The following is a 72,089-nucleotide window of genomic DNA, read 5'->3' as shown; positions in this document are numbered from 1 at the left end:
TAATGGGCTCTGTGTCTCATCTGCTCACGTGCTCATTTTGAGCTTACTGGGGCTGACATTTTCATAGCTGCACTGGAAACACCAGATCTAGCAGGATACATTTCATTCTTCATAAAGTGTAAATGCTGACACCTTCCCAGTCTCCTCTTTGAGCGATGTGGTTGCAGCTGTGAAGCAGATGAATGAAGTCTGCATATTCACCAAGGCGTGCACTCATTTCCCCAGCGCAGTCTCTATCTCTCTGCGTGTCATTCTGAAAGCAACAAGCCTCACTGCCTCTTTTGGGCTGTCAGTTTAAAATCTCACTCAGGTAGGTGCTCAAACACAGGTGACAAAAGGGAGCCCCTTTCCGAGCTGACGCAGCACAGCAGCACCTAACAGAGCTGCACTGGTGAGACTGCAGATCAGAGGCAAACAAAGCCTTGAAGCACTTCAAAGTGTTAAGAATTATCAGTAATGGCAATGGGGAAAAGGCCTAAAAATAATGGTGTGGAAAGGGCCATGTTACCTTGTTATACTGTATGCCAGGAACAGACTAGCTTTAAAAGCAGTTTGCATAATTTAGCTTCTCCACTCTTAGAATAGCAAATTAACAGTTCATTTTACAACTCTACCAATCAACACCTTAGCCCATTAAATTTAACAACAAGCTTGCCTTATGAAGGAGGTTGCAGCTGAGTCTTTCAACAAGCTCTCCTTACCACTTATTCTTCCCCCTGCATTGTGTGTTTGTTTCTTATAAACCAGCATTTCCTCTTTCTCATTAGCAAGCATGATGCTAAATTAATTCCAGGTGTTAACTTACACACTGAGTGCTCAATTCAGAACTCAGCTCTGCTGGTGTCAATGGACACTCACCATGTCTTCAGTTCTCCAGAACAAACCCAGAGCAACCCTCTGCTGCTCTCAGTTGCTGCAATGCAAGTCTCAGCTAAGTCTACCTTCCCACTCTGCTGCTGCAGAAAAAAACCCAGAGCAGCTCTGCTAACCCCATTCTGTCCCCAGTTAGTGCAGTGTAATTTGAGAACAACTTCACAGAATGAAAAAAATATAAATTACTCAGGGTGTATGTTGAATACAACCAGAGGCAAAATTTGGCAAAAGAACTGAAAATACACAAAAGCTTATTTTAAAGGTTCATTTTCAGGACCAGCTTCTGAATAGCAGGTCATTTCAGTAAACAGACGAACATGCTGCTAATTGAAGGGAATACCATACCACATGGATTCATTTGCAAAGCCGTTTGGAATGAATTATCAATATTTTATAAATACGTTAAGGTGGTAATAAAAGATGCATGATGTAGTGTGTAGGTAAGAAGCCCTTCTGAAAGGAAATGAAGAAATTATAGATAACCTTGACACGTCAAAGTTATGCAGTTGGAATTGTTAAGGAGAAGGGTTTTTAAGATGTTTCAAGGTAGGAAAGTGATAAGAGTTCTTTAAAGGAACAATGTCACTTTGTTTAGGCTAGAAATCTGGTTTGCTGGTAGGGAAATGTTTGTATGGTCTCTTGGAGGGATACACAATAGGCATGTTTCACTGCATTTCCCATTTCATCCAGACATACCTAATAACTCCCGTGCTTCTTGCAAAACCCATGCAGAAGTATTCAGACAAAATTCTGCTCATCCCAAAGACTGGACAGAGTGACAGTGATGGGGTAACACAGCACGCACTTGTACTAACGGGCAGTAGTGAAAACTCCTGTTTCCAGTGTTCTTTCATTCTCAGAAAACGAGTACAATTTTTGTGGAGCAGGGTAGATTTACACTGGGTCCTTGTGAACTACAAGGGAATACGTGCAGTTTAGGCTCTGTGGCTTTCACATCTGAATTCTTGCCCCAACCTATTTCTGCTACGACGAGCAATGTGGTTACAAAGACTACACACAGTTGTGTTCGCTATAAAGCCCTTTACAGCCGTAACCTCCACCCTTAACCTCCAGAGACCGGGAAAAAAGACTGAATCACTTCCAAAAATTACAGGTCAAAAGGTCATACTGGAGCTTGAGTTAAGAGGAGCTGCAGAATAAAGCCCAGCCACACTTGTGCAAAGGAGGGAGGGAGGGTGGATGGATTTGGGGAGGCAGCAGAGGTCTTGCTCTCAGTTGGGAGCTGGTAAACCTCTCCAGGTACTTGTGGGAGGTCTTTTGCAGCCATGTGTAGATCTGCATGTGTATACAGAGATACCACACCATGGTTGGATTGTGTCATGACTGTGTTTGCTGGGGCAACACACCTGGGATTGGCTTCCTGTTGTTCTCCAAGACAAGTGGAGGCAGAAAGGTCCAGTAAAGGAGAAAAGTCTAGAGGCTACTAAACACAGACAAAGCGATGCTTTAATGTAGATTTCTTGTAGGTGGGAGATTGTAGTAGGGAAGACGCCCTGCCTGGCCCATGTGAAGGGGGCTCTTGGTTTGGCTGTTCTCACGCCCTTATGCTCCCCAGCATTACCTTTGAAGTTTAGGTACTACACTGCATTTTTCCAAATGAAGAAGCTCAATTAATAAATGTGACTTCTGTCAAAATGATGCGAAGCGCACTTTTTCCACGCACAGCGTGAGCGTGGATTTTCTTCAACACAAGCTTGGCTACCCGCGCACCAAACCAGCAAATCCAGCGTGGATGGGGATTAGAACTTGGAAGCACGTTACAGTTTCCCTGAATTTTGAGTCTTGCTGCCAAAGATTTCTGTAAACAGCTTCAGCTTTTATCCTTCTATCCTTTGAACATACATCGCAGCATGCTTGACCTGGATGTTTTTAAAAGAGGTGGTGTGCTTGGTGAGAGCCTTTGCTGGTGCAAGTGCACGCAGCCAAATCTGAGACAAACTGTGCTGAATTTTATGGCTTGAATAGCAGGATAGCCACATTATTTGTTGAAAGTCATATACACGTATGTATATCATGCACAGCAAAAAGACACGCTTCCTCCTTGCTCTAATTAATGACATCTCCTGGCCCGGGGAAACACTAGAAGCTGGTATCCTTGCCATTTTGCCAGGCTTATTCAAAAGTAAATCAGGGATCCATGTAACACCGTCCTTATTTAAAGAAGCTAAAATCTGAAGTGTAGTTCCTGCCCTCTCCCCTGTAAATGTATTATCCTTAAAGGAGATTAAATCTGGTGCAGTATCAACTATAGCCACCCAAAACACCATGAAGAGGCAGTACCCCAGATTAAAACAGCTATTCATAATGTCAGAACCACAGTGGAGGAAAAAAAATGACGAAAACTGATACTATTTCTTTTGTGTAATAAGATTTGACAGTTCTCCTTTTTGTTTCAAAATTTTCTGCATTTTTGCAGGAAAAACAATCCCTATGAAAACCTTTTCAGTGTTATAAAAAAGTCGAATAAATGTGTTTCCTTCTTCTGAAAAAAAAGAAAAAAGAAGTCAAACCCAGCATTTTTAACCTGCTCCAGCACAGACAAAAAATTATCTCCTTCTTATGCAAAAGCATAGGCTCCCACCACATGAATAAAATGCTGTTAGCATTACAGAACAGATGATGCAAACAAGCACAATTAAGTAACTTCATATCAAGCAGCGGGGGGCCATGGTAAATACACACCAGACAATTTGTAACTGTGCTCATGTTTAAACATTTTATGGGTCTCTGAGCCCCCAGTTTTAATTTAAACAAATACACACTTCAGTGTGTGTAGATAAATAAAATCAGAACGATAGCTCTCAGTCTGACAGGGCCCAAATGTGAGATACAGTCTACACTAAATAAAAGAATTATTTATGTAGGTAAACAAATATGGTTGGATTCCTTCTCTCTATGCAGATAATTCTATCATTACTTTTTTTTTTTTAATGATTTTTTTATTTCTGAGGTAAAAAAATCCAGAAGGAGAAGTAATAGGAGGGACATTGATTGTACATTGTCATTTCGGGACTAAAATGATTGACATCTCTAAAAATGAGGGATGTGTCTGAAGTATGGTTCCCATAATTATTTTTCAGCATCCTTGAGGCAGTTTTGTCTCTTTCTAAGCAGAGGGAGAAAAGACCAAACCACTGTTACCACTCTGCAGCTATTACTGGCAAAGGGTGACTTTTTGAATGCTGCTCCTGCTGTGTTGGGCACCCTTCCAGCAAAGCGGATGGAATTACACATTTCCCTCTTGGGATTTTTTAATTTTATTTTGGCTTTTGTTTTTTTTCAAGTCCCTAAACACATTGCTAGAAGATCCCCTCTGTGTAATTAACTAACCTGAATCTGACACGCAAGAATGAAATGGCAGCATAAAAGACCGTCCTCCACGAAGCTGGGGATAATGCTGACCAGGTATTAAATTCATGCAAAACACATACTGACCAAAGAGATTAGAAATTGAGTCACTGAACCAGGAAAAGTGCTGAGGAGCAGCACAGGCAGATCAGAGCCAAAACCAAAACAAAACCCAAACCAGCAAATACTAACCCAAAAAAACCCAGAAAAAACCCACCAAACCTAAAATCCTCTAAAATTGTGCAAGACAGCTTTTGAATGTTTCAGAATTTGCCTGTCTATATATAAACCCATAATGAGATCATTCACATATCTATACAAACACAGCCATACATAAGCATTTCCTTCTTATAGGCACACATCAGACAAGGTCCCCATCATGCTGGATATGGTATAAACATATATTTTACATGATCCTCCTCCCCAAAAGCTTATTTAATTCCAGGGCCAAGTTTTCCCTTTCTGGAGAGCTTTAAGCAAAGGATTGGGTTTACTTGGCAGCGTTTGACTGCAATTTTTCATACAATAGCAGAATCCTGTAAGCTTGGGACCACAAGTGTTATCCAGAGCAGGGTGGCTGGGGCAGAACATGCATCCAAACTCATTTTACATTGGTAATTTCAGAATTTTTAGAAATATCCAAACAGTGATAAAATAGGCGAGACACCTGCGGCCTTTGGGGCTTTTCTTTTTGAAAGAGGAACTTTAGGAAATCTTTCCTTTTCTCTTTTCATATGTCTGTATGGTGCTGACTGAATACATTTGGAGGTATGCTAGGGCATTTGGGGATGGGGACAGGTAGGAGTCACATCAGAAGCTGGGTTCTTCGGGCTTTACTCCATCCATAGCAAAAGCACCATCAAAAAGGTAAGTGTGTTTCTTATCACACAATCGAAGAACTGTATTTTTTTGGGAAAAAAAAATATAGATAGGGCAACATTCAGCCCTTTTTTGGGCATACTACTTCTTCAGGAGACTTTTCCTAGAGTCCAGACTCTACTGCAGCTAAAATCCCCAATTATAGTAAGAGGTACTTGCAATACAGGTTATTTTGATGGACATAATACCCAAAACTAAGCTTTCTACCATCTGTTCGTCCCTAAAATTTGAAAGCAAAGAGAACATATTTCACCACTGCGTCAGTGAAAAGTAAGATAAATGCTATTTAAATGCATGTACAGCATATGTTCTTTCTTCTATGCCACATTCATCTGTAATGCTTTACTCATTTCTCTGGAGACACAAATCAGTGGGAAAAAAAAAAGAAAACCAACCTTCCCCTACAACCAACCCCTCCACGGAACCAAGTTTTCTGAACACAGGTAGATTCACAGCCATTCAAACCACAAACAAGACTGGACTATACAAATGACATTATTTATTCCCCTCTCCAGTTCTCTCCCCAGGTAGCTTCAATGGCATTAGATAGGAGGATCTGGGGGGCTTGGGAATCAAAGAGGATAAATCCATGGTGGAGTGGAAGGATTTGTGTCATCTCTTCAAATGGACAGTGGGAAGTTTGCATTCCCAGCAGATTCTTTGGCATGTCCACCAGTTCATAGTTGCAAAGTAGAAAGGATATAAACATGACAAGTGTCACTACAGAGCTATCGAGTCTTTCCCCACAGGAACTTACTGACGTCCTGCAGCACTGCCACCTCAGGACACCAGATACAAAGCAGGACTTAGTGCTCTTGCATCTGGTACATAAGACTGCCCTTGTCCCAGACAAAGCAGTAGGAGTTAAATACCTAAAGAATATTTGAGGATGTTGGTTTTACATCTACCTGGTACACCTTTACCTCACTTTGCACCTAGCAGTGTCACCATGCTAGTTCTAAGGCAGGCTGCTACACAGGAGGGGTGTGAACTCAGAGGCATTTGTTCTTCCCCGTTTCCAAGGCTTTTGCACAGCTCTGTTGTTCGCAGAAGGAGCATGTGTCTGGTCTGCAGGAGAATTTGATGGGTACCTGACTCGTGACAGGCATGCACTTGCATAGCAAATCTTGCTACAGCAGAGCAACTATGGTACAAAATCAAAGCTAGGATGTGACCCTTGAGTCATAGACTACTAAACACTATGTTCCCAGTCCTTCCCCCTCTCTACCATGTGGGCACCTAATGCAGCAGGTGGGCCTGATCTCAGATCCGCAAGGAGCTCTGGAGGAGGCACAACTGCTGTTAGCAGGGAACACAAGGGGAGGAGCGCCTGTGCAATGTGTTTAATAGGTTTGTCTTTCAGAAACTATTCTCTTTAGGCTATCTAGCTGTGGGTTTGTTGAAGCATTAGCATCCCGAATCACTTGTCAGCTTTGAAAATGTAGGTTGATAAGATGAAGGAATTTGGTTATTGCCTTTGTTGGGAAGCGAGAGCCTTTGCATCCTGCCCATTATTTCCTAAAATCTGCAGGCTCATAATCTATACGCAACAGCTTTGCCAGGAGTTTTAAAAGCAAGCCACCTCCTGGCTACATATACAAGCGCACAGATATTTTTGCACATTATTTGGAGATGCTTCAGCAAATATTTTTTGGTTCATTGAGGAATGCTCTGCTTTCAGTTCTTGGTGCTTTCTCACTTCCCAGGCTGCTGATTGTGTCAGAGACACAACCATGTCTGAAGCCTGGTTACTGCTGGGTCAGCCTCAAAAGTTGCACTCAAGAAGGGACTCCGAGAGCTCCAGCTGACTGAGCCTGGTAAAGTGCTCCTGCTACCTCAGTGAAATGTCCAGCATCCATCAAGTTGGGTCTTTCTTTCAGCCATTGACTTGAATTGACAAAGGTCTGCTGAAGTGCACCAGATCAGATTTCTATTAGTTTTTAAAGAGTGGAAGGAAGGGAATACAGGGCAGATAAGAGCTTGCAAGGAAGAAGGTTTTTTTTAAAAAACAAAATTTTCTTGAAAGAAATCTAACATGATTATATATTTCTAGCTTCACTTCCCATCTGTTCACCTTCCAAAGTGACATTTAAGGGAGCTGAGTTTACGATGCTAGAGGCATCAGCAGCACTGGATTGAGTGGATCAGATTCCAGACTGACTCTAAAGCTACTCAAACCTTGCCTAAAGCTCAGCTCTTATTTATTTGTTTTCCTACAACAGAGGTGCCTTGATCTCTGGAAATGCTGGCATCTGCCCTTTTCTTGTTTGCATCCCTTTCTGCTGAGAGCATTATCTGTTTTTTTACAGTGTATGACTCGGTAGAACCGCCCAAACCCCACTTTACATGCCTGAAAGCACTTTGGATGAGGTGGAAGGTACCTCTGTCACAGTGTTCGGAGTGTAGGACCCACAGATCAACATGGTGAACGAGTTCCAGGGTTGCCCTTCTCCCCAGGACACACACAATTGTGGTCCAGCACAATAGATAGAGATAGTGAGTAGAAAAGGTTGATGTGGGGACATGCCCGGACCCACGCACCTTCTGAAACATTGGTGCAAAATGGGAAAGAAGCACATTCACCCACTCTGCAGTCCAAGCAGGAAAGGCTGAGCAAGGAATAGCTTTCCCATCCCTAAAAAAACCTTGCAAGCGTTGACGCTAACATGTCTTTTGCAATACAGAAAGGCCCACCTCAGATTTAAACTAAGGGGTCACGAGGGATGCATGTCTGAGGAAGAGAGAAAATTCACAGGCAGTGTAAAAAGTGGTAACAGAAGACATGCCTGGATAAACTGATGCTCAGCACAAGGAGAGGGAGAAATAGCTGTGTGAGGACATCGGCAGAAACGTCAAGATCATCCTTGCACTTAGCAAGCACGAAGGCTGAGGAACAGAACATTCTCCTTCCTTAGATGGTGACCTAGCCTAACATTGAAGGAGATGATTTAGCCAATAGGTACTCCATTGGGAAACTATGGCAATGCTACCATTGCTGTCTTAGTTTCCACTTCAGTAAAATAGGAGACTCATTCTGAACCTCCTTTGTAAAGCACTTGTGACTACAGGCACAGAGATCTCTGCAGGAACCCGAGCTCTGAGTTCGCCTGCATGTGTGTATCCTGATCCTACAATTGTCTCTACAAAGGTTTGGTTTTATTGACTAATGACACAATTACAGAAAAAAGGAAGAAGCCGCCCACACTGCTTCTGTCTCTCTGTTCTTCTGTCTCCCACAGTGGTAGGGCTCTGGCAACATTTATAGGCCTGTAATTTCCTGGAAGTTTATATAGCATGAAAGTAGAAGAAGTGATAAAATATGCTGCTTAATTGCAAAAAACCCCATGTACTAATCTCAGTAATGTGCTAGATTAAAACTGTAAATGTGTGAGGCTTGAAGGTGGTTACACAGATTTAAAGCAAATTTTCCTTCTAAGTGTCACTATCCAAACTAATATTTTATGGTATGCTGGACCTTACAATTGACTTCTATTTGTTTTATTTTTATGAATAATATTCAAAGTATAATATTGTCACAAGGGATTCTCTTATTCTGTGGATTCTTGTATCATGCAGGATTTCTATTAACTTCTCAGAAATTTTTTGTCACACTAGGTTGCTTTGGTGGCTGCAAGCTCTATTGTGTCACATTGGGTTGTGTCAATAGCTCAAGCTGGAGTTTACCCTTTGTGTGGAGGGCTAGTACAAGGCCTCAACATGTTGAAAGTCTGCTAAAATGCTGTTTTGAGAACTTGATACCAACTGGAGGACTTCTGCATTGCTCCTGTGAGATGCTAGTGACGCACATCACCTCCGTTTTCCCACGTTTCCTGTTCCACCTGCCCCCCCTGCCACCGCCCATGTAAAGTCTTTGGCACAGGACATGCTTCTTCTCCACTGTTTATACAATGCCTGCCACAGTGATCTTTAAGCCCTATTTCTTAGAGATAATTAATAAAATAATCTGTAAGCAAGCAGCATCTGACAGGGCTCTACTAACAGAAGGGGCCATAGAAGTTAACCCCAGTACCAGACAATACTCAGACTGATTCAATATTAGGAACTTTGAACTGGGATTTTGGTGGACTGGTTATACCAAACAGCATTTTTTTTTCTAGAATAACAGTTAAACCGTTACTCTGGAATAAAAAGGACTTTCTTTGACCAGTTAGCATACTATAGATCTGCTGTTTAGTTTCTTTAGGAAGGAGCCAGTTGATCCTTCTCTGTCCACAGCAACCTCTTAGTAACTCCAATGCAACTATTTCACAGAGTTTGGGATGGACAGCAGACTTAACACTGACCTCCAGGATCATCTCAGAGTAAGTCTGTGATTATGTTAGCTAGGGCCCTCCTAATAGCCACTGGCTCAAGGGAGTGGGGCAAGAGAGCAGGCTAAGTGTCCTGTTGCCACTCGCTCAGGCAAATCCTTCGTGCACCAGCACATGGCATGGCTGAAGTCCCAGGGCAAAACCCGTCCTCCTGTCTGTGGCCAGAGGGAAGCTGTCAAGGAACACATGCACAGCTCTGGACCCAGAGCTCACCATAGTGGCACAGCTGGGGACTGGAGGACACCACTTGGATGCCTTGTTCCAGGAACGAGGACCATTTATTCTCAAAAAAAAAAAGAGCAGGTATCCAACTTATCTTTAAGTCCTTGAAGATCCCCCAAATTTATAAACCCCCAAACTCTAGTAGAGCTCTCAGACCTCGCGGGCCCCTCATTTGCAACACACTTTGTGCATCCGCAGCTAGGACATGCTGAACCGTTATGAGAATTGACTTTGGGACCTGTAAGTCCTCCACAGATTGCTCACATTCACTATGTACCAGTTATATTTTAATGCTAGGAAGGGAAAAGAATCTAAACATCATTTTGCAAATGTTAAGCTATTAAACTAGCAAATGATTTGAGACAAGAGTAAGTGTACAGGGTCAGCTTCTCTTTCAAACACTCCTAGGGTACATTATGTGTAGCATGCTTCATGCAAATACCATGGCCTTGAGGTTTTTCCTTGTGGCTTTGTTCATTCTCTCATTTCTGCAAGGAGGCAGGAGGAATAAATAGATGTTTTTATCACCACTTTTTTGCTTTCAGAAAGTTCACATATTGCATTTTTGACATTATGTAAATTAAAAATCACCATGGCATTACCTGAAATAAACTATTATATCACTCCTTTCACGCTGCTCTAGTTAAGATACTGTCAGCACTTCCATTACTAGCCCTTATTTCAAGGAGTTTCAGACTTCGTTGGTAGAAAGGTGGGGGAATTTTTGTATTTTTTTTTATTTTAAATGGAAACTTATAACAAGTTCCCAGCCTGGGGAAGAATTTAATTTTCTTCAGATTTGAGCAAAAACTACTTGTCCATTTTATTGTTCAAACACAATGAGATTAACCCTCCAAAAGTCTGAACATGAAGCAGAAGCCTTATGAAAGATATTTCTCGAATGTTGAAAACTAAGCTGGGAAGTTTCATGAGGTTTAGATCTCAGAGCAGGGCACACTGCAGTGGGAAAAGGAGATCTATTTATAGCAATTTATTTTCTATAAAATTAGACCAGCTGAAATCTGACTGATCAGTGGGATAGATTGTTTTGTTTGTTGGGAGTTCAGGTACCCCAGGAATTTGCTGTGTTTCGATCAATGTTTGCCTGTGTCTGTGCATCTATGTGCAACCCCATGAGGCTGGAGAGGCTCATCACACCATTCTGTATTTGGTCTGCCTAAGCAGAGATTTTGTCTAGGATTTCCCAGACAGCAGAACCCTGAAGTTTCCATTACCTGGCCTACACACATATATACACACAGAGATCATTATGTGATTTTTTAGTATAGTCTTCAATAATGTAATAAAGCACACCTCAGACTACGAACTCAGTTTTGCTTCGTGCGTACTCTCTACACATACATACACACACATTCAACACAAAGGCAACGCACGGTCTTAGAATACTGTTAAATTTGGCATCTTCTCAGAAATGGCATTTGGGTCACTAGGGTAAGACGACAGCTCTGGATACCTGCACAGGGCACATCCTTATTCCCAGGGCTAACTGCTGAAGGTCTCGATGCAAAAAAAGCTTTAACGATCAGGTGTTCCCAAAGGCCAGCCTGTAAAACCCAAGTCACATTGCAGGCAGTATGGGTATGTACCGTATAACAGCTGAATTTTGTTTTGTAACCCTGAGTTGATATCCCACTCCTCTGGGCAATTCACTTTCCAGTTCTGGTTTACACTGTGTCAGTCAGCCCCACCAAAGCAATGCAAAACTCATCCCAGCTCTGGTGTTGCAGTACAAATATTGACTACCTTGAGGAACAAGGAGAGTCCTGACATGCAAGTGTGCCACCAGCATGCTTTGGAGCAAGTGTTTGTGTCCCTGCTCCTCCTTGCTGGCTGACCTCTACGTACATCTTTTGGTAGACACCTGTTTTCAGAAACAGTTGTACAGAAAGGGGAATAAATTTGGTCTCAATGTCAGGTAGAACAAGAAGTAATGGACTTAATGTCTAGGCTGAATCTCCCTGGCTGTAATTTAAGATAAACTTTTAACAGTAAGGGTAAACACCAGAAAAGATGGCCAAGGGAGGGCACAAAATCCCCACTCTGGGAGGTTTTGAGTATAGATTAGACAAATGCTTGACAGGAGTGGCAATTTGATGTTCCTTTGGGCCAGGGGATGATACCTTGATTTCCCTTCCAGCCCTGCTTCCTCCAGTGCTCTTGAAATCCTTTGGAAATAAGAAGGAATATGTATTTTGATGCCTTATTTCCTACCCTGCATTCCTCTGTATAATCATTTGGTCTGGGACACGATGCTTAGCTGTCTCCTCGGGATCCATGTGTAAATGCCATTAGATCTTCAAATCCACCATCTCCCAGGCTGCTGTGCAAACCCTCCTTTGGCAAACAGCACATGGGGCAGGCTTTAAGGGGTTATTCTCAGTGTCATCTGTCAGACAACAGGCTCCACAATGAGTAAGCACCAGAAGTCACAGAAAACTTAAAATGAATAAAGTCTTTAGCAGGTGAAACTGAGCTCCTTTCTGCCGGCTGCATCCAAAATTTCTGCCGAATTGCTGCTAATGCGTCTGCCTTCCCCAGCAGCAAAGGGATGAGAGTCCAATTTGTAAGCCACAGGAAATTTCACAGGCAAAATGAAAACAGCCAATTTCAGGCTTTGTTTAGAAATATTTTCTGTGTTTCCTGCTGCTGCTGCAAGAAACCAAGGGGAAAAAACCCAAACAGGAATTCACTCAGCCTCTTCAGTGCCACTCATTTTTCCACCCCCAGTAAAGCAAAATTCAAGCTATAAAACTGGAAGGAGCAATAGGTACAGAGGAAAAGCTGATAGTCTTCATTCATTGCTGCTTTGCTCTGCCGCCCTCTCCTCTTCCTCGCTCTGAAGTCTTCATGTCCTCTTTTCTTGCCTGTTTCACCTCACACATTATCCCAGCCCTGTTCTCTCCCAACCACTGAGCTCCACCTGATTTTAAGCTCTGCAGGACCAGAAATTGCCTCACTCCTGATACAATTCATACTCCCTGACTGGGCTTCTTGCTGCCTCTTCAGTCTAACTAGAGCAAAATCAGGCAATATACCTCTTTTTCCAGCCTAGGCTGGAATCATTACTTGAGTAACTGCCGAGACAGTCTTGGCTTGTAAAATTTCCCAAGGTAGATTCATGTGATCACATATTTCCTGGCTGAAAACACACACAGAAATGGCCAAAAAAGCAAATATCACAACCATACGTTTTAAGTTAATTTCGGTTGGGGCAATCCTTTGGTTTGTGCATCTCTCCATGCCTTTGGTTACGTAGCTCACCTTTCAAACCCAAAGAAAAAGCAAACAGCTTTTTCTGCTCTGGCTATCAAGCACTCATCTTCCTATGCACAGACATTACAAGAAGGGAACCCAACATTCAGAGCCTCAGCTACAATAGTCCCTACACCTTTGAGCTGCTCATGCACAGATTTCATCTCCGGAATACGGATTCAGTTTTCCATAGTCATCTTCCTTAATTTTTTTAATCACCCACAGCCATAATGCTGGCAAGTACAGGGACAGACAAAAGGGACTCAGGCTTTTTTTAAATGTATGTATGTAGGCACATATATATTTTTCATTTTTGGATGTTTCCCTTAATCATATCTTGAATTAATGCAGGGCTTGTTCATTCGGAGCTCTCATTACCCTCTTAATTAACTGTGCACAGATGGAAAAAGTCGGAATTGCTTCACTTGAGTTGTTCTGCTAGTTTTAAAATGAGATGGCAGATGGAGGACAAGGCAGAAAGGGCTCAGCTCAGAGGTAGGAAACAAGTTTTCAAGCTGTCACAGAAACGTCAACAAACGCTCCATCTGTTTATGAGGTGTACCAGGCAGAGGCAGTTTTAAGTGCCATCCACAGACGTGAGTTCAAAGAACTCCAAACAATTAGTAGCAAAATGAAAGTTGCAGTTTCAGTTTGAGATTTACCAGGACATTGTCAATTCATATTGCTGACATTGGATTCGAGAGCTGCCAGCACACCACTTGCGGCAACATTCTCAGCATGGCAGTGGCCAGGATGAGCTCAGGACCCTCAGTGCATGCATTGGCTTGCTATGATTACATCCCTAAAGCTCTGCATACAAGCCTCAGAGAAAGAAGAGTTGTTCCCAAAGGCCCTAGAGCAAGTGAATCTCTTGAGACCGATATATAACCCTCAAGGAAGCAGCTCTGACCTTGTTCCCTATACGTATGAACCCACAGAAAGGAAGGGTCCTCAGTTGAGGACCTCAAATGCAGACAGTCTTTGTGGAAAGAGTCTCCTCTGGTTTTAACTTTCCAGAAGTTTTCTGTAACTGAACGCAGGATCATTGGAACAAATCGGTGCTAGAAGTCAAGTGTAACTGAAGCCACATACACAAGGCGGTGCAGGTAAAGAATAAACTTCTATCCTCTCCTTTTCTAGAATAGCTCTTCTTGAACTGCTCCAATGGGATATTAAATTGTTGAAAATAGCACACACACGCTGATCTTAACATGGGAGGGCACGTTAGAGAAGCAATAGCGTAGTGCAAAATAACCATGTCAGGGCTGTATGTAATACGGTGGCACTGGATGTTTAAATAACCTAGGAAGCCTATGAGGAACACATCTGTTTCCTAATACAGAAGCCAACTTATGTGAGCAGTGTACATCTGTATCTAGGCTTTGTTGGTTTATATATGGTTAGCAGGCATGGTTATTTGAAATGGAATTGCACCCATGTGGTTTCCACATAGTCAGAGATGCTAGAAGAAATACACACAAAAAAGCAGTTTTGCATAGCTTCTTGTGATATACTTGCTAATTCTTTTTCCAGTAACTTGAGTTCTTTTTGGGCAACACCATATGTTACGACGACAGGAAGATCCAGGACCCCATCTATATACTTATAACTGAAACTATGGACTTGAATTTTACTCAGTTTCAGAGGCATCTGGATCTGCCTCAGGTCCAATACTTTTCATAGCATTTTTTTTATAATGAACCATTTCCAGACAAACTAAAAAGTAATATTCTGACAAATGCTTATAAATGACATTCCCAGCAAAAGCTGCAATGCAAGGTATTCTATTTCTTCTCAAAACAGTGCATACATTTTTATTTATATGAAATCCCAACTGCTTTTTCCTAGCTCACCTCTAGCCCCTCACCATACAGTTAATTTTATTTATAGCCAGATAGACATTTAAATATTTTAGACCCAGTTGGAAGGGAACATATGTGAACCATGAAGTACCACTGTCCATTCTGAGGATGCACTGAGTATCAGCTATCAGTTGAGTGAAGAGCAGAAGACCAGGCTGCCTTGTCCTGTTCATAGCTCTGTCAAAATTTGTTCTGCAGTTTTAGGCAATTGTATGTTGCCCACGTGTAGGCACCTACCTCAGCATTTTGGTTCAGAACAAAAGTGTACTTTTGAATATGAAATCTCCCTCTTTGCTACACTTCAGCTCACACGGTGAAGCAGGCTTGGCACACACGAACTGAATTGCTTTTCGATGAAGCACGCTCCTGATGAACAGTCAGGCTTTGGGACCAGACCAGAGGTAGCCTAAAGTAATTCCCTTTAAATGATTATAGCATAGACTCTGGTCCTTTGCATCAACTGTTTTGTCCTCCACAGGTGTTCCTATAGGGCCACACTACTGGTCAAGTATAAACACTGCCTTGGCTCTGCATTATTCAGTCGTTCAACGTGGGACTGACAGGATATTGTTTGTAAGTATGATTTCAGATGGAAGGGAATATTTGAAGTGTAAAATGATAGAGAATAGGTGGGATGCAGCTCTAGTTTGCTGTGGAGAAGCTGAGCAGATGAAGAGGCACCTTGTGTTGTATGGCCTGGAGTGCAAATGTTTTATCTGGTTTTGCTTGGAGTTGGAAAGGGTATAGTTAAACCTGTCTGAACTAAACTATTAAAGGGCTTTCAGCAGGGTGTGAAGATCCACATGCCCAAGGGGAAACAATCATCTCAGTTTTGCCTTTAGTGCTACTCATACATTGTGTGTTCAGGCCCCTGAACACCATCAGCCCAGCAAGTGATGCTCAGGCTGTGGAGCTACTGGGAATGAGTATACTGAACTATAAAGAGCGGACCACCACAGGTGACACTGGGACACTACAGCTGCTCACAGTTCATCAGAGAAGAACCCAGAAACATCCCAGACCCTGCCAGAAAAAGGATGCGATCTTCAGACTGCTGCCCAGGAATCTTAAAAGGCACAAACTTCACAAAGCTTTTTCTGTAGGAAAAAGAAAAAAATGAGGAAGAAATAAAGGAGAAACTAGGATAACAGCAGAAGCTAATCTCTGTGCATGTTCTCACTCTGACAGGAGAGTACCCTTCCCAGGGGTTTCTTATCAGAGCCTCAGCTCCCTCAAGGTCACAGATCAGGGTAATTACACTCTGATAAGCACAGTCCTTGCTCAATTGCAGTTAGATACTGTGGTTCCTCATTTTCTGCTCTGAATATTGGGACAGCATCACTGCCTCACAGAAGCTGCAATAATTTACTTCTCCAAATTGGTTGCAATTCAAAAGTATGACATGTAATTCTGGCATGTGTACCTGAAAACGTGCCTTAGGAATCTTAGGTTCAAAATAGGGGCATGAGATGGCAATGTTCAGGAGTCTGATACTATCAAAAGCTTGTTGTGGACTCATCAGGTAAAATCCTACAATCTAGACCATGGGAAAAACAAGTGCCTGCTGTAACAGTCCTTTCTGGTATTGTCATGAAAATCGTGAAGCACCCACCATGGAAACAGCAGCAATGACAGCAAAGGTAAAGGACATATTCATCTCTTGGGAACCCTACAGCGAGCTGAGATTAATCAGTCCAGGATACTTCATCCTGGGCTGCTCATATTTTTAGTAGCTGCCTATATGGCTCAGAAATTGCTCCACAAAAGTGAATCACACAATAGCATGTACTATAGTCTGCTATATCCTCCATAGGTACAGGACAGTTCCACACGAATCCTACCTCTCAGAGCACTTGCACACAGAGGTTGAGGCAAAGGACAGGAGCTCTTCCTCAGCCATTATCAGTCCTCAAATTCAGCAAATACTGTCCCTAAGGACGCTGTCTGCAGAAGCCTTCTAAGAAACTGATCCAAATAGACCTGCTCTCAGACAGACCACCCCTAGAGTCCTTCTGCAGCCTGGCTGGGCTAGAGGTTGCTGCGAGGAAGACTCCCAGAGGCATTGCTGGGTTATGAATTTATTTAGTGAGTGAGCAGAGAACAGTTTCAGTTTTAGAATATTCCCCCCACACCCTTTACTCTTTTTTTTTGCTTTTCTAAAAGAGGTACTTAAATCATCCCAATGAATAATAAAGATGCTCGCCAACCCAATTTAAGACAATTTCCATTTCAGTCCCAATATCATCCTCAAACATACTTTTCCCTTTATCTGTGGAATGGCCTGTTCTGCACAGCACCTTAAATAGAAAGTGCTATGCCAGCTAAATGCTGCCTTTCAACTATTACAATAAATATCTGACAGTGAAGAAAATAAGAAAAGAGGCAGGCGGGGACTGATCTGCCTTGTCATATACTAGCGACTTGGCACTGAAAGCTTTGTCAGTCCATTAGCTGCTGTTAATTTCCTTGTTCTTCATGGCAAAGGTGGCCATAATTGGTGGAGCTGCTGGAAATATCACATAAATGGGGTGATTCACACTCAGAACTGTCACTGTAATAAAATCCCATTTAGAAAATGTCCCCTTCACCCAAGGAAAAAAGCAAGCTTCAGAGCCTGCCCTCCTCCTATTTTCTCTCATAGGAATGCATGACCCATCAGCATCAGACAGGAGCACAGATCTGTCCATCTCTGAAGATGGGTCATAATTTGAAAGCAACATCAAGCCTGATGGCCTATAATCAGTTTAGACACAACAGCTTTTATTTTATTTTTTTTCTAGTGGAACTTTTCAGACTGGACAGAAGCCAAGGAAACAGAGATAAATATAAAATGAGCATAAAATTCTTGCCTTTACCAGTATCATTAGTGTGCGTGTGCTTGAGGAAGTGATAGATGTGACAAGAAATAAGCAGAGCTGACTTGGGGAGATGTAGCACACCAGGAGTCAGGTCATTTTACTCAGCAGTGCTCCCTCTTATTCAGACCTCAGCTAGACTATAAACCCCATCTTTTCACCTGTGAGATGGAAAGAGGTGAGGGATGCCTTAACTGAAGGGTGGTACAGACTTCTAAACATAGGGAAATCATACAAAGCTCTAACAAAGTCTGAGAAGGAGTGATTTTAATTTCCAGTACAGATGCAACATTCATATGGAAAAAATCCTAATTATTGACTTTTGGACAAATATTAGCTCTATTTAGATATCATCGTAGATGCCAGCTAGTTTTGCCGAAGCTACCAAAGTTTGCAAAGCAGTTGGATGGCCTTCATAATGTTTAAAATGAGATCTCTGCCATATCCGAATCCCACTGAGAAAGCATGGAAGAAACACAGCGATGGGATCTCCCCTGAGCTAACAAGGCAATACTATATTCATTTCCCAAAGACCAGAAACTGCCTGCTATGCTTGAAGGTTGCCTTCTCTGAATTTCTGCCCAGAGCTTCAGCCCCAACAGCAAAGACTACTAGCTTTGTTGTTGAGACAGTCCATACTAAAGTAAGATTCGAAAGGTTTAGTTCAAGTACAAAAATCAAACTCGGTTGGGTAGGTAAACAATTGGGGCATGAGGTGCTCTCAGGAACCCTTCTGTATTTACAATCCAGATTCCGAAAAAAACACCCAGAATTGAAGTGGGTTATCCACCCCTTCTGGTCTACCTTGAATATCATGGCTGCTGGGCAGAAATATGTAGCTGGTTGGCTGGTAGCTCATCTGATATACACATGATTAACTCACAAGACCTATCGCTTACTAATAAATTTCCAACAAACAGAAAGAACAAGCAGCATAGGTATCTCCAAATATTTTCACTGGATTAAGTAGAAGTCTCCAGCACGGCAGAAAGATTAATCCCAAGTACGTGGGTGGAGGCTCAGGTACATGCCCAGCTTCTGACCTCATGTTTGCCCAGAAGCATGGTACAGAAAACACCAGCAAATCAGGGTACACTGCTGTGAGGTATCTGAGCATGTCTCTAGTCCTTCTTAAAAGGATAACAAGGAGGATTTGTGGTCAAGGGTTTGGTGTTTCCCCTTCTGACTGTGCTGGTTGTGTAAGGCTTGTCATTGAAAGGGATGGATTTGGAGTGTTTTGCAGCTGTGCTTCCTAAAATATTTACTCAGTGTCCACTGGAGCAGTTTACAAAGCCATCAGCAATCACTCTAATCTTCCTGAGCAGCCTGAGTGAGCAGTGAAATGAAAGACTTCAGTAAAGTCTTCAAATAGCTAGTGAGATTAATCTTGTCAAGTGTAAACACTTCTTGACTCAGCAGTGGGTTGGGGTGGGGAATATGAGGCTGGTCTCCTTTTTTGACAGACCCACAACTGCCAGTTTTCCCAATTATCACAGAAGAAACACACTGTCTGGATGATATGGTAGGAAAACCTATAATGTTAGGGAGAAACCTAACCTGCAAAGCTGTGATGTTAAAAGGCACAGTGTGTTTGTTAGCTCTCTACTCAAGCAGACATTACTTCAGTAATGAAAAGCTTTCCTGGGAAACAGAGCATGCAGGGTAAGGTCTCTGATCTCCCAAAGCTTCTACCTCCCTCTCAGCAAGGAGGTTTTGTGGGGGGTATATATGGATAGTCATATTTTCTTGGTTGTAGCAGAAAACAACTGATGAGGAATGTCCTGCCCTTTGCCCACATGAATCCAATAACGTTATGAAGTGTGCTCTATTTTTTTAACCCTTTAATGAGATGCCTTGTTATAGCCATGCCAATTTCCCAAGTGCCTGAAGCTTATCTCCAAGCCAGAAGCAGGACTGTGCCAGGTCCAGAGAGATGAGTAACTTCAAGACTCAAGACAAGCACGTCAATTCAGCAAAGCACTTCAGCACACAAGCAGATCTCATTAATTTCAATAGACCTGAAGCAGGCACTATGAGTTAAGGATGCACAGAAGTGTTTTGCTGCACAGTCATATTGTGATCAGGGGACTATCATACGACCCCAACAACTCTATAAACCTGGTGCTTGGGGGCCTTCCTCCTCCCCTTGCAGCTTAGTAGGACACAGTAAATTAAGACAGTCTGATTGACATTGAGGAATACAAAGCACTCCAGTGAATCACTGCAGTAGCCCATACCTCTCGGCATTGCCTGCACCAGACAAGTAAGTACCTCAACGTCTCTCATAAGCAATATCCTGAACTAGGGCCTTAAGCACAGTCCTCACAGTTGGTGCCAACTATTGTGATAGCCAGAATGAGCCAAGGAAAGCAGGAATCTGGCATGAAACCAATCACAGGTTCCAAAGATTAAGATATTTTAGCTAATGAGGAGGTGTAGCAGAAAGAACAAGAGAAAGACATAGAAGTAGTAGAAGAGAAAAAAGGCAGCGGGATGGCAGTCTTCACAAGAATTCACAACAAGGTAAACTTTGGTAAAGTTATTGTGTGCCATTGTAATGGGCCACAGCAGGAAAAGACAGCAAAGGAAAAGCTGTCCTTTGTAGCATCATTGACATCCCTTCCATGAAATATCCTCCTTCCTACCAAGGTGCCTGTGGCTGTAACACTACAGTCCATTTGTGTATTCCTTGCAAATCATTATGTCTTTATGATGACCTGAGTCAAATAAGAAGTTTCACACGAAGAATAATCCCATTTCTCTCCAGGATGAGATGACCTAATGAAACACAATTGGGTCCCACATCTCTTTGTGTCAGTAGTGTTGCAACTTTTTAAAAATAAGTTGTTCTAAAGTATCTATCACTTTATTATACCCTCCTCCTTTGCAAGAGGTAATTATTATCAGAAGCAATCTCACTGCAGTGTCACTGATAGCCTGTACTACGTTTGACTCTTAACAGTACACACAAAACCAACTCCCCAAACACCTAGTAATCGAACCATCCTTATCCAATGGTGTTTTCTTCTTCTGACAATCTCCAAAGATAAGATATAACCTCTGAGTTTTATTCACACCGATGCACCCCCGCCCCTACCAATTTTCAAAGTGAATTGCTATTAAGGGCCACTGGAAAATATCAGATTAAGAGAAGAGTGATGGATGATGCACTTTAAAACAGGTACCAGCATAAAACCTTTATGGCCTCTACTTCCCTCCCCACCCTCAGCACAGCATGGAATAATCCATAGCAGGTCTTTAAGTAGTTTGAGTTTTCTACTGGCTCTCACTCCCTTTTACAGTTTTCCTGCAACGGAAGACAAGCATGGCTTCAGGATCTAGGTAAGTAGAAGGAACGTAATATTACAGAGCAATTGAAGTTGGAAGGACCTCTGCAGGTCATCTGGTATAACCCCTGACTCAAAGCAAGGACAACTTTAGTTACATTAGATAAGCTGATAATAGTGATTATTTAGGACCCCTGTGGTCTGTCTGTATAAAGACAGCTTAGGCTAGTTTGCTTTATCCTGCCTTTTAGCCTTGCTGAAGTCAGACCACCTCTTTATCCCAGAGGACTACATCTTCTCGCTAAGCCAAAGACACTCATATGTTTAAAAGAGCACCATTTATTGCATTTTCTAAAGGGCTCTAAGTTTAGACAATCCTTTCAGAGTTGAGGGAAAAAATAAAAGAGGCAACAAAGGGAGGAAGAATCTCTTAACCAAAGTCAGCAGGCAGAATCAGACTAGAACCAAGTCTTCATACAACTCCTCTCGGTTGGCCACCAGTTAAGTACATATCCTTCTTTCCCAGCAACACCCAGCTCCATAAAAACAGCAATATTCCATCAGAGACAGAGTCTTTCTGCTGACCAGCAAGCTTTCCAGACTAACAAAGACTACCATTATGCTTTACCTGGCTGTAGTTTCTGGTATCCACCAGCTCACGGCAGATTGGAACCAGGCACTCACAGGTGAGAAGGTCTGCAGTCAACTGTAAGGGCCCTCTTTAGAGCTGGCAGGGCTTGGTGTCTCCCCCTTTATAGGATAGAGGCTAATCTAATTAGCACCTGAAAACAGCAGAAATGAGGTCACTTTCTTCCTGTGTAAAGCTTAATTTTGTATAATTTATTTTTACATTTTCTAATTGAATGAATATTAATTAACTGGAGTTTAATGCAGAAGATGAAGACATTAAACTCTCATTAACAAACACCGAATCCTATTCATCCCCAAACACTTCACATCTGCAGCATTAAGTTATCAAAGAAAAAAATCTGCTATGATTTATGTCGTTTTCCGGTGGAAAAAGGGAGGCAATGAATCTGCTTTATCAGCTAATTATCTGCAGGGTGACACATGGCTCTGCAAGCACCCAGAGATGGGACATGGGTTCTGCTGAGGTACTGGCGTGCAAAAGCCGTGTTGTTTCCTTGCATGCAGCGGCATTAGTGAAGCTCCAAATGACCTGGGGCACAGAGCTCGAAAGCAAACCTGGGCAGCATTTGGCACTGCATGAAACTCATTGAAAGGGGCATCGGGGAGATGAATACAGCGATGTTTCAGGACTGGTATGAGTATGGACTATCTCTGCCAAAGGCAACGGACCTCACTAGTGGCCCTGAGAAAAGTAAACCTTTCCGGGCTTAGTCTGTGTTACTTGTACCTGAGGCTTTATTTGTTAGGGCCTCCACCACGTGCAGTGGTTAATGTTATTGTTATGGTAACATAGGGTTAATGTCATTTATAACTGCAAACCACTTAGGGGATCATCCATTTGTTAAGCACAGGGCTATCTCTCCTCCAGGATGAGATGGATGAGGAAGGGCAGTAACTCTCTTCCCTCTTGCAGGAGGTTCCCTCACCTGTTAAATCATCTGCAGCTCACGGAGGGATTATGGCCAGTCCAGGCAGAGTTACTGAACATGAAAAAAAGGAATGAGCCCAGGCTGTTAGCAGAAACTCCCGCAGCTCCTTCAGCAATCACCCTAGTTTCCTGTGAAGGGAGATGTGCCAGATTCTTCACTGGTTCAATTTACTTTAAATATAAACACTGGGAGATGTCACTCTGCTTCAGAAAATGGAGCATAGCTGGAATGTACTAAAAGTGTCCCAAAAAGTTATTCAGTGATTTTAAAGTGTTTCTTTCTTGTCATGCCATTTATAATTTAATTAGTGGCAGGTTGTCAAGCAATAACTACAATCTATAGATTTATGCACTGGAGAAAAATCACTACCTCATTCTTAAAGCAGCAGAGCGTGCTCTCCCTGAGCTTGCTGCTGGTGGAGTTGCCATCTGCTGATAGTTCCTTGGAATGTCACCTGTTCCTTTAAGTATATTTATACAAATGAAACAGAACACCTTCTACACTTTTTTTGGTTATTATTATTCTATGATTTATTTCACAAGTTTTACATTTCAATAGCTTTTTCATTTCTCCAATAGAAAACTTTTCTGAATGCGAAACCTCAGTTCATATCTGAAAGTAAACATTACAAAAAAGTGGCAACAATAATCAACTATAAATTGTGAAAATAGCCTGGAGAACTAAGTCTGAGAACCAAAACCAGAGGTGACAGTGGAGACACTGAAAAGCTTAGAGACAAAAACAACTCAGATGGTGAAGTCTGTTTCATATCAAGAGAAATTCAATAAGCTGGAGGAGAGGCAAGGAAAGGAAATCTAGAAATCTGGTAGAAAACAAAGCAAAGAAAGACCAGCCACAATGCCTCGCAAACATACCTCAGTTGAAGCAGAAAATTGAGCTGTTGATAACAAATAGGAAACTTGCACCCAAAGAATAACCTACTGTGACACCCAGGAACCTGAAAGTACAAAATTCCTGTACTGCACTCCGTTGGAGAGGACAAAACAGAGCAGTGATTTAACCAGACTCCAGTTTTACTGATGCACCTGTTGTCAAACCCAAACAGCTGAGAAATACAACTAGCAAGAACACACAGTGGGAGCAATGAAGGGAGAGCACAGGGATGTGGAGCTGACTGGTGCTGGGACCAAAGCCGGCCAGACCCTGCAGCAGACTGAACGGCACCTTTTCCTTGATGCGAACACACCAAGAAAGCCAAAGGAACTTTTAAACACCAGAGCTACACGTCATTTGAACCCAACCTGGAATTTTTTGAAATGGAGTGAGACAGCTTAAAGCAGGTTGGATATGGGCTTCCTTAAGGCTAATTCTCACTGTTAGGAGCTTCTTCAGTTACAGCTAAATCCACTCATGCCACTTCTCTCATTAAGAAGAGTCCCTGCAGCATTCAGGCCCCTCTCACACATGGCAAGCTCCGTTGCCCTTATGGATGGTACAGCTTTCACGTAATTAGCATTAAACTCAGAAAAATTTATCCCTCCTTATTCAAAATAAAACAATCTGACCAACTAAAAATATTTTGGTTCTGACGAAAAGCTTTCACCAGAAGACCTCATCTGCTCCTGAACATATTTATTTTTCTCTAAAGGGAGTTTCCTATGAAACAGAATACCCAGTGCCTGCCCAGCTCCCCCCTCTCTGTACTCAGTCTGTGACATGACACAAAACAGTGGTTCTCCCCCACTTCTTGCAGTGATGCAGCCTGCTTGGTTTTAATGAAATATGAATAGCACTGGCAATATAATCCCTGCTCCTAAAAATCACATCAAAGTGACTGTGTACTTGGACTTGCCATCTCCTGTCTAGATGCAAACACAGGATATTGCTTCTGTGTTTCAGGATTTTACAGGACACCTCAAGGATGTTGCTACTGAACTGAAAGCCAGTGAGGAAAATAAAATAAGGATGTTCTCTGCTGTATTTTCACAAAGGAAATTGCATGATTCAAGGACTCACTGAAGATCAGCTGCTATAAAAAAGATTTGCTAGAAAAAGCCAACTAAAATCCCATATTTAAATGGACAATTTGCCACCTACAAAGCTACCAGCCCGGACTTTTGGTGATAAATGTGCAGGTTTATGATAAGAGATACATGTTTGTAGTCTTCATGAAATAGGACATCCTCCAAGAGCCAGTATCAGGTGAACTTATATTTCTGTAGTCAGAAGTATGGTGTAGAGTGCAGCCACCAAATCCCTCAGGACTAGTGAGCAGACCGGAAAGATACAATACTACATTTGCTGTGTGCAACTGGGGAATACACAGCTCTACTCTGATGATGGGTAAGGAGTGGTATGTCACCTCTTGGTTAAGGCAGGCCTGAGCTGTGCTGGGGGTAGTAATAGGGCTGGAAAGGAATTAAACAGGAGACTTAAACAGTGAAATGAGATTGTTGCTATTTAAGCACCATGGCTTAGTACCCCTGCGTGCTCTGAAACGGTTTGCACCACTACAAATGAGTGCAAGGCTGGAGTAGGACATTCCGGTTCTGATTTAGTAGCTGCATGCCCTGCTGGTGTAAATAACTGTGCAATCTGCTGGGCAACAGAGCATCTGAGCCACCAGGGCTGTGGGTTTTGCAGGTAAATCAGAAGACATTTTCAGAAATGGCTGATGGAAACCAAGCTCCAGCTCTGTTTGAGAAGCTAATGGGTGATCACTCCAGCAAGCTCACAGCAGAACTGATGTCAACCTTCAGGGCATGTTTCAGATGAGATGAAAAAGCAGGAAGACTCCCTGGAGGGGGCAGAAATAACAAGGGTTGGAAGGTGTTTAACAAAGCCTGTGCAAGGGGAATTGAGGGGACAGGAGGAGTCACACAGACAGAGCAGAACTTTCTTTATGGGATTAGGGAGGAGAGTTCTAACAAAGGAGGGTTTTGCTGCATGGGAATCCCTGTTGCCCTCCCTGTTACTCCTACCCAACCTTCCCTTTGCCTAGGGCAGCCCAGGGTGGGTTAGCTGGCATGGCAGGGGGTGGACCTGCATTACAGAAAATGGTGGCCAGTACTTCTGCAGGAAGAAGGATATTTTTGCCCTCTTGGGAGATGGAAAGCAGCTTTGTGGTTGGTAAAAGCAGGCCTGAAAGAAGCTCAGTTGCTATATGTGAACTGGTCTTCACAGGCAAAAGGTGTGTTCAACAGAGGAGAAAGCTACTTTAAGTGTGGTAGTGATCACTGATCACCCACCACAAGGACTAAAAATAGCCAAACTAAAGCATAGAAATACCTGGCAGATGTGTCTGGAGGCGACCAGGAGATGCAATGGTAATACAGAAGTTGATGGAGGTGAGCATAGGACATGGTACCTTGTGTCAGTGCTGCACCAAATGTGTAATTATTGTAAGAGAAGGAAGGAGAGTTTTTATAGGGAGTATAATTCTGGGTGAATTTTCTTTGGCTTGTTTTCTTTAAAGACAAATCCAACACATGATTTTTTCAAAATAGAGTTTAATAAAGCACTTCTACAGTTGAATTTTCAAAAGATGAAAAGTGTGTTTTCACAGTAAACTTTTTTTTAGCAGGAGGGTGAGTTTTGAAAAATGTTCAACCATCTCTGCCAATAAAATGAAATATTAAAAAAAAAAATTATAACACATCTGTTAATCATCGCACCTTGCATGTTTTCTTCCTGCATTTTGCTTGTTATGTTACATCACTTTTCCTCTAAATTTCATCTGCTTTTTCTGCCTAGGTTGTAAACTCTTCACAGCAGGGACTGTTTTCTTATAATGCATTTGTCCAGCACTTCACATGTTGTGAACAGTAATGCAATGTGAATAATATATGGTACTCCTCTCTTCAGCAAAAGATAAAACTCGGAAGCAAAAGCAGATGATGATGGCTTTGTGACAGTGAAACACAAATTCAAGACAAACCTCACTGCAGCATGAGGTCTCCATTGTGGCTCATGAAAGTAAACGCCAAATGGTCTTACTGTAACAGAGATGATCTCTAAATCATTTCAAGCTACGCAATTGCTACACATAATGCTCCTAAAAAAAACAACTGAAACTCTTCTCCATCTAAAAGTGTAGTGCAAAGCTTTATTTGAGTTAGCTCCTGCCAAGAATAGCACAGAGCAGCCTGCATGCAACATCTGCTCACATAGAGCGAGAGCAAAAACATCTGGCAACAGTAGCTCACACCCCCACCTGCCTTACCTATGCTAATTCTCTAAAAAGGTAGAAATAACATGGCTTTTATAGTAATGCCTCAGTGGTTGGAAATAAAGGGGAAGAAAGTATTTTCTCTGAGGCACCACATTCTGAAGAAAACCATGGCTTTCAAGGAGAACTTCACCCATGTGTGTTTCTCTCTGTTAGTGTCTCACAGCAAACACCCAGCTCCTTGTGTCTTTTCCACTTGTCTTCATGGTTGCTCTTGTATGAATTCTCCTCTATCAACAGCATGAAGTTTGGGTCCCAAAACCACTGTCATCACGTACGAGAGCAAAGTGCCTTCACATACCAGAAGAGATACTGCTTCATCTTCCTCTGACTAGGAAGCAGTCTTGCTTCTGTGCCTAGTAAATTCACGTCCTGCTTTCCAGCTTGTTGCTTCGTGTTTAAAGTGGGACACAGGCAAGACAGACTCAAAACTGTTCTAGAAGACTTTGTTGTAAAAGATAACGACAGCTGTAGACATGACAGAATTTTTAACAAAAGATGGAGGAGGAAACAAATCTCCTAATGTAGCAGTGAGAGCTATCATTTAGCAAGGATAAATGAGTCCAGGATACCTTAAATTTGTCCTGTTGTCTAATTCTGGATGAAAACAGATGACAACCACTCTAGAATCAGTGTTTGGAAATATACAACAAAAGCAAAAAGCTTTATTAACACTGGAAATGTACTCTTAGCTTGGATTTCCTTTTCAACACCCAGCTTGTTCATCTCACAGTTCAATGAACTGTTAACATCACATATTTCTTCTGTTCCAGCAGCAAGTCCAGTTACTTTGGTTTCCACTAACTGCAGACAGATGAGATTCAGCCTTCCCAGGGAGACAGGGAAAGGGGGAGAGCAATACAGAGCGGGAGGAAGGGGATGAGAGACACTAAGTCGCAACAGATAGCTAGCAACATTGGCAAGTTGTAAGTTGGACTTGCTGAGATATTATTGAGCTGAATGCTGCAGCTTTTCTATTCTTTGTGCATAACATGTGAATCCGACTTTCTGCATTAATGTGTTTTTAAACTGAGCTAATCCCTTAGCATTCAATAAGGTTGGAGAGCATCGTACAAATAGCTCAATAGTGGAATACTGCTATATGTTTCATATTCTGACCAGACATATTCCCCCGTCCTTTAATAGCGCAATCTGCCCTTCCAGACAAAGACCAGGAAATGTCCTTGTCCAATTGTGCATAAGTGCAATGTGCAACCACTGTCCATAATAAAAATGTCAGTCTCCCCAAGTTAAAATGAAGTCAATATTCCGTAAACTACAGCCGTAAACAAAAAGTTCACCATTTAAGTAAAGGAAGGATGCAAGGGCAGGCACTGGGATTGCCTGTATTTCCAAATAATTTTATTTTTCTTTTATCCTCCATCCTGTGCCGCAATGTCCTTTCTTGTATGTGTGTTTGAGCCATGAAAACATGGAGAAATTGGACAACTCACCTATGCAGGCAGGTAGAGTAAGAAGAGAAAGGCAGGTGTCCTGAAAGGTGGCCTTGTGCTTCTTTCATCTCCACTCCTTGTCTGGGATGGTTCCGATAGCACCAGACCTGGTGGAGATCTGTTTAGCTCCAGGGACGCCAGTTGCGGATTCAGTCTCTGGCCTCATTTCTTAGGCAGAAAGAAAATCTGAAGAGCAGAAGAAGAGAAAAAAGAGTAAGTCTGGGCTCCCTTCTTCTAGTAATAATGTAGGTTTTTCAGTATAAACTTAAATCAGTCTAACAAGAAGTGCTTGCTGGACAAAAACGTGTGATAAATGCAGAAAACTTGAGCTGACCTTGAAGGGGTTTCGCAGGTGAAGCCAGCTTCTAGCTCTAATCCTTTCTTCTAACCCTCCCTGATGTCCTGTCAAAACTTCTGTCTCGTGCAGCCTAATCTGGCAGTGTTATGTATGTGAAAATATGAACGAACTTTTATTTTCAAATGACAGCTCCGGTCGTGACCCACTGAACTTTCTTCTCATTGCCAACACTGTCTGCCTTTTACTTTCACAGACCAATCCCAAGGTTTTTATGTCACTAAGCTGGGAAAGAAGCAGCTAATCTTCTATTTTTGATCACTGAATTGAAAGGAAATGCTGCTAACATCCTACCCCTCTGTTACAGTGACATTTGACTGCAGTTTCATGCAGAAGATGGAACTCAGCATCATATGGGAATTGCAAAAGATAATGTTTTTTTCTAAACATTAGTTCCTCACACATTTCCCCCAGGAAGACAGAGAAAAAGGAAGAGACACTTAGCATTCAGGAGTGAAAAAAGATGAAATCTAACGAATTCTTTTTCCTCTTGGGGATTAGAGAACAGTTCAACATTTCTGATTAAGGACAAGAGAAATATAGCCATGTGCGATGCCATAGCCGTTTGTGCTGCCCTTCTAACATAGAATTGTTCAACATGCTGCAGGATAATCAAGAGAATAACAATACTACCAGCAGGCAAGAGTTTTGGACTTGTCATCTTACTTGGCTACATGCAGTTAGGTCTCAGTAAAGATGACTTGCTAAAAATCTAACTAACGTATCAAGGCTCATTGGGTTTCGATAAGCTCCTACCTCTGTAATCACCATTTACCAAATTAGAACAGGGGGAAAATGAGCCACTTCATCTCTGTGTCATATAACGAACTTTTTTTGTGTGTATCAGAGAGGGTGATTGCCGCGAGGTATAATTATTATAATAAAGATCAGTAAAAACTCAAGTTAAAAAGGAATTGGAGTTATTGAGCCCACCAGTGCGACTCAAATGGAACCGGTCCCCGTATCTCACACAGATAAATTCAATCCACTGATCTCAACCACTGTAACAGCCCATGAAAACCAAAGCAATGATCCCGTCCAATGTTTGCTCATCTGTCCAATGTAATTCAGATTGTTGATTCTATTTGATGTGAAATCCACTGATTTCACTCAGTGTAATCAAATCAATTAATCCCATCAACTCCAGTCCAATGCATGAATACAATCTAGTACATCTGACAGTGATCAGCTGGCAGACAGAGAACAAGGCAGGCATAAAGAACAATAATAGAAATCAATAGTTTTATAAACAACACCCATGGTGCACTAGGAGTTTTGCAAACAACTGTAAAAAGCAAGGAGGTTAATATTCAGCCCATATACATTTTGCAGATACACCAAAATCAGTAAAGTTAGACTGATTTGTACCATATTTATGTTGGCTGGAGGTGCTTAGTCCCAAGTTTTTTGGATATGGCTGGCTAGGGCAGCTCAAAATGGCCTTTGGGATAAATTCTGAAAACGAATGGTCTAGAAACGACTTTGAGATGCACATAAGAAAAGCTCTGTGTAAAGTTGGTATTATCAAAGATCTCTTGTCCTTTAACGCTGATGATCTTGAAGGTCTCTTCCAACCGAAACTGTTCTATGATTCTGTGATGAACATTTTCTTCCTCAGCATAATAGGAAATCTTCTGGAAATGTTTCTATTTGAGAATGGAACATTTCACAGAAGAAGAAAAAACTATTCTTTTTAACAGAGTTAAGGAGTTTTTTGTAGCAGGGTTGGTTTTTTTTTTTGTAATTGAGGAGAGGAAGGCAATCACAGTTAAACAGCAGATCTACCACTTGTCTGTCCACTGCTTCCTGGACAGACAAGACTCTTAAACACAAGCACCATAAACAACCTAAAAAAAAATCATAGAGGAGACTTTTAAAGGTGGTAAGGTCAGGTAAGCGTACTTTTCTTATTGCAAACTGATCTGGACTAGGTCCCTAGCTCCACATACTCCTTAAAAAAACCATCCTCGTTTATAAAACAGATACTTCACATCAGAAAAACAAGACACAGAAGAGAACAGAAAGGCTATGGTAGAAAACAAGTCACAATTCCATTAGAGGCCCATTCTCTTGCCCCTTTCAGAATGTCTTTCCTTTAAGTCTGTAATTAATAATGTTATGTGCTAATAAAAGATCAAGAAAGTGGCAGCTGTACTCCAGCCTCTAATCCACTCAGAAGGTATTGATGCTGCTGCTCTTGGTATTCCATCTGCTTCTCTAATGTTTGTTCCATGCTGCATTGCTGGAGATATGTGAGGCTAACATCTAAGAAAACCTACAAGAATACAGGAAAAAAAGAATCCTAGCCTTGTGCAATGCAGGGGAATGGGCCAGCTATGTGGCTCTTTGCTCATTTGGACACCAGCGTTAGGATTCCCTGCAAGCAAGATTCAGATGAGAGACTCCTGATGGACAGAAAATACAGTGAAGGTTGTGTAATTCAAATTTTGTCACCTGTTTGTGACAGCTCCATTGAATAACCCTAGGCTTGACAGACCTACTGTTGTTTTCTTTCAGATCCAGGATTCCCAAGAAACATTGTCCTTCATTTCCTTCATGTGTCCTTCAGTTTCCTGTTTGCCTGTGTGGACAAGTACCCTTTTTGCTCATGTTTTTTTAATTATGTTTTATAACAAGGTCAAGGAATTATGCATTCTGGCCTTGACGGGAAGAGTGGCTCAGCCTCATTGTTGTAAATTGTTGTGAATTAGGGTGATACTAATGCTAATTGTCTTTTCCTTGCTTCACTGGTTCTTTAAATAATTGCCCTCCTCCTTGGTCAGTTTTTTCCTTGCACCTCTGAGAAATTTGCACCTCAACTCTTATCAGTCTCCTTCCACCCAACCAATGTAAAGTACATTGTGGCCACTAAATCCAATTAATCCTCCCAGCACTCCCTAGTGAATGAAATTAGTTACACTTTACAGATGGGCAGTCAGGGGTGCAGGCAGCTTTCCCAGCAATGTCTGCATTATCTCTTCTCTACTGAAAACCTGATGTGCCTCATGAATAGTTGGGTCTTCAGAGGTACTGAGCACCTTCAGCTGCAGCAAAAGCCAGGGTAAGGAATGGAATTGGAGCACCATGGAAAAAGAAATGTTTTGGTTACACCCAATGCCAAACTGAGCTTAAGTAGTTCTGTCTAGTCTCCTGTGAGGGTTGGTGGGATACATCCCTATCACATCTACAAACACACACCAAAAACACCCACCTGCAAGGGCTAGCTCAAAAAAAAATAAACACGAAAGGTACCATTTATCTACCACTCTATTTTTATAATAATGTTACTCTATCATTTTCCACAGGACTGCACATCCTTTTCAAGATGAGTGGAAAATGAGGTGTTGAGCTTTCATTCAAACAATAGGCTTTGCTAGTTTCAGATCCTCAATATTGGATGCAGTAGCTATTTGCAAATGAGCCGAAGGATTTTTTTCCCTTAAAAAATAGAAGTTAGTCCCCATGAACTGCATAAAACTTTCTCAGCTTCTATGTCTTGTGTATATTCAAGTTTGATTTTTAAAAATTCTCCCAAGCGATTAGAAGCCATTGTGGGCTAATCAACCAGGAAATTTAAACATAAAGTTTGCTGAAATCTCTCCTTAAAGTACAGCTGAAGCATATTTCACTTTTATTGCTCTGAGATATTTACTTCTATTTCACATACAAAGAGCTAGATTCTCTGCTGGCACAAATCAGTACAGTGTTACTGGCTTTATTACACAACTTGAGGCCTTGGCCCTCTATTTTATGATCTGTCTTCTTTTATAACAATGTTCTCTATTTTGCACAAATCTTGCAGTGGTTGAAAGGCATGGTAGATGGCTTAATACATCCCATGAACTACCCAGTGAGGTTTTCAGATCCCCTGGGTATGTTATTATGTTATGATTACTTTTATGTTTGGAAAGCTAAGTGAACTAAGCGCATGAACTCCGGAAAGAGGGAACCTTGGCTTTTGAGATATTTAACCTACTGGAACTCATTCCAGTCTTACTGAATCAGATATGACTTTATAATGGACAAATGCTTGCAGTGTACATAACAGCTTCTCTTGTACACTGCAAAAAAAAAGGAAAGTGTGTTTTTGATGCATTTGTGACAGCTTTACTTCAAATAAGGAATGCTCTGTATCATCCAGTACAATTTCTAATTCAACCATACACTAAACCATGCTGATAGAACAATTGTGTGGGAGTGTTTGTGTGTGGAAATAGGGCTACTTGACAGAGCTGGCAAAAGAATTTGGCTAGGCTTGTGAAAGATGGGAAAGTGTTGGTATAGTTAATACATTTCCCATTGAGAGCTTTATCAGCCTTAGTCAGAAGCAATGGGAAAAAAAAGAAAAAAAGAAAAGAAAAAAGTGGGAATGGAATGGACTCGTGAGAGTGCCCTTATGTTCTCCGCCTTCCTATGTATAGGTTCAGGAAATCACCACACCACTGTGAAGTGGTTGTGCTCTGCAAGGATGCACTTGCAGTGATGCTCAGGGTTGTTAGGAGCACCATGGCATGCAGAGAGTTGTCAGGCTTTAAAAAAGGCTTTATTTAAGTTGTTCACTCATTGCATGACACCCCACTGACCGATGAACATTTTAGGGGACTTCAGGGCATGCATAATCTATTTGTAGCCAAAACGGGAAGAGAACAGTAAGAGGATGGATGACAGCTCTTTTATGGAATTAGCGTGGATTTGTTCGGTTGTTACTGAAACATCTCAGAAATTTTTGATCTTGGCTAAACACTTGGCTTCAGGCACATGGGATACAAGAACACAAGACTGCACATGTTACAACCCACAAAACATTTTCTGGTATTTGGAAACTAAGTCTTATAGTTCAAAAGTCCAAAAGCCACAAAACCTTCAATTTGCCAGAGGAAGACAAGCAGACAAGACCGAGGGAATCAGCAGGCTCTTAGGTTTCTGCCACAAAAGGAGGGAAAGAGTGTGTGTGTGTGTGGTGTTTCAAAATGGGTAATTCTTGTTCTAAGTTAAACCTGCGACTAAATATTTTGTTGGCCTGACCTTTGCTTTCTGTCACCCCAAATGGACACTTGCTCACTGATCTGTTATTAGGAACAACACACAATTCAAAGAGCCAACAAGACAAGTGAAATAGAGCAGGGAGGTCGGAGGAATGTGGCCACAAGCACCACCACTTTTGGCACATGGCGTGAACTCCAATGTAAGAACCGTCTTCTGCTGGGGCACCAAGCACGGAGAGCTGGCTGTCTTGATAGCAGTTTGTGTTGATGCAGGTTCCCCAAAGCAACAAGTGGTGAAGCTTGTGTAGAAATGACAGCGAGACAACTGGGGGTGGATTACAACTGTGAACAGCAAGGGCTTTTCATTCTTTTCATCTTGCCAGACATGCTGTCCCTATTAAAAGCTAATGTTTGAAAATCATCTGTTTTTCTTACCCTCTATTTGTATTCAGTGAATGGAGCAGTAAATGTAACTAGTGCAGTGGCTGTGAGGGATGAACTCCTACCGGCTTGGTCAGTATGAAGTCCGTGTGCTAATCGCTTACAAGGCACCTGCAATCCAATGCATTCATTTAAATAGGATTCGTTGTCCTCTCTGTTCAAGTGCTCTGCATCTCAGGCTATCTCCTTGATAATCCTTTTTAGATTAGTGTCAGAGCCCCAGATGAAATCCTTGCTCATTCTCTTGCCATGTTTACCAGGCTGATTTCCAACACTGTTTCATATGGATTAGGCAGAGCAACTTAGTGCTCATATGTTTTTCAGTGCATCTCAGTACCTCATGAAATTACATTATAGATTCATTGTATAAATAGAAGACTGAACACAATTACAGTCCAAAAGCCCCAAAGCAAAGGACTAGAATCTGAAAGTAGATGTGACCAGATCTTGCTGTGTGCAAATATCTCATAATAAATTGGTCACACACTTTTTTGTTTAATCTCTGTTTTCTAAATTTCCTTTTTTTTTTTTTTTTTTTTTTTCACAGAAAAATAACCTTTCTTCACACTTCAGCAGAAAGACAAAGGAAGGCAGGTGCACATTGCCACAATTGCCAGGTCAAATCAAGGATGTCAGTGGTTCAAATCAACCATGAAAAACGAACTGCATAAAGGTTGTTTAAAGAGAACTTCCTGTTGTTTTTAAAGGTCATTTTAATGACCTTTTCCAAAGTAATTTCAAGGAATTTTAATTGTAGTTATTTTCACCATTTCCCTCATAGAATCATAGAAAAAATTGTGTTGAAAGGGACCTCTGGAGGTCATCTTGTCCAACCCCCAGCTCAAAGCAGGGCGGGCCAATTTTGAAGGCAGATCCATCCACAGGACGTTTAAACTGGCTGAAGTACTGTATGACACTGGGAGAATCGTTACTGAAGAGAGTCACCAAGCTTTTTATTGCTAGTTAATAAAAAGGTGTGCGAAGGAAATGAATAACATGGGGGTCTGCGTACCTGAGGACAAAGGAAGTCACACTACTGACGGAAAACTGGGTTTTATGCAAATGCTGGACTGCACTGAAAGACCCATACTTTTAAACCACTAATTGATATTTGAAATTTCATTGCTGAAGATCATCGGGCTTCCAGTTGTTGCTACAAACACAGGCCTTTCCTGTTGATGAATACAGCTCCCTGAGTGGAGATTAGCAGAGACAGCTATCATTGGGCCTGTAGGTGAATGGATTACCCTTGATTTAATAAGAAGTAACAGGCCATTATTTCTAAAGCTACAGGATGGAAAATGACATCTGGATTCTTGATGTAAACATTATTCATCATGTCGGATGCTTTGCTGTTCTTGCCAGTACACTATGCTCTAACGTGGCCGTTATTTCTAGGGCGAATGAACGGTGTGTACAGCACGGATTTACCAGACTGATCTGTTGCTCTTGTGTTCCTCGATACAGCTGTGTATTGGCCCAGTCAATTGGCCCAGGCAAGAGCTACCCATTGCTGGTTCTCTGGCTAGGGGCGATGGGCCAGATCCTCAGCTGGTGTCAGATGGCTCCAGTCCATTGATGGCAATGGAACCGCGCAGATCTGCAGGCTTAGAGTTTTCACATCATATACCAGCTTCTTGTGAACAGTCTGGAGAGGCAGTCACTGCGAACCCCCATCAAGAAATATCAGGATCAAAAGCAAAACAAGATGAGAAGAGAGAAGCTGCCAAGGTAGAGTTCAGTGTCACAGGTGTGATAAGCAAGGACTAAATGACTTTTGCTAATGCATACAAGGGGTTTTCAGGTTTCTGTCACAAAATCCTCCTCTGCTTTTTGGAAGAAAAAAGGCTTGGAACATACATCCATAAATCCCATCAGTGATTGTTCACACTGAACACCCAGTGAACCTATTGTGCTGAATGTTTTGAGTTATATCTACACAGCCTGACAGCTGGAAGGCCTCAAGATGGTAGATCAAAATACATGGCAGTTACAGCACATATTTCTGACCTCACATAATGGTAAATTAAATTGGGGTAAACCCTTTCACTTCTATAGCAGATGAAAGTCTTCAGGCTCTGTCTAAATTTGGTTGATCCAAGAAATCACAAATGAGCAACAGAGCTGCTTGAATTTTCTGTTCTGTTCAAAAAAAACCCAATCCAAATCTTTATTAAAATTGAATTGTTGTTACAAATGATTTTATTCTTACTTTCCTCACTAACATGCAAAAAAGTAAATGAAACATTGACTTAATACAGTTATTTCTCCTCCTTCTCTTCTGAGTGACAAATTCAGGAAGCAAAGCGAGAAAATATTGGATAAAGGAAAGAAAAACATACAGACAGCAGTTGCAAAAATGGAAGTGAAAATGTTTTGCAGGAATTTTCCAATAACTAAAAAGATTTTGCAAAGGCGATTAAAATTTTCTACATTTCTTCAGTTGTAATTTTTCAACAGCACAGAGAAAATTTTTGAAACTGGACCTATTATGAAATGAAATGCTGAAAAGGATCCTGAAAGTTACATTCTGCAGGAATATCTACTTACGTGCTTGTTGCTGTGGCTAACTCTACCAGAACCAGTTAAATCAGTCACTTTATTAAAATTTGGTTTGTGCTGAGTTAACTTTTGCGCATGCTAGAGGTTTGTGTATTCAGGCTTTAGCGCTGGTGAGAACGGAGGTGTTGATATGAGATCTCTATCCATGCCTTCCTCATTGTCTCAGCAGACAAGAAGTGGTGAGTGACTGTTTTCCTGGATATAATTTCCCACAAGCTCTGCTGATGAGGGTAGATCAGAAATCACAGGCCTTTTGTAGCGGTGTTTGCAGAAGGTGTGCTCTGCATATTAGGCCACTGCAATTCCAGATAAAGGCCACAAATGTTTCCATTACATACAAACACCTCCTTGAACATCAAAATGCCACCAGACTGCAATCATTTATAACAGCACAAGCTTGTTCCCTTCCCCTCCAAGTATTACTGTCACTGTGTAGTAATGAATTCATTGATTTTACCATTTTTTATCAAAACAGTTATTTCAGAGATAAATGTCCTTCATCTGCAGTTATTAAATCTGCCACATCTAGGACAGCTGTTGGAATAATTGTCCAGTGTGGACAGAAGAAGAAAATATCCATGTCCTTCCCTTTTCTGAGACTGTTAATTAGAGGCCAAGTGGTCTTGTCATGTTGGAGTCACGGACCATGCTGCACCCCTTTTCTCCTACTTCTGGGTGTGAACACACAAGGGAAATTTCCCATGAAGGAGCAAAGCCAGCCCCTTCCACCCTGGCTGCTCTTGGCTTTTCCCTATTTAATTAGCTGGGTATCAAATTCTTCCTAGTCAAAGAGAACAGACGGATGGTGGTGAGTGGTTGAATCATATGTGGTGAACATGGAAATGATCTAAAGGACACAGCCTGTGCACCATGATGATTTGGCTATGGTACTTTGGGAGCTGCTCTGGGACTGATGCATCCTTGTCTTTTACTACTCAAAGGAGCCTATTCCTCCCTGCACATTCTGTGCTGCAGACTGCCTGTTTGTGGCTAAGACACAAAATCCGAAAAGATGTCACCTTGCAAAATCAGAGGGTTTGCTTCTCAGGAGACCTGGGTTGTCCCTTTAATGAAGGAGTCACCAGAGGCCAACACTTTTGTGATCCTGATTCTTCACTTCTGAACCCTTTGTTCAAGCTGCAAGTCACACTTTTCCCTTAACCCAATGTCTGTCTAGTAAAAAACCCCTCAGTTTTCATTTGAAGGTTTCCTGTTAGAATCAGTGAGATGGCCAGCCAGGAGGTAAAGGGCTGAAGCTGGAGCACTGTGGATGCCTGCTTTCACGGCACAGTGGGGCAGCAGGACATAGTGCTGCTTTGCCATTTTCTGGCACTAATTCAAATCACTTGGGACCGCTGAGGGATTTAACTCCAGCTCCTGAGTTAGGACTACTGGTGTTGCCTGGTCTTTCTGCGTTGGCTCTGGAGACAGCCCCAGAGAAGGTATTTCTCTGTGAACCACACTCCAGAGCACTTTTCCCTCTCTGTGGCTATACAGGGAGAGAAAGACACCTGGGTCCCCAATTTAGGCATCTCAGTGAGATGGGGTCAACCCAAATGAAATAATGTTCTTCACTACTTTTTCTTATTCCAGTTCATCTCTTGCAAGAGCTAAGGTTACCAGATGGACTAAGGCAGACAGCAACCTCAAACTGATAGTGACTAACCCCAAACTGACAGTGAAGTCTCACCCAACTGCAGGAGTGATTCCTCATGATCACAGTGGTGGTCTACCTCGCCTGTAGCTGCTTTGCTATGTGACGTAGGCAGGAGGTTTAGCTTGTCAGGAGAATGTTCGCTACCCTGAGGCTCAACTCATACTTTCTGAAGTCCCTGGAAAGGACACTGTCCCTGGAAAGGGATAGTGCAACATCTCTAGCAGGAAGAGTGAGGGTGGAATAAGTTAGTGGTGAGAAAGAGTGCTGGGATCACCTGTTGTTCAGAAATGTCAGAGCAGTGGTGTGGTAGAAGGATCTGTTCTGCTGGTTGATTTAATATACAGGATCCTTTTTTTAGTGACAGAGTCTGAAAGGTAAGATCCTAAAACTCATCTAAGATAAGATAATGATTTGCAATCAAGAGCAATCTCACAAGACTGGAGAAAGGACTCCAGATCTTCCAATGAAATGAGAACATTTTGGCCACAAGGTCAGAGCAGAGAGACAAACGTCTGCTACTGACTTCAGGTTCAAATCCAGTTCATTTTGACACTGTCTTAAAAACTGCAAACAGGTAGGAATCCATGGCATTATCAAGGAGCAGAAGTCTGGGCATAAGCTCCCTTCAGCCGGGGAGTAGTAAGCAGCAGAAAAGAGCTGCCTGAGGACTGACAGTGACATGCGCAGTGACTGAGCAAAATGTCTCTTCTGAGTGAGACCCAGTTCCACATTGTTAACCTCTCGCTATTGTTGAACAGTTGGAAGCCGAATGTTGAAAATTAAAATTACTTCCTTGACTAGCCAGAACAATGCTTCATCTCCTCAAGGCTCTGTTCCTTTCCACTGGAGAGGCAGTGAGCTCTTTTTAATAAGGCTGGGAACATGACACAATATGGTACCAGAGTTAAGCAAATTGCCGTGGATACTCTGAAGGCCTTGTTTCCCACAACACTGCCACGTCTACATGAGGTTCAGTTTGCAGCCACTCGCCCAGTGCATTCATTCCACTGAGCTGAAAGGGTGGAAACAGCCCAAGGCTGAGAGAGAGGCTCTAATACATTGCCTTGTGCTGACCCCTGCAGAGGGATGAATATATCCCAGGCAGTGAACCTCTTAATGCCACTCATTGCAAGCCTTTCTCTACCTTTCAAGGCCATCAAGGCATTTGTGTCTCCCTTCTTCACAAGTGCAGATCGCAAGCTGGAAAGCTTCTGTTCAATTTGGACCTTGTCTAGAGCTGGACGACATCCATTATAGACCTGCAGTGAGGCAGTGGTACAGACTGTTCTTGCTGCAAATGGAAACGGCTGTGAAGGTAGCTGCCAAGCCTGCTACTGAAATGAAAACGGTTGAAAATGAAACAGTGGCCTTCTACCTAAAGGGCTGAACATGTGTTCATGAGATGAGTCTGAGACCAGTCCCATCAGTGAGGAACAGCAGGAGTATGAGACAGGAGCAGAAGACCATAACTAGCATCCTTAGTTGCTTTGGCTTTGTCAGAAGGGAGTAGACATCCTCAATACACCTGTAAGCCACGGATCTTTCAGGGTGAGACAGATTCTTCTGAGATGAGGAGTCAGAACAAATGCTATGCAAGGAAAGACGGACAGGGAACTAGCAGAACAAGCAGAGTGAAAACGTGGATTGAGATTCGTTTCTCTGTGAGTCCCTTCATGCTGGCCAGCCTTTACAGTTTCCTCCTATTACACCTCAGAAATGTATTGCATGCACCAGCTCCAGGAACACCAGCCAAGGACCTGATCCTGCTCCACTGATGGAGCACAGCTAGTGCTTCCATGGGGATGGATGAAAGGATCTGGGCAGACTTGAGGTCATTAGTCAGCTTACGGCCTTGTGTGCGTTTTTAGTCAAATCTCATCCCTGTGGTGCTGTTTTTCCTTATACCTTTCATCTGTCCTGTCTCATTTGCTCATGAGTTCCAGACTGTCCCTTGCTGTGTACCCTTCCTTGCTTCGTCTGGATCTCAGCTGTGGCCGAGGCCTGGACATCCTTTGGTATCTGGCCTGGAGAGCTTCACTCTCCCAAGACTATTTCTCCTACTACATGGCTTCTGTGCGAAATACACGGCCTCAGTTAAAAAATTGTAGGGTTCTCTCCAAATAAGTGTCCATGTGAAGACAGCAAGGCTGGTGTTACCATTTGGCTTAGGGTCAGCACATCATTCCCAGGTCAATGCACATCTCAAAGATAAAATATTGCTTCTGAAAGCTAAGAAAATCCCTCCTTCAGCCAAAGTGTAGGCCACGCGTGCAGGCTGGCAGTCATGCCACTGACAGTCTCATATGGCAAGAACCACAGACCCCCGTCCCCTTCCAAACCATCTTCATTCCCCATTCCTCTTGCTGTAGCAATGAAGTCAGGATCCGACAACATGGGATAACATCCCCCTGACGACGCTCAGAGCTGATACCATGGTGTGCAGAAATTGTAATTCGTACATACACAAGCAATAAATAAATAAATAAATGCATACTGATGCCTGTGCAAGGAAAATTCCACATATTCATCCCCCTGTTTCCTTTATCACTTATTCTGTAACAGCTGTTTAATTAATTGCTTCAGCGATTTCCTAATACATCTTATTTACATACAAAATTACAGAATAATGGTTTGCCTTTGAGTCGAGTGACAATTTAATGTCTGCTTGCCATGCCTCATGGAATATGGTTACTCAACAAGAAATAAAAGTTCTGGTTGGGTTTGGCTGTTTCTTTTTTCTTTTTTTTTTCCTTTTTCTTTTTTTTTTTTTTTTTAAATATATGTTCTTTTCCTCCACAGATTTTGTTGCTGGTTTTGCAGGCGTTACTGAACGGTGCTAGAACGATAGCAGCTAGAAGGGGGAGGATTCCTTTTGAAAGTGACTAAAATTCTTGAGGAAAAAAAATAATGAAAAATAATGTAACTGAATAGGACGGCTTCTGCTGAAAAAGAAAAAGTCATCTAGCGTCAGTGGAAACAATACAACTTTATCTCTGCTGTTCAGGTTTATTCCCTGGCTGGTGGAGCTTGTCCTGGAAGAACAAGGCCGTGTAACTGGTAAGCGTCCCGCTTTGGTGGGCTTTTCACTAAAGGACGCCCCTTTCGCCTTCTGACACAGAAACCTTTTCATTGGATCAAAAGAGCATCGGGCAACCGTGTCGCTGCTGCTGATAAGCTTGTGTCAACTGATGTTTTTGTCTCATGAACCTGATTACATTCAGTCAGCAGCTGCATGCATGGACACAGACCTGTGAGCCGAAAATTCCCTCCCAGATAAACACTGGACAAGCCCCTGTCAGGGGCAGGTCCATGCCCCAGTTAGCACTTTTCTTTGGATTTTCTTTACTACCCGAAGCTTCACATTCATCTCAGCTAACTTGAGGCACTCGATGTGCCTAGATTAAGGGACTAACTCAGTGTGTTTTCTTGTTTAGTCAATAAAAGAGCCACACACCCTGAGGAAGCAGCTCACCTACATCTCAGTTGCCCTCTGGACGTGTCACCTTCTCTTTGTTGACTACAGTGGAAATCTTGAGCACTTGTGTTTACAACTTAGATGCCTAAAAGTGGAGTCATTTGAAGAGCTGTGGAGGCCCTCATGCTGACTAGCAACACAGCGTATCTAATGCATCTGGCCTTGGCTCTGCTCCATGCTCTGGGCCATGTCTCAGGGTGGCTCTACCTACATTATGAGTTATGAGTCATGAGTCAAGTTACGGGCTGGCTGCACTGGAAAGTTTGTGAATCTAGACAAAATTAGGAGCTAGTTTGGGAAACCACCCCAAATATAGTGTTTCACATAACACTCCCCATAGAGTTGCTGCTGGAATGCAGCACATCGTCCCAAGGCAACAGTTGGTCTTTTAGTCAGGTTTCTCTTGAATCCTCCGTTCTAGGCAACAGCAGGTAAGGGCAGGACTCCTGGGCTCGGGGCCTGGGGCAGAGGGTGATGGCTTGGCCAAGGGGCTGTGCTTGGCAATCATCCCTGATAGCACAATGCAAGTACATATCTAAGCACCCTGCTGAACTTGGTCCTTAAATACTGGAAATCGATGGCTCGTACACAGATATCACCATTAAGCAAAGCCTTATGTGATTTCCTAGAGACCTGCATTTTTGGACTCTAGAAGAAGAAATGCCTTCCATTCACTATCAGATCTCACAGCTGAAATCTTATTGCTGTCTACTCAAAGAGCCTTACGCTAGCTTTTGGTTGCCAATGATCCAGTACTAGTATTTAAAAAGTTCTTGTATACACAGTGGCTGTGAGATTCTTTTTCTCACCACTGTTCAGGCAGCTGCTATTAAACCTGTATCAAGAACTATTGCACTTTTTACTAAGTGTAAAAGGTGAAAAATATTACCATTCATTTCTGTTACTCTTTCTTTCTAACTATATTCACTTAATAAGGTATTTGCTTGCAACACAGTCTGTTATATATTCTCTGTTTTAAAAAGTATCTCCTGGGAAAAATAACCAAGGAAACACAATTTTTCGGCACCATCTCCTTTTATTAAGAATAATGAAAAGGAAACAAGAGCCATTCCAGCAGTCAAACATCCTTCTACTCTTTCTTATTGGTCTTTTTATGATAACTGGGTCTCAGCACATATTCTGAGCTGCCTGAATTTGTTTGTGTATTTGCATGTCCTTTTAGTTATGTGCATGCACCAATGCAGAGATGACATATAATGGACATATAGTGCATCTAACATCTATATCCACACACACAGAGAATAGAGATCTATTAAAAATACTGGACAGGATAATCTAATCAGTGAGGTCGAGATTCATCCCCAAATTTCAAAGCTTTAATGGAGAGTTTGATTATTTTACTTGCTCTGTATATCAGTTCCCCCCTGGATTCACAATATAACAAGGCTACTGCAACCTGTTCTCTCCGTGGGCTGCAGCAGACAGTGCTTGGGCTATTGGAATTAATTGCACACATGTAGGAATACATCCTAAAGACTCACTGCTGCACCCTCTTTTAATGGATTTTGTATCTTCACTATTTTAGTTACAGCACCTCCTAGGACTACTAACAGCAGGAAAAAACAAGACAGCCCATCTCTGAATTGCGTGCGACACAGTCCAAGCTGGAGTAATACTTTCCTTCTATATCTGTCTCAATATGAAGAAAGAATGTGTTAGTGCTCATGAAACGCCAAATGCCCAGTGTCTGCCACTAGCAGATCCTGTTTCAAGCCATTGGTTACCTATCTTGTATTAAAGCTGCAATTTATACACTTGGCTGGTACCCAGGCTTGTTTTTAAAGCATCACTCATTCCTGAGTAGTCATAGATGATTCAGACTTACTCTATAGGTTCTTCTGCCAGATATTGATCCTGAAGACATTAATTATCAATTACAAAAGGTTTATTTCTCACAACATTCATGACTGAAAGATCTGCATATTTATTTTGCCTAGTGATTTATTGGTGCATCATTATACATTTCATGGAAAACTGCATTATTTAGATGGCAGTGGGGAGAAATGCCTCCAAAAACTCCACTTCAATTAGAGGAGAGCACTCAAAGAGCAATAACATGGTATTTCTTTGATTTGCCTCAAATCCGAAGACTGAAAACACCTTCCAGTTCACCCATGCCCACTGGGGAACTGTCCTGCAGTTAAAGCATAGATCACCTCATTGGTTCTAAAACTTCCAATGTTGCAAGTGCTTCCTACCACAGTTTCCATTAATGAAAGGACTAGAGGTGACACCTGCCATACTCCAGGGCAGTCATACGCTAAGGAATGGCTTGGAAGATGCGATGTATTCTACAAGGAGAGAGCCGGAGTCATCAAGCAGATCACGTCATCAAGTGACTTCCTCTTTTTTTTTTTCCACAAAAAGGTTCATTCCTAGTACTCTAGTATTCTCTAAAAGCTGTCACACTAATGATGCATGAAAGTGAAAATTAATATCTGGGTTAAGGTGAAAAGATGATTTCTTATTCCTTCTTTTTCAGTATATCTACCAAAGCTTATATCTTTTTTGAATAAAGGTTGTTTCAATGAGTCTTAGTAATTTGAGCGCTTCTTGTAGCCAAAGGCCTGACCCTTGTCTTCTTGCTTAGTATAATGCAGTGACAGGGTAAAGGTTAATATCTTTCACGGCCCATAAACACCACTTGCATAAAAAGCTAATGTATCATATCTTCCAGCCCAAAGCTCTCTCCACTGGACTGTACCATGTCCACTAACTGTGCTCCTCTGCATTGACTATTAAACATTTTGCTAAACACTTGTGGTAACAGGCCTTCAAATGATATAACAAAAAAGAGGACAGAATTATTGAAATCCAAATAACTGTAATACAGTAGACGTAGCAATCCCTCTGCGTCTATTCTTCCTATTTGCATCATTAATTGTTGTCTGATTAAAAATCATTATGAAGCTGAAAGCAAGTTAAAACAGAAAAACAAAAACCTGGTGTGGTAGGAGAGATAGGACTTTATAAATCACAGTGAAAGCTTAAGCAAATTCCAATCTGCAAACAGAAATCATTCCTCCTAATAAATAGAGAGAAATGAGGGTGCCTAAACATAGACCTTACACAGTACAAAAGGTTAAAATCAAGAGATCGATGGAGTCCTGTAAACTGAACAAAGAAGGGGATGGAAATTCGCTGTATGCTAAACTGGCGTGGAAGTCTGAGCCTTGAAGATAAGATATATTCCACTGTGTCCCTGGAGAATCTACTGAAGCAATGAGTTATCTGGAGAGGAGAGCATCTTGTTTAATGGAAACCTGGGCTACTGCTTTTGTTCCTGTTGCTGCCATAGACCAGCTGGTGGCTCTTTCCAGCACACAGGTTTGCTTCAAACTTGGATGGAAGTTCTCAATTGTCTCGTCACAGTCCATTAGGTGAGAAAGCACAGACCAGGTGATGGGAAAATACTGATCTGAAATTGAAATTTAGGCTTTAGTGCTACACCTCAGCAGCCTTTTGTTTTACTGCCTCCCTCTGCAACATCTCAGTGCCACCTTATGTCTTTTCAGGAGGGAACCCCAGAACTCCTTGCTGTGTTTTGGGAGGGCTAAGCCCACTGCTTCCAGAGGACTACTCAGCTCATGGGACCAAGACCCTCCTGCCATGGACATGAGCATACAGGACTCGTCCCACTTGTGCAACATACCTTGCTTGATTAGTTTTGCACTGAGCAGTGCTGGCTTATAAAAGAACAATCACAACAAAAATGCTTCTATAAACCTCTGGACGGAACGTAAATATAATTTTAGGGGACAGTATATAAGTGTAAATAGATGTGTGAAGCCATCAAAAGGTTAATAATCCCAGTACAAAATTCTTAGACAAACTCTCCTGCAGTTGAGCTGTTAGCAAAGCTATTAAATTTAATTGCAGTATAATTACATAGCCATATACCTAGCTGATACGCAGCTATCAAGCACACACAGTGCAGGTCTAACCACATGCACACAATACAAGGGGGTTTGCCTCGGGTGCTACAAGCATCCTGCAGCCAGATGCGCTTCTGCCTTCCCAGCCAGGCTTTATCTCGGTTACAAACATGCTGAGGAATAGACATGGAGGTTTAGTCCTGGATGCATTAATGCAAAGAGGGTCAAGCTGCTCTGCAGAGCAAGGATGAGGAGCCAGATAAACTATATGCCTTTATAACAGCTGCGGTGGCACTATTTGCAGTGCATAAAGTTAATACACCTCTCAGTCCTTCCAGGATCAGGGCCAAAGCAAACAGCATGTTTCACCCTCCTGGACTGGTCAGATATGCTTAAATTTTCCTAAGGGAAGCTGCTGTCTCCTGAATCACTCTCTGCCCAAAGGCAATGAGCCCAGAAACGTGTCTGCATCCAGCCCATGTCTCCCAAGGACGGGGTCTGCATGGCAAACACGGGGTTTGCATGGCAAGCACTCCACCTGGCTTCATTGATCAGGAGGCGTTTCGTGAGGGAGCTGCCCCAGGAAGGGGGGTGGGGTGGGAGAGTACTGAGCTGTCAACTGCTGCTGGGACATCCCTGTGAGAGCAGCAGCAGAGGATGGCAAGAGTGTGGGTAAGCGGGCCCACCCTCCTGGGATGCCCAAGAGCCCGAAGAACTGGGTAATGTCTGTAGGGCAGACCTGCAGACAGCTCTGACATGGCTAATTGATACACTGAGCACACTTGATCTCTTGGTGGGTACGACTGCTGGAGGCCTGCATATCTAACCCACGCCAAATCCAAATCAGACTTCTGAGATGGGGGGAGGAAACTCCTTTCCTTGTATGCACTACTTTAATCTGACTTTGTATTTCTTAGATCCAGATGAAAGCAGGGAACTGAAATATCTCTGACTAAGGCTATTTTTATGCTATTTCCAGCCCATACAGAAGTGCCAGCAGGAAGCAGTCGAAAGCTTGTGAAGAAACATGTTTTCTGTACAAGTCTCACCTTAACTTTGCAGATGCTGGAAGCTTGGGGAATGTAACCACGAAGGCTTCCGGGTGCTCGTTACACTGCAAGGGTCCCACAGGGTAGGTATCCAGCGTCTGTCCCTTGCTTTCTGGCCTTTGTCATTTGACAATGGATCATGATTAGATACCACTTTTAGGATGAGATAAAGAGGCTCCAACAGATCATCTGGATGACTTCATGATGCAACCAAACCCTTCGCTTGTCTGAGATGTTTCTCTGGGATCGTGGCAAGCTAGGCTTGCTACACGATGGCTGGGTAGTCGAATATATATAATGTTTGGACCTTAATAAATAGAAGAAGGACACTTAAATGGGTGCGATGTGCCATGATTTGCCAAGAGGCCAAAGGGAGAGAGCTTTTGGTCTGGGCTTAACAGCAACTTCTGGAAAGTGTCAGCATCACAGAGCAGAGAAATCCCTGCTGTGGCTGTGGATCTCTTACAGTGGGCACAGTAGGTCAAACTCTCTGGCTCCCTCTGGGCTTTCATTTTACGGTTTTAAACAAACAATTGCATTTAAATAAAGGAAATGGCTGGAAGCAGCTACTTTGCTAGGAACTCACTGAGCTCATCAATTATTGAATACGAATGCATGTGGAAATTGTGCCGAACTCCACTTTCCTTGGGGGAGCTACCAGGATTGCTTAGGCTTCTGCATTAAGTGGGAGCACAGGATTGGCCGTATCTCCTGAGATCACCCATGCATTCTGCAGTGTTTCCTGCCTTTGGCAGTGGCCGGTCTGTGATGATTCAGAGAAAAATGACCTCTACCCCCAAGCCATTTTTCACTAGACTAATTGTGCAGTGCATGGAAAGAAATTACTTCCTGATCCCTGTGGGAACCCACTAATGCCTTGAAACTCTGATGTCTTTTGCTTTGGCACAGGTTAAGGCTAACCCCACAGCGAACCCCACTGGCAGCTCAGAACACCCTTTGGTTTTCTGTATTTTTGACATCTGCACCATATTGCCACCAGGACTCACTGCTAGCTACAAGTGTTGCCAGTATCCATTAACTCCTTCCCTGCATTTTCAGTCCCCTAGTTAGCACATTTGATCCTTAAGTGAAAGGATAAAACACTGCTGAATATTATAAGCCATGCTGGCATGCTGGGAATTCAATTGCTCCTTGGTCAATCTGACACTAGCCAAACAAATGAAAACTTAAAATAAAGCAAAGTGAAAAGAAAAAGTCAGCCCACGGGTGAGCCCACATTGGCCAGGACAAAGCAATGTGCAGCTACAACACGGAATTAAGAGAGGGATGGGTTTTCTCCGTGCTGGTTGTTTGAATAAGCCCCTACTACAACAATATTGTAGGGAGTGGTGCTTTCATTGCAAAAATCATTCATGAGAGCACCAAAGAAGCAATACCAGGTGTTTTAGGAGAAAACAAGGCGTTCCCTACTGTAAGATAATGCTCTTGATAAAACAAGATGAATAAGAGCTGGGGGAAGGTTCCTGCTGCCTGTGCGGGGCACACAATCAGAGGCAGTAGTCACATTGTGAAACCTGTGTCCACGCACTCCCTGTTCTTCCCCTGCATGAGGCAGAGAAGACCAACTACTGGAAGTTCAAGTTTTCTCCATTTCGGCCCCATAAGTCACCTAACCTGCTGCTTCTCTTTTTCTGTCTTACAAGCTGATTCTGTGACTGCAGAGGATTCCTTTTTTCCTTGCCCCACCTTTCCTTTAAACTCAATAAAAATGATAGCTGAAGCTGCTTTTCTACCCAATGCCTGTCTCTTCAATTTGAAAGACCCCTTCTGCAGTCTAAACCCCAGCCCAAGCCCCTCAGATGTGGCATGTGGAGGTATTTAGCTTCTTCGTGACTCAGAGCTTGAAAATGCCTTAAACTGATCATTTGCAGCTGATTATTCTTGAAATAACTAGCTGGCTACCCATCCCAAAATTCTAGGTCTGGAAATGAATGTGATTCTTTTTCTACCAGTGCTCTGGAGATTTGTATGTTAGCTACAGATTTGCTAGATTTTAAACATCTTGCAAAGCCGTGTCTTCAATTTGGTTGGCAATATCAGCTCTGCTCTCTGAGAGCTCTTAATGCAGCCCTGCTTTCCACAAAGGGGATCAGGAGAGTTATGGACAGAAAAAGCTAGTATGATCTGGATATTTTATGTAGATGTTGAGTCTGAAGGCACCTGACTTCACAAGAGCAATTAGGATCCTACGTGTCATGGACTTCATTACACACATCAGCTTGTGTCTGCTGCAAAGAAATAGGAAAATGTTCCATATTCTTGTGTTTACTTAGGAACGGATTTTGTGTATGTTTATCTGATGTTTCTGTGTCAGACTGTACAGCGTGAAGAGGCAGATGCATGCACATTTGCCCAGACTACCATAGCACATACGAATATCACGCTGAAAGGTGTATGCATGTGTTACGGGCCGTGCATATATGCATGTCATGTAAAACTCCGTACCACAAGCTAGTATGATTGCAAAGAATGTATATATACCTGCAGCCACATGTATGCCTAGCTGCATACAGCCCTGATGGGATGACTATAAAACCTTCAAACCTTTGCCTTTTGCAGGGCTGGGATGGAGGTCTATTGTGCTGAATGCCTGTAGCTGTAGGTCTGGTTCTGTGCTGCATATTTATCGACAGGGATGTGTAAAGACCTGAATGTCAATGTGCACGTGTTGTGTGGCACATATCTGTATACAAACACAACTTGCTGCTTTATGGAAACTGTACCTTAGTCTTGCAAAATAGGAAACAGGACAACTGTGGAGACAGCATGTATAGGAATTAGCCAAAAAGACTGATCGCATAAAAAGCCTACAAAAAGAGGCTTCAGCCCTCCGTGGCAGGGTGTGGGAGGAGCTGGCACAATAGAGAGGACAGAGCTTTATCACTGAAGTCTCTATTTTTTTCAGACACTTGTTTTTTTCAGGTGTTATAGCAGCGAGGTATGAATCTGCCCCTGGGATCCTGATGATTTTTCAGTGCATAAGAGTTCTATACCTATAAACGTGGATTATTCCGACTCTTTGAAGTATGCAGGGGAATTTAAGACACAGGTCTTTTGGGAAGCTGGAAACATATGGTGATCAGTTTAATAGTGATCTTCTACTGTGAACCTGTATCTTCTGGGCAATGTAGTGTTGTTCTACAACATTCACTGTGTGATACATACTGAAAAGTCAAGAATCTGTTTATCATGCAGGTTTATACTTGATGTACAGGGAATATAGGTCATTCTGCATTCATATCTGGGTATTTCGTTATCTTCAGCTGATCAAATATACAGGAGCCTGTGGTACAATGCAGAGAACAACAGTCTTTCCTCTCTCAATCCAGACTGGCAATGCTGTGAAATGCTGGAGAATCCAGAGCCCACAAGGCACCCATGTCTACAGCTGACCGGAGCAGAAATCACTGAGATGACTGCTGGGTCACAAACATTTCCTCTGGTCCTGTATAAATGATTGGTCAGAGAAGGGACTTTGACTAATTACTCTCAGCATGCTGGCATGCTTTCAGCTGAGCCAGGTACTTGAGCCAAGCGGGATTTATCAGGTATGAACACTTTGTACTACATTACAACACCCAGTCATTTGTGGTTGGATTTGGAAGTAAACTAAGACCCAAATAATAATCTGTGCCGATGGCAAAGGCACTGAACAATAAAGGGTAAAAATCACCTTCATGCTGTAATTCACAACAGTGCCCTTCACCTGTCCCCTCCCTCTCCCAGGCTCCTTCTCCCTCCCTCTTTCAGCCACCTCTCTGCTGATGGATTGGAGCACAATGAATCACTTGCAGCAAACAATGAGCAGAGCAAACAAGGATTTGCAATGGAGTGGTGCTGCTTTACGTTACCAGAGGATTTACTCAAACATAGTCCAGATTTACTCACCAGCTACGTGGCTCTGAAATTCCCACTGCAGGAACGACTAGCCATAAACATTGGCTAAGTAGAGGACAGTGATGCCTTTGCAAAACATGAGCAGTTTTAGTGGGATTGCTGATAAAAGCATCCGTGCTGTTACTGTTGGTGTTGAGTGCTCTTCTGATTGTGTCTCTTAAGGGTGACAAGACCACAACCTGGCAGAGGCTAAGGGGTAAATAACTGTGAGAGAGAGCCTGGAGATGTGAACAGCAGCAGTTCTGTTTGCTGTCACAAAGCACAGAGCACTGGAGGGAAAGAGCTTCGTCCCTATCCTACTGCTCTCTTCAATTCTGAACACCACCACCACCACCTACAGAAGAACAGTCAGTTACTCCTGCTGGAGCGACAGTTTTGCTTTCATTGCTGCACTGAGACAGAAATGACATCTAACAATGAAAAATGGCTATAGTGTTGAAGATAGGAAATCTTAAGAATGGTGACAAACTCAGGTATTTATTTCTTCATGATGCTGTTTGTAAGTGTTGGTATCACCTGGACATAAAACATGGGGAAAATGGCTGGGAACCTGAGAGATATTCTTGTAACACTTACTTGTCAAGAATTGTTAAGGCCACAGATTTCCCTATTTGGTTCTGTTTTGAGGAAGCCGTGAATGAACTGCGAATCACCAGTGAATTGGCCTCAGATCCACAGAGTCACACCTCAGAGACCTCTGAGACCACTTTTTGCCCATTCTTTGTCCTTGGTTCATGTCAATCTGCCACAGGTCTGGTTCTGATTCAGGTAGCTCCCAAGATCTGTATCTTGGAGAACATCCTTAACCTGATCCTCAGACAGAGGGTGCAACATCTCATTGTCTCTTCTGCACGAGGTCTCCTTGGGATGTGGTCTGATACAACGCAAGGGGAATGTGCACCCCCTTTGTCAAATTTAAGAAAATAGTTCAGCTGGCTCAGCAAAGGGGGGAAAACTAATTGGAAGACTGCACACAAATATGAGGACTTGAGGGAGCCTGAAATCTGTGGGTGGACACTTCCTTCCCTGCCACTCTGAAAGACAGCCAAGGGCATCTTCAAGACATCCAAGCTTGGCCACAACCTCTAAGGCACAGGTGCATTTTGTCTGATGCACAAACTGGTCATATTTTTATTCTTGTTTTCCTTTCTTTTATTAACTGGCCTGTCTTTTATCATTCCCAGCTCAATAATTATCTGTGGCTCAGTGAATGAGAAAACTGAGAGGACAAAAATGTGTACCTAGGTATATGCAAGAGAGAGCTGGGGGTGCCAGGCAAAGGGTGCAGCAGAAGGTACTTTGCCTGCTGCAGTGGACAGTTATAAATAGGGTGCATTTTTAGGCAAATATAAAATGCTCTCCCAGAGCTTGGGTCCTCCTGGGATAGACACAGTCAGAAGATGTCTGGACAAGTGTAATGAAGCCATTCTCCGAGCAATATTAAAGAGAGTGTGAAAATATATTTCAGAGAGTGCTCAGCCAGTGGATCTCTGCCGAGACAATAGCCTACGCAGGGGTCCTTGGTAGTTGTCTGGGGAAATCAAAGTGCTCACCGGCACCATGCACTGCTGCTTTTGCAGTCCATCAGTATGTATAGCTGCCTGTTTTACCCAGGCATGATGGTTGTCCAGTGGCGGGTGAAATGATCTCTCTGTGAGCTATGGCTGCCTTTCAGAGCTGAGGCACAGGTATAAATATCTGTATAGAGTTAACCAGGATGTTTGTGAAGTCCTTCCAAAGAACTGCAGCACTCCCCTGCCAAGTACTGTGCGCTGTGCTCGCCCCTCCCCACTGCGCTCGTCCTGTCAGGCAAAGGGGATGCAGAGGAGCATTCCCAGAAAACTGTCTTAAGCTTGCACTTCTCTGCAATTAATAGCTTTGTTTTACTGCTGAAGACCTGGACAACCTTTTTCAAAATGTGGAACCTCTTCTCTCTTTGCATTACCTTGCCTTGCCTTGCCTTCCTTTCCCTTCCCTTATCTCTTCCCTTCCTTTTTTCCCTCCTTTCCCCTTTCCCCTACCTCCTTTCCCCTTCTCCTTGCCTCCCTTTTCCCTCTCCCTCTCCTCCCCTTCCCTTTTCTCTCCTGCTCCTCCCTCCAGGGATTCCATAGGTACAGGCAATTCAATTACAAGACTTCAGTCACAGGGCAAAGATGTGCAGTAAAGAGAATAAATAAATAGTGGTCTATGCGTGGAGCTGAAGGAAGAACAGAGATGAACTCAGTCGCATTATTTGCTTCCCTTTGTGCTTTTTTCCATTTGGATACAGAGGAACAGGTGCCATTAAAGCTGCTGGGGAAGTGCACAAGTGGGTTCTCAATAAGTCACTTTTCCAACACTGCTCAGAAAATTTCAGGCCTGTGGTAGAGGCATATTGGTGCTTTTTGGAGGGAGCTGAGCCCCGGAAAGCACATTTGGTTGGGTGCTGAGGATGCTGAGTGTGTGGGAACCTGCAGCCAGCGCACAAACACGGGAAAGCACCAAAGCAGACCTTCACGGCTCTCTGGCCTCCTCTTTCTCAATTTCCTGAGTCTTGTCTTTGCAATGGGAGAAAAAAAAAATCATCTTCGTTTTTCATTTCCAAAACAGACAATAATAATGAAATTCAGTTGTCCTTAAGATTACTCAAGAATCCAGAGACAGGCGTGCAATGCCCAGCCCTCCTGTACAAGCCAGTTTTTCAAAAAGCCTTTGGTTTCCACATACACTGAGTATCTTTGTGCTGGTTTGGTGTCCGGCGGGGTTTTGGTAGCGGGGAGGGGGCTACAGAGGTGGCTCCTGTGAGAGGCTTCGAGAAGTTCCCCCGGCTCCAATTTCGGACCCGCCTCTGGCCAAGGCCAGGCCAGTGGCGCCTCTGCGAATAACTCGGTTTAAAAGTGAAAGAACCTGTTGAGGAGTTGTTTGTTCGTGGTTCTTTGTCGGTGAGCGGAGGAGAGGAGGGGACGGGAGAGACCCAGCCCTGCGGACACCCGGGTCAGTGAGGGGGCAGAGGGCGGCTGTGCCGGAGCAAAGGCTCCCCTGCGGCCCGCGGTACGAGGGCGGCCGAGCCCCCGCAGCCCCTGGAGCCCAGCGGCGGCCCAGCCGTGGCCCTGCAGCCCGCGGAGGGCCCCGGGCCGGAGCAGGGGCCGGGCCCGGAGCAGGCCGTGGCTCCGAGGCAGCCCGCGCTGGAGCCGCCCGTCGGTGGGAGGGCGGCAGCCCCGGGAGGGCCCCGCGCTGGGGCGGCTCTGGGGAGCTGCGGCCCCGCGGGAAGGACTCGCGTTGGGGCGGTGGGCGGGGGAATGTCTGCCGGGAGAGGGACCCCGCGGTGGGGCAGGGGAGGGCTGCGAGGGCCCCTCTGCCTGCGGGGGAAGGAGCAGGGAGAGCCCTTGTGCCGGCCGGGCTGGGACCCCCATTCCCTGCCCCTGCGCTGCTGGGGGGAAGAGGGAGCAGAGCTGAGCCCGGGAAGGCGGGAGGGGTGGGGGGAAGGTGGGTGGTTGTTCAGAGCTGGTTGTATCTCTCGTTGTCCTTGATGGTGGCGGTTGTCCATTAAATTGCTGCTGTTGTCCCCGGGTTGAGTCTGCCTGTTGCCCGTGCCCATCGCTGGTGAGTGAGCCCCCCCTGGGCTGGGTCTCGCCCCTCGGGCCTTTTGGTTGTGTTTTCTCCTCCCCATCCCTCAGGGGACGGGGCAGGGGTGAGCAGCGGCTGCGGGGGCTTTGCTGCCGGCAGGGTGGGCTCAGACCACGACAATCTTCTAGCAGAAGGTGGTGTGCAGCTGTACTAGTTAATCCATGTTAATTAAATTGTTATCAACTTACTAAAATTTTCTTTAGAAAGGCTTGGGTTTGGTTTTTTACCTTTTTTTTTAAATAGAAAAATGCAGCTTCTGCAAAATAAGAAATTTCCATGTGAGAATGTTAATATTATTAGTTCTTGTAATAAGGAAAGGAGAACTGCAACAGCTTGATTTGCTGCTTTGAAACCACGGTGTTTGACAGTTGGCTCAAACTGAGTAACTTTTTTTAATGTTTTATTTATTATATTTCTGGATCTGATTCAACATTAAGCCTTATATTTCCTATGAAGCTGTCACATGGAAATGGTGTCTTGGGCGTCTCCTCTGCCCCACCGCAGTGACCTTGCTGGCTAAAGCAGCTTCCCCAATTCAGGGTGGTCTCCCCCTGGGGGGAGGTGGGTGATGCCTCCTTGGTGCCACATGCCTGCAGGTGCCTCTTGTGCTCTTTGCAGCTTGTCAAAACATTGCCGCATCTCTTGTCTGTGCACTGTTCAGTACCACGTTCAGGCTCGCTTCACTGAAAAGCTCTAAGTTATCTGAAGCTTCAAAAAAACCTACAGCAGCCCCAAACAGCTGAAAGGCTGAAGTTAGGCCAGTAGACCCAGATAGGAAACTTCTTATTGTGAACTGTGTATCAAACTGAAATTCAAACGCGGGCATATTATGGTTGTTAGTGCCTTTGAGACCTAGATCTGTGCTTGTAGAAGCGTCTGACTTTCTCTTTTTAATCAATAGGTGATCTCAAGATTTTACTGGTGGCTGAGGTTTTCTCAGCGCATAGACCAGGCCACGACTGGCTGAATTTGCCTTGATGTGATTTATTTCTATTTCCCAGAATTACCCCAAACTACACTGCTGCAACCACAAAAAGGTGTGTCACGGCGTTTTCAGAGACTGTGAATGGCAGACTTGCATGCAAATGCAGACCTCGATCCTCTGCAAAATGAACTTCAAATGGCAAAATTATGTGCCATAGCGACTAAATTGGTCCTGGAAAGACGTTACACCTTCTCTGAAAAGTGTTTATCAAGGACAGTGTGGTAATTGCAGGATCCAAAGTTAGTCTCTCTGGTATCACTGCTTGCTTCTTGTATGTCACAGCAACAAGATGTCACAGAGACTATAAACTGAGTTCTCCCTACTGAGTGTCCTACTGGCTGGTCCGTGGAGGTGTCTGGCCACTAGGAAACACAAGGAGTGCATGATTTTGGTGGAAAGTAGGCCACCTAAGCAATGAAATTATCCTGAATGGGCTATAAAACAAGTGTGTTATTATGGTGTATAAATGAATAGCAAGTGAGTGCCTTTGGAAAATGTATTTTCTGTGGCTTAAGCCTTCAATCGACCCGTCATTCCCTCAACAGCTGGCAGAAGAAGAAGAAAAATCCACTCTTTTGTGATAGATCAAAGACTTCATGACAAACAGGAGACCCAGTTCTGCTCTTTGCTATGCAGAGACAAATAGTGTACAAATAACCCTCGTGTTGATTGGGTCACCTAGATCTCATACCCGTGTAAGTGAGAACAAAAGACGTGGCTGCTGAACTCCCCAATGCTGTCGCTGTTAGCTTTATGTCACCATTCAGATCTCCCTGCTTTGCCATTCTGTCCCCGATGCTGTTTCTCAGCAGAGTGGTTAGCAGCCTCTCGAACTAATTCACTTTATTTGCTTCAGTGATTGTACCTGGCATCCTCTCCCATATCTTCGCTCAGGCTTTCCTTTAATTCTCTCTTCTCTCCGACTTTCTCAGAATATGTTCTCCATGGTATTAAGGATGGATTTACTTCTGAGCAGGGAAAACTACAAAGTCATGAAAATCCTTTACAGTTCTAATTAGACTTGAGTAATGTATGTAGACAAAGACAGACTTACCTATACCAGTAAGTGGAGGATCTGGGGATCTGATTGCCTCTTGTTTTATTACTCAGTGGAGAACTACGAAACTATTCTATTTGATTATGACCAGAGACAACATAAGCAACAAGCAGCCTGCATGGCACAGTGCTGAGGGCATGTTGAGTATTAATAGAGGATTTGGGGATCAGCCTCATGGCTTACTGTGCCTCATGGTTTTTTTTTCTTTGACTTCAGTTGAACCACTTAAAATTTCTGTGCCTCTGCTTCTTTGCATGTGACAGACAAGAAAAATGCATATGTGCCTTGAGTGGTAAATGGTATGAAGTGGTTTAAATGGTAGCAAGTTTTATTAGAAGTCTTGTCACTCGTGCCTCAATACAAGGATGGAGGATGTGAGAGAACTGGGAGGAGTCAGTGGTTGTCTCAGACCAGAGGATCCTTTTCTTTCCCAAACAATTCCCATGGGAGGTCATGCAAGGCAGTTTATTCTGTGCCTCAGTTTCCCGTCTCTCAAATGGGGACTGCGGGCACTACTGCTTCTTCACTGGGTCCCTTTGTTCTTCTCATTTCCAAGGCCCGTCTTCCTTCTTTGGTGTATGTAGACCGAGACTAATGCCTTGATTGAACCCTGAAGCTTTGAAAATTAAATGCCCTGCCATCCAGTAAGTTGTTTTCTTCACCAATAAACAACTTTATCTGGTAATGGAAGAAAATAGACAAGAACGTATCTGAAAGGAAGGGTGTTAATAGGTTAAAATGAATCCTCCCACCTTTCCAGAAGTGAATGCACATTTATCTGAATTGCTTGATTGGAGTTGGTTTTGTAAATGAATTGTTAATATCTACACATGCTTTATTCTGTTACAATGAAGTCACAAATCAAATTAGGACAAAGATTTCTCTTTAATTTCTGTGCTTTTCTTCTCCTTTTTTTCAATTACTGCACTTTATATAATTTTTCATCTCGATCTGACAGCTTATTAACAGGCTTGAAACCCACAAATTAGCATTTTTTAAAGCCCACAATGAGAAGAAATGCAAACAGTCCATCAATATACATGTTTCCTCTCTACTTCTATGATCTAGCGACAGATATTTAAACCTTAGCCTCAAGTCTCTCCCCAGTCAACTTTTGGGCAAATCCATCTCCTTTCTTTACAAAGTTGGGTGCTAACAAAGTCACACACAGGGGGAAAACTCATTACCGCTGTCAGCTTAAAGCAGATGCAGACATTTAAATAGATGGTGGAGGGGACTGGTGCGCGTGGCTCCTGCAGACACTACAGGAAACGAATATTCCCCTTTCCTGACCTGCCTGTGTACAAAAAGTTAAAGAGAATGGAAAGGACAAAAAGGCTTGTATTTTGCAGCAGGTGTTACCCATGCTTTCCAAAGACCAAAGCAATCCGAGAGAGTTCAAACAGGGAGATGTTGTGTGAGTGACTTCAGTGTACCCTATGGAATGGGTAACAACTTGAAGAATAATTTAGATGTAGAAGGCACGCTGAGAAATACAATTTCCGTTGCAGCAAATCTGGGGGGAAAGAAATCAGTGTGATGCTGTCTGTTCCCTCACTGCAGAAAGGCTTTCACAGGGGATAGCATCAATTGCCCGTGCAGTGGTCTTGTACGCTTGTGAAAGGAGAACCTGCTCTCTTTATGGAAGGGGATGTCGGAGTTGGACAAAGGACCTCAGCCGATTAGATTGGATTCTTCCTGACTCTTAAGTCTCTTTTATTTCCCTGCTGATAAATTCTTCCAACACAGCAGACCTTACTTTTTTTTCTTATTCTCTTACTATCCCCATGGGCATTTTCATTTGGATTTCCGTGGACTACATTTTGGAAATCCAGCTGATTCTTTAGTCAGGTGAAACCAAGTATGCAAGAGAACTTGAGAAATAACTGGAATAAGAAAACTCAAGGTAGATTATTTGTGACCATGTCATAAGGTTTGTCTGTGTTTGTAACTGCTTTGAAATCTCTGAAAAGCAAGGTGCTGTACCCTTTCAAAGGATGCTTTGTAATCACTGTTACAATCAAATTTTTGCTCTCTAAAATGAGAAAAGACTATGAAGAATAGGCAAATGTGTGGTGTCTTCTGTGAGAGGGCATTTTGATCCAACTCAGGCTAAGTTCGCTCCAAGACCCAGTGCATTGTGGCCCCTGTGGACTGGCTTGTGGCCCCTGTGGACTGGCTTGTGGCCCCTGAAGTGAGCAGCTGAGGCAGCTCTGCCCGTCTCCTCCGCATGTGGCCAGGGATCTGCCTGGGCAGGGACTGGATAACCCCATATAGCAGGAAATACAGGGAGAGTTTTTGAAAGGATACCAGCTCTTGTGCTTCATTACTTAAGCTACTTGAGAGCTGAGAAGGGTCTTCTGGATTGTAGGCTCTTGCTCATTTATCTACTCTAATTATTACCACGTTTTTTTCTTGGAAGCACACGATGGCAGTTTCTGAGAGGCAAAAAGCTAGACCGAATAGGTGAGAATCCAGGTGTTCCTGTGCACCAGTTGTTTTCCCGCAGTAACTTAGGCTGCCCTTCCTAGCCGTCACACTAGGGTTAGTCCTCAGTAACTCTACGTGTCCTTTTCCTGCAAGAGCTGAAATGATGTTTGTACTTTTCCATGGTAAATCTGTATTTTTTTTTTTGTTGCAAAAAGTATTTTACTGAGAACAACTTGAATTACTATCTATTTGTAATTGTCTCTCAAATGCCATTCCAAGTGAGGCCCACCCAGCTGTATCTCTGATACCACTGTTATCTGTTTCTTTGCAGGGCATAAAGGACACAGATCCTGTGTCTTCAAGGGAGAACTGGGTCTTACCAACAGTGCAAAGTTAAGAAGAGATTAATACGTGACCGTGCCTGCAGTGAAGGACTCTCACCACTGACAAGTCCCTGCGTGTGTGCGTGGCCTGAAGGCCAACAGCCATGTATGAGCAGCACAGCACACATCTTGTCGTGTTTCTTTGTTGTCATTTTTGCATGCTGCTTGAGCAAAAGCTTTGGGGTATGTTTAATGGTAGGTTCCTCTATGAAAACAACAGAAGGGGAAAGGATATCTCCCTCTTCAGCAGTGAGTATTTTACTTTACTTACTGACTTGCTTCCTTGAAATTTGCACTCATGTCTACTTCATGGGTGAAAGAAAACAAGGCCATGCTCATGGCTACTTTTGCACAGTATTTGCTTTGTATAGAAGGACAGGATTTTTTAGGATTACAGAATCAGTTTTGTTCTGTCCAGTTTAGAGAGACAACAGAGAATTTGCATTGTGGTGAGAGAAATCTTTGGAGAGCAGTCCCATGTTTGGCCCACCTTGTTTTGTACTGCTGCAAGTTCCTGGAACAATTAGACATGCAGTACTATTTGAGCAGCAATATCTAGTCACAGTGTAGCAATTAAGACAATTACTGTACATTTTATGTAACAGGACAAATGGATCTCACTCTTAAAGTCTTTGAAAATCTCCTATAAAAGCTCTAATAATGCATTAATATATTAATCCTCCTAATCCTGTCAAACTACCCGAGTATTTCTGTGAAGGGGTTGACAGGAGATCTCAATACAAAGAGGAATAGCAGCAACCACTTGCTGGAGTTGCTATTTTAACCGTTTGCCTGTGTCAGGTGTTGCAAATCACTTTGGTTTAGTGGATGATAGGTGGGATATGGGAGTGGAGAAATTTTGGACCTCTGACTTAGAAAAGGTTCCCTGACTTGTGCGCACTGCCATTCCTATTGCATCTAGTTAAGATACAACAGTTTCTCCTGAGCCACAAAACTACAAGGAGAGGACTGCCACCAGGTGTGGGCTGGTGGGGTTTGGTGGTACGGAATCCACCCAGCCAAAGAGCAATCCTAGGTAGTGCCTCTCCCTGCAGACCGTACCTCTCATCGCAGACACAACCGGCCGCATCTGCAATCCAGATACTCTGGAGACCTGAACTGAGACTGAACTCTGAGAGTTGGGCCAAATACTCAAACAAGAAATAAAAATGAAAGTAAATGTAAATTGAAAAAATACTTTGTAAAATAAAGGTACGGGTAGCACAGTTGCAGTATCATGCAGAAAGGAGGAGAGAAATAAAAGAAAACTGTGTTTCTATTTACCTATGCTTAGATCAGATCCAAGAGGCTTCTCTGTTTCTCCATTATCCAGCTGGCAAGCCATTTGCAATACCTACTTAATCATGTGCCTATGTCTCCTGCTCTTAGGCAAAGCCCATATTCTTAGATTGCCGTCAGGGGAGAGGATGCTGATTTGGATATACAAATTTCCTTTGTGTTTTTTTTTTTATTTAAAATCCTTCCTGATACTCTGCTCCATCTGCAGTCTCTCCCTACATGGGTATCTTTGATTCCCAACATAACTTCAAATTAGTTTTAACCCTCCACCCACCAGACTACTGACTGCCTAAATGCTTTAGTAACTCCTTAACAAGTTAACCTGTTGTAAGATAACACACTCTTTTCTGCCTGGCATGGCATGTTGAAATCTCAGTGTGAAGCCTTTTTCATGTAGCCAACCTTGCATTTCATAGCAACCAAAAATTGACAATCGCATTTATACAATAATATACATCTCTCTGATACAAGTAGCTCATTAATAGCTCTTAATTGAGACTAGACTCAGTGGCTAAGCAACCACTTTGAGAAGATAATGGGCGTGAGGTGAGTGACCCCTGCTCAGTCTTTGAGGGATTTCATAATACCTGGATTTTCAGAACAGCCTAGGGAAATTAGACACAAAATTGCTACCGCATTTCACTGAGAATGGGATGCCTAGTCTGGCTTAGAAAAATAAAGTTCTCAACTTTAATCTTCCTGTATTTTAGGTCTTGATCTGAAAGCCAAGGCTAATGCTTCTTTTCCTAATTTAGAGGTTCATGGATCCCTTAAGGTTTGTGAATTATGTAGATGCTCATTTAGTTGGGGCTAGTTAAGTAAAGTACTGTCTGAAAGACCAGGACATGTATAAGCAAAGACTCTGCCTTCTATATTGTCTTAAAAGTACAGGGCAAAAAAAACAAAACCACTTTGGAACCCAGCCCCTCTCTACAGCAGAGCCCATAGTTCAAGAGTGCCCCTCTATTTTAGAAGGCATCTTTGTGCAAAGTGCTGCCCTGATCCTCACCTGTACTCATTTGTGCTAGTTTGCAACAGATGAGTATCTGTCTCTCCATCTGTCTATCTGCCTAAATATTTTGGACTTAGATGAAGCAGTCAGAACGAGAATAGAGGGGAGAGGTTATGCCCTTTTTCCTGTGAAGATTTTTGAAGGAAATGCCCAAATTTATGCTAAGGGATGGTGTGAAATTGTTTCTAGACAAATCCAAAGGAGTGTGAGACTGCAGTGCTGTCGGGGAGCACAGACCATGCCCATGTGAGAGGAGCCTGGAAAATCAGCAAGGGCAAGCGCTGCTTATGAACCTGAAATAAATTAGGAGTCAGTTGACTGGTTGGAGGATGGAGGCATTAGGGTTACCTCTCTTTGAGCTAGTCATGCGAGGAGACTGCTGTACCAGGCTGGTGTTGGGGCAGGGGCTGGGGCAGGGAAGGGGACTTGGCAGCTCAGTGTCCCCAGCACAATCTTCGGCAGGAGAATATCAGCACCCCAGCAACTGACAGCCACCCATCTACCTAGGAATGTTTAATTAAGGTAAAACCTCTCTTCTCCAAATGGAGCCGTTTGGCAATACAGTCGCAGCGTGGGTCTCCGAATAGCAGGCGATGTGCAATCCAGGCAGGACACCATAGGGGTTGAGAAGCTTGGCTTGGTGATTCAGTGTTAACAAATGTCTCCCTGTCAGGAATAGGTTGTAACACCCAGACCAGCCTTTGGCATACACCAAAAATATGTTTACGCAGCTTAATTTAAGTAACATACCGTGGGAGGGCTAGTGACCTCAACTCCTCATTCTGATAGCAGAATATGTTTACAAAAATTAAGGTTATTGATTGCAGTGATTCTTTTCAATCAGCCTATTAATGCTCGTTTTATGTAACAGGACAAATAGATCACAGTGTAAAGTCTTTGAAAATCCCCTGTGAAAGCTGTAATAATGCTTTAATGTATTAATCCCCTTAATCCTGTCAGACTCCCATAGAATTTCTGTAAAGGCTGACAGGAAATCTCAATACTAACAGCAGAACCAGCAGCAGACACTTCTCAATAGGTGGTTTTAAACTATTTGTCAGTCTTTGGGCTTTAAAATACTCCTCAGCTGAAGGTGAAGAGAACTGCAGTTTGTGAAACACAGGGAAAGATTTTAAGCAGTTTTGTGGGTTGGATTTTGTCCTTTAATTTGCATCATGTTAAATCAAGGCTACTGCTGGATGTTGATATGCGGGTGAGGATCAGCATTTTACACCCTCTTTTTCTGTATCTCCCTCCTTTTTGCCATGCTTTATGTGCTTGCACTTTGCTCCTGTCATCGTTCTTTGGTCTTTGCCAGGCACTTGTATACTCCAGCGCTTTCCCGTGTAGGATGGTGATATACACCTTTGTCTCCTGGGCTCTAATTGCATTGCATGCTCCTGCGGGTTTGACATGCTCTGCAAGCAGGCTGGGGATCCTGGTTCTTGGGGTTACAGGATATAAATGCTCTGCCAGAATGCCCGTGTATCTCTCTGCTCATGTGCTTGAATGCAGAGAATAACTTTGAAAAGAGGAAAATCAGATGGTGCCATGTTAGCAACATAATGGCAGTGCTGCTTTGAAAGGTGGCACCTCCAATTTCAGGCATGTTCTTAGCAGTCTATAATTTAGATGGAGCTGAAGTGTGTAGTCTGTAGGACTTTGTTTTTCTTCCCTCACCTTTTCTTTAACTAGTGAAGAAAATGACATTCTATGTAAAATGTAATAACTAATAATGAATCCTTTAAAGTGCAACATTATCTTTTCAGCACACATTTCCCCTGCACCTCTCCTAATTATTTGATTAAATATGTGCCTTAGCGGGTCTAGTGTTTACTGGAGTGATCAGGATGAATTCATTTTTCTTGTAGTGAACAGAAGATAGCGTATTTGGGGATCCTGCGCAGCTACATGGCTTTGTGATATGGGAGGAAAAAACAAAACAACGACAGCTATGCAGGATCGGCACAGCCCATGTATTAACTCAAGTTTGCTTTTGATTTCATTTACAGCAGTGCAAATGGGTAGTAATTTCTGTAAATCAGCAGACTTGCTCTGAAAATAAAATCAGAAACTATGTGCTCCTCCCTGCTATCTCTAGCACAGCTGGTGTCTCAGCATCTTCCTGGCCAGCTAGTTTAGAAACAGATTTTTCTGTTTGGGGTAAAACCAGTGGAAAATGAGGTCCTCTCTCAGCATCCACATGCTGAGGAAAAAGCCCTTCTCCATGACTGCAGCTTTCCTGATGGAGCAGTGGTGAAGGAAGAGAAGGTAACTTCCCAGTCTGGAGTCGCAGGCAGAAAAAATGGGCAAATTTGTATTCACAGATTGGAATGCACTGATCCTTGATCCTTGATCAATGTGTTGCTGTTCTCTCTTTTCATATGTCTGTATCTTCTTTGGTCTGGACTCTTCACTTGGACACAAAACTCTTGATGTGCTTCAGCTGGGACCTCTTATGATGAACAATGGAAAACTGCCAAGAAATGAAATTACAGTGTGCTGGGGGAATGTAGTCCACCCACTGAGCATATCCCACATGGGAGGATGAAAACACAATGAAGGCAGAGTAGAAATGCCCGTGAAGTACTGTAGCATCATTTATTAATCTCTGGTTTGGTGTACATGATGCGCAGAAGTGTACAGTTTAGAGGTTTTCATGTAAAGATCAATGTTTTCCCTAGGTAGGTGGAATAATTATTTTCTGACAAGCTTAAACTCTGAGTCACCACTAAAACACAAAGCTGGGATCCTGGAAGGTAGCTCACAGGACAGTATCTCTGGCAGGAGGGCTCTCTGTTTGCTCCAGGCAGAGCCTGGGTGTGGTGTGTGGCTCCCCAGTCTCCCCAGCAGATATAGTGGCTTAGCCTGACTCATGCATTTTCCACTTTATCCTGTGCATTGATAGTTTATTTGAGCTACTTTTGCAAGAATAGCATTCAACATTTTCGTGCTTAATGCCTTGGCAATGGCATTTTTTACTTTTTTTAACTAGTACAAGATTCTGTGCCAAGAAAAATCTAATGCTCATCCAGAAAGGATTAACCAGGTATCATAGCAATATCCGTCAGTTTACCCACAGAAGAATGGAAATAGTTTCCTTTTGTGTTACACAGTTTAGAGAATATTTCACCTTAACTTTTATGTTGAGACTGTTTGTAGTCCAGAGATAAGTCTTTACAAGAAAATGGATAATAATTCATGCATGCACAACTCGCATCAGCTTCCACAGGACATTAGGTTTTGTATTAACATAACTGAAAATTGGAAAGTTCCTTTTTCAATAGAGTAGAGATAGCTACTGTTAAGTGCTTTTTCACACGTGTGTGTGAGTCCTATATGAGGAGGCAGACTCTAAAATACAGCTTTGTGGGTACATTGTTTCATAAAAGCTTTGCATTGCAAGTGTTTCCAAAAGAAATTCATGACACATTAGACTAGTTTCGTTACAGACACCCAGAGATGTAGGTTTCATTTAGAGAATTGTAAATGACCGGTTTGTCATTTCCTTACCTGTTGATCAAATAAGGATGAGAAATAAGGGAATTTGTAGGTCTGGGACTGAAAGGGAAGGAATGTCTCTTTGGTACCATAAAATGTGTCTCTAATTAGTTGGGGAATGTCAACAGAACCTTGCGAACGGGAATTCAAAGGAGAGTAAATATCATATATAACGCGGGCAGTGTTGGCCTAGGGATTACAGATTCCCCCAACTGTTTTAAAGGGTACCTATACTCTGCTACTGATGCTTGTGTTCATTGTCTTACCAAAGAACAAAATAAATTATATTTGTGGTTAAAAGGATAAAAGATAAAATATGGAGTCTTTCACTGTTTTGTGATGGGTTTAAAATCTGGGCCAGGTTTGCAATGATCTGTGACAGGTCAGTTCTGTAGCTCAGGTTTATTATGCTGAAAATCTGCACTGCAAGGCATATTCCAGCATAAAAGCAAAGCACTGCTACAGCTAGAATTGAAACCAAAGAATAATAAGCTTTCTATCAGTAAATGTTCATGCTTTCCTACTGTAAGATACAAAAATAAATAAACCAATCCATCATGGTTCCCTTTAAGGTAAGGAGGCAAGTGTAGCTACTGGTCCCAGTTTTGTGCCTCTTGCCTCTGAGGACTGCTGAGATTTGAGGAGTCGAAGTGACAGTCCTCTGATCAGACTTAGCCCGTGGACCAGGTTCACCACAGCACTTTGTCATACCTGCCTGTCACACTGTGTGCGATGATGGGGCTTACATCATGGCAGCCCTTAGGAGAGCTTGAGCTAATGATGCTCAGAGCTTGCGTTCAGCTCATAGTGCTGGGGAAAAAAAAAAAACAAAACAAGAACTCTGTGTTCTCTGGTAGTGCCCAGGGCGGCATGCAGGCACCTCGTGGTGTTTGTGTGTGCGCAGGGGCAAATAACAGCACTGTCGCTCTCTGTCACGTGAGCTAAATGTATGCCACACTGCGTCATGCTAGTGGGGGTCGCATGCCTGCTAACCTCCTCCCTCCCCTGATAATGCCACTCTTGCCTGTATCCGTTAATTCCTGGTAAACTTGTGGGAAGCTCATTGGTATTTCCGTTTGGAAAAGTAGTTGATGGCTGGCTGAATGTGAGCCACTCGTAGGCACCTGGGCTTGTCTTCATTCACAGACGCTGCTTAATTTCTTTGGAGAGAGTTTTAATCCTACTACTGGGTGGGTATTGGATAAGGTTAATCTATTTTATCAAATAATGAAAAATCAGAACATTCTGGAATCTGTTGTTTGCCCGACTGGCACAACTTACTGCTCTCTGAGCTGTTCTTACTGGTGGAAAATCGAAATCAGAAAAGCCGTTGTCTTGCTTGGCATGAACTGACTCATTTGTTGTCATTCTCCCCAGGAAAACCAGCAACTGAACTGGCTGTCAGGACTGAACTTTCACGAGCAGCGTCTCTAAATGGGGGTTGTTGAACATGTAGGGGAAGCCTCTTAGTAATACTGCCTCTGGTGTTCAGTCAACTGCCGGGCTATGGCTTCTCAGAAGTGGCTTGTGATAAAGCCAATCTCACACTTCATGTTTGTAGTCAGAGACATATTGGAAGTGTCTGATTTGAGGTATCTACGACTCTGAAATTTAGGTTCTTTATGGAGATATACCAAATCCTCCATGAAAAAAAAAACATAATCCATATCCTTTATTCCTTTTGAAAATCCTGGTTATGGATTTTCACCCTGACATAGATTCACAAGCCCCACAGTCACTTGACTGAAAATGAAAGAAAACTCTTACTTGTGAAATCATGTTCCCTCAATAGAAAAATGTATGTTATAGAGATGTTCACTTCTGTGGTATATTTACACTATTTTATAGAAGCATGCATGTGGAGTTGTACATTTACTTCAGTAATTATATGCTCCATAGTGCTCTGAGAAGAGAAAACATCCCAAGAATAATTCAAATAAATATTAAGGCCTTGACATAACTAGTATTGCAGTGATGTGGTTTTCTAAGTGCAAAAATTTTCCCAGCTCTTTGGTATGTCATGAAGGAATAATGAATGCAAATGCTGTTGACGATAGTCATTAAAATTCTGCAAATGAAAAATGACTCACCCCTTTGTTAATTCTAGCCCATTGCATAGAAAACCTGTGAATGCCTTTGTCAGTGACACTGTTAGCTTTGGAAAATGAGAAGGTTCTTGAGTAGCTTTCCTGTTCCTGGGAAACTTTGTCCTTGTATGGTAGCAAGTTTTCTGACTGCCAAAATGATGAAAGCCATTTAACCACCTTAGACGTGTGAAATGGCTCCAAAAATAACGGCTGCATATGACAGTGAGATTGGGATGTGGTATGAAAGGGTCAGTGACGGTGCTTATCATTATGATTAAGAAAGGAATATCACCTATGTTCGTGAGGTAATTTGGGGCTCCATTGTGCTGACTTCTAAATAAAATGTCTCAGGAGAGCTTGTAATATAAATAGGAAAGACTGACAAAAGATGAGAACTATTTTAGGGACAGAGAATTGAAAAAGTGAAGGATTGTTATTAATCTTGAAGCACATTGAAGCTCTGCTCGCGGACCAGGATTTCAATTGTAGTGGATGCTCTGTCACCAGTGAATATCTGTCAGATGTGGGGACCATCTTTGTGGGAGTCCTCGAGGTCCATGGGAGGCAAAGGAAAATGGGACATTTGGGAAACTTGCTTTGGCATTGCCTTTGGAGCCATGTGTCTTTACTGCTTGTAAGATGTTTCTCGGTAGCTGGAGTAGTATAAAGAGACCAGAAATGGGAGGCCAAGCTGGCTGAAAACAGCAGTAGGAATAATTTGTCTTTGACACAGCTAAAGTCCTTCATTTTCATTTAATTGGATAACGTGAGCTACAACCTTGCGATTTGCTAATTTGTTGCACTGGAATATGATTAGAAGATGTTTTGAGACTGGGTGATGAGGATTTTAATAAGACATTTCTGAGGTGGGGCTGTTCCGACACCAAGGATTTTGTTACAGTATTTTAAGCTCATTGTGACTCTAATGATGTTACAAATGTGGAAGTGAGATAAATATAAATGAATTGCTGTTGAACCAATCCAACGAGAAACTTTTAAAGTGTTGTGGGACATATGTAAATGAATATGTAAATTAAATGGTTTGGGTTATAAAAGGACATGTCTGAGGAACAGCTCTTTGGAGGTTCTTTGGATCAGCATCAAGGATGCTGATCATTTGGAGCTTTTACATATGTTAATCATCTTGTTCTTCCAGGCCAAAGAGGCTATGAATATAAAAGTGCTAACAGCCTATTACCAAGTTGTTTGCAAGAGTCCCCATAATAGAAACGTTAACTGTATAGCTTAATTTCTGCTTAAATAAACCTTCAGCTTTCTGTGATAACTGGAGTGTGATTGGATGGAATTGGATCTATCTAAAAAAATCAGTCTAATTAGGCTGCCTTATCTTATCTCAGTTTAGTCTGACAGTCAACAAAAGGTTTGAAATGGAAACAAGTTGTTTTAGGGGTGACGGATAGGAAGTAGCTAAGGGATGGTAACAGCGGAAAGCATGAAGGGGTCAGAGTCTTGCGTAGGGAAGATGATGTTTGCAACAGCGTTTTTAATTAACAGGAATTGCCCAGACTATAGCTTTCCAAGCCAAAAGAAAAGCATCAATCAGGATGCAAGACGATGAGAGGGCTTGCTTGGTTTGCCTAAGTTTGGAGAATGACTCTGTGGAATAGCTAAGTAGAGCGTGAAAATTTGTAAGGTTTTCCACCAGGTGATGTTCTCAAAACTCTCAGACTCTGCCCTAGGGAAAAGACCATTTGTTGTGATTCTTGGTGTTAAGACTCAAACAAAAGCCCTGTGACAACTATGCAGCTCGGTCGCCCTTTGCAGCAGCTCCCCTCACAGCTGCTGGTATGTTGCTGAACTCTTCCTGCATTTGGTTGGGTGCAGGTGGATGCCAACTTATTTCTTTGTGAATCCCAGGTCACATTTGTCTTTGGGAACTTTCCGCAGTGCCCCAGCATGTCTCTCATGCCAACCTGTAGTCTCCACGTACCATGTCTCCTACACACATGGTATGTTTTGTCTGGTGCCCTGTGTGGTGATGCTGCCTGGCCATTGCAGTCACCACTGCCAGTCCTCATGGTGCCCTAGACTGCCACAGGTGCTGTTGTGTGGGGAAGGCTTTGTGGCCTTGGTGCACCTTTCTGGGACCCTTTGGTCACAGATGCCCGTGACTGCAGGAGAGGCTATTTAGCAAAGTCTGCTTGGATGCCCTACAATCCCGGTGTTTCCTTATACACCAGCTGTGGTGGGTCCCAATGGACGAGTACCTCTCCATGACCAGCTTTTGATCTCCAACTCCTTGCTTACAACAAGCAAAGACCAGCAGCAGCAACGGTCCAGGACTGTGGGGAATACAGTTTTGCTTTTTGCAGTTATAGTTCCCAAGAGTGAGTTTTTATTCTCACCACTGTTTATTTTTGCACCCTACTGAGGAGGATCGTTCTTAGACTTGTTGGTCATGATTGGTGGGAAGAGAAACTCAAGTTTTTCCCACTTGGAAATCACTGAGGCAAGGAGTGATGCTACTGATATTTCCATACAAGATTCTTTTTTTTTTTTTTTGAGTCTTTTGAGGAGCACTGCTCCCCCGAGCTTGGCTTTTTGAAGTAATAACATCTAATCTAATTTCTGATGTATTTAACTGAAATCTAATTTCCATTTTTGTGTCCTGTAAAGAACAACTGGCTCTGGGGATCCCTGATAAAGCTGTGGGACGGACCCCCTGCTTCCATATGCAAGGAACTAATCAATCTGCTGCCAGGAGTTTACACTAATATCTGTGGTGATTGCAGCTCACGTATAATGAAGACAAATCCTGTTCTGCCTAAAGATCAATAATTCAAGGGGGGAAAGGGGGAGCCAGGAACGGGGGATGGAGACTGCAGGAGCACCTGCCAATGAAATGCTTTTTGAGAACAACGAGCTTTAAAAACAGAGTGTAGGACAATTACTGAGAATTACTGAATGTCCTATGGGTATGAAGAAGAACCTGTGAATACAAAATATCCTCTCCCACCCCTTCCAAAATCCAATTCCTTTTAGGAGCTCCTAGGAGAGGTATTTAGAGCCTATTAGAATGGCAGGAAGCCAGCTGTTAATCAGCATGTTAATTCTGGGATGACATCATATGGACCAGTAGCGCTACCTGCAGACGTTAAGGGTGAGGGAGCTGAGCTGGCAGCCTTGGCCTGATTTCCTCAGCTTGCAGCACCACAGAGCGCTGGCATCTTCTGGGGACTAGGAAGCATCCAGGGAGGATGGAGCAAGCCTGGGGTGCAGATGTAGAGGTTTTGTGGTTCATTTCTAGCATCAGCCCTTCTTGATGGGAAAGGTGATGTGTTTGCTCACTGTTATTACAGGTAATAGGATGATGACAGAGAGGTGAGCAGGTCTGTGAGACGTCTTGGCTGCTATTTTGGACATGATGGTGGGACTGCTGTGCCAGTAAAGTGATGCATCAGACGAGACATGGTCACCTGAGGGTGGACTGCAACACCTCTTTCCTCCTGCGAGGCAAGGATCTTGGCTCCTGCGGGCTCATCTCCGCCCAGGCACCATACCGCTTCATTACACTTGTCATGGGTCTAAATATTTTACCATACATGTCTCATATTATAAAATATTTATTAGACGTGGGCTTAGGCTGTTGTCACAACGTCTTGGATCAGATCAAAGAGGTAATGTTAACAAGTGTGACAAGGCAGGGATTGGCCTGTTCAGGCTCTTATTTCTCCTCTTTAGAGTGTGAAAGGGTTAAAAAGCTGCCTGAGACTCTCCTTTTGCTGAGACAAGAGAACTAAGGGTATATTGATTTCAGCCCCCCCCTTTTTTTTTTAGCACTATGAGCCCTTTTTTCGCTTGCCCTGCAAAAGTGATTATTCAACATAAATACAGACAGTTTACAGTGTTTACAAGTTAGCTGATAGAGCAAGTCTCTTTGTCATCTGCTCCTAGAATATAGGATAGGGTCAACGTTGCCAACCTTGAGCATTCAGGAATCACGAGTGAAATGCTTCTAGAAATCACAAGATTGGCTCCAAAATCACAAGGGTTGTTTTACTGAAGAAAGGAAAAGGTCCAGAAGTTTTTTGCCATATCTTTTCAGAGCCTGGAAGGTGTCACATGGTCACAATTTAGAAATTTTTCTCCTCAGTGAAAAGGGAGACATACTCGCATTGTCTTCCTGTGTTTTTTGAGTCTTATCACATGCCTCTGGAAGCTGGAGGTTTTAAGATTAAAAACTGCCACACAGAGATGGCAACACTGAGAGCTGATGTCATTGCATCAATTCAGCTGCATCTTGATTCTCTTTGGGAATCAAAAATAAAGGAGTAGGAAAAGTTCTACTTCCCCCTCAAGAACATTTTATTGTGAACTAAAATATTCTGTGCAGCCAGCTGAAAACACAAAGAAATAGAGAGCATTCGTGTTGTTTATACCCCCTACTACTTCACCCTTAAAACTGAAGGTAGGAGTAAAATGATGTGTGTCTTTGTGTAAGAGAGGGATGACAAGCCTGTAAGAGAGGCTCCCCAGAAACACAACCATCAACCCTGGCAGAGCCAGTGCAGGAGAGAGGCAGGGAGAGAGGCTTGAAAGCTGGACATGCCAGCAAACACGCTGCCTCTGCCCTGCCTGTACAAGAGAGGAATTCAGTAGTGCTTCATCTCTAGGGACTTCAGTGGAAACAAAGGCTTGTCAAGGAGTGATACGGCTTTGCTGGATGTATTCTTTGCTGTAGCTTCACGGAGGCCCTGTTGGAGGCATCCAGGAGCCTGAACCATGGGTCTTTCGGGCATATTGATCCCTGAGCAGCTGACTGGTTGGGGAGGGATTTCATGCCTTTCTCTCAAGGCATGAAAGGAGAGGAGGAAATGTAATTTCTTTCGGGTGGGTGTCAGCACAGCCTGGATGGTTTGGAAGAAACAGAAAAGAGACTGTGGAACTTGCTCACATCTCCCCAAACTCCCTTCAGAACATTTCTGGTGTGTTTTCCAGCTCTGCGTAAGATAAGATAATTTTTATTAGAGATTAAGCCAGGCTAACAAGTTTCATATCTTGATCTCCTTAATCTCTCTGCTCTTCTGCTGTGACTGCCCTTGGGGGATCATTCTGTGGTGGTATCTCCCAGACCCTCTTGGATCAGTGTTCAGGGTCTGATGCAGCCACAGATCTCCTCTACAGCACTGCCCCTCAGCCACCGCCAGCTGAGAGAGCACCTTAGAAAGCTGCAGGGCAAAGAAGACAGAAAGTCAT

Source organism: Leptosomus discolor, chromosome 19, assembly GCF_034619465.1.
Source record: "Leptosomus discolor isolate bLepDis1 chromosome 19, bLepDis1.hap2, whole genome shotgun sequence".
Classification (NCBI taxonomy): domain Eukaryota; kingdom Metazoa; phylum Chordata; class Aves; order Leptosomiformes; family Leptosomidae; genus Leptosomus; species Leptosomus discolor.
The sequence above is the reverse complement of the archived record's forward strand: the minus strand, read 5'-3'. Positions refer to the sequence as shown.